The sequence below is a fragment of the Adiantum capillus-veneris genome, chromosome 7 (assembly GCF_014529385.1).
Source record: "Adiantum capillus-veneris isolate H3 chromosome 7, ASM1452938v2, whole genome shotgun sequence".
Taxonomy (NCBI): Eukaryota; Viridiplantae; Streptophyta; class Polypodiopsida; order Polypodiales; family Pteridaceae; genus Adiantum; species Adiantum capillus-veneris.
In genome coordinates this window covers 142,084,362-142,156,450 of record NC_140937.1, presented here as the reverse complement: position 1 = coordinate 142,156,450, position 72,089 = coordinate 142,084,362, and positions in this window count along the sequence as shown.

Here is a 72,089-nt window from a genome sequence, read left to right as displayed (position 1 = left end):
CTGGCATTACCAAATCAGCCCCGCAGTTGAAGAATCTAGTCAAACAGCCTGGAATCCTTTAGCTCTTAGTCCTTAGCCACTGAGATCCAAGCACCGACTGAATGATCCCATCAAGGCTTCTACTGCATCTAACTTTGCAAGTGATATTTGGCAAGGCCCAATAACATATTTCTTCCTTTTCAAGCGTTTCAGATGTTTGGATTCCTTTAAGCTCATTCATTCTTTTCATAGGAAAAACACTGCCAAACTTCCCAAGCACACACTCCAAGTCAACTTTCACTTTTGCATCCCTTGACTAGGATTTTGGGTCTTCGGTTCCCCCATGATAAAATCTATTGTTGTCTAGGGCTATGCAAGTTAAGAGGAAAATTGCGATGTTCCTAGTGTTTCTACTATATTAGAACCTACATACCACCAACTACCAAGGCTGGAAGATGTTCTAACAAGAGATATTAAAGACCCATGACATTATCCTTATGGTTCATGATGAGATTGGGCAACCAAAGACTTCAACAAGAGTCATTTTCCTTCCAAGAGATCACAGGTTCTTGCAAAGATTCAACAGGAACGCAACAAATGTGGGCCATTTGTCCAAGCACTCCACTAGGTAGTTGCATATCCTCTGATTACACACAAGCATCGCGAGTGTCTGCTAGATGTAGGCACTAAGAAGTATTCTCATTATATGTCTTTAGCATTAGAGTAGGCCTAGGTAGCTTACAACCTATAAAACACCTCTTATTAGTAGGCTCTAAACATAATAATAAGCGACATTTATCGTAAAGGAAAGCGTGGGTAATTAATGCAACAATTTCTCGATCTACTCTCTCCTGACCTGTGCAGAAAACCCCTTGGGCCACCCATTAATAATCAAGTCAGCACCCAAGTAGCGTGTAAAATCACCTGCCGTTTTCCATCTCCATTAGCACCCTGGCATTTTTAAACCCTTGGTGTGTTTTTGCACCCTCAACCTGCAATCATTGAGTCCGTCAACATCCTAACAAGTACACTTGCATTAATAGTTTCCTTGCCCATAGACATAAGGCCTCAGATAGAGTTCCCATTTCAGCCTCTGCACACAAATCAGACAACATTTCTAATTTTCAGCCCATCTTCATTGTTGGCAGCATTATCAAATCAACCCCGCAATTGCCGAATCTGGTTAGACTGCCTGGCATCCTTCAGCTCTCAATTCTTAGCCTCCGAGCAGTGTTCGGGAAAAATGTGTCTCAGCTTAATATCGTGCCGTTTTCAATTTCAAAAATGCCGGTTGAGGGCAAGGGAAAAAGGAGAAATGCCGCCTCAGAATAGACAAAAAGAGTGTAAAAATCTTAAAAAATAACCTAATTTTCTAAAAGTTCCTCTTGAAATAAACAAGGAAAGGAATTTTGTATGTTTGGGAAAATGATTTTTCCCGAACACTGCCTCCGAGATTCGAGCATCCACTGCATGATCCCGTCAACACTTCTACTGCATCTAACTTTGTGTGTGATATTTGACAAGGCACAATAACATATCTCTTCCTTTTCAAGCATTTCAGGTGTTTGGATTTCTTTCAAATAATTTATTGTTTTTGCAGGAAAAACACTGCCAAACTTCCCAAGCACACACTCCAAGTCAACGTGCACTTTTTTAGCCCTTGACTAGGATTTTGAGTCTTTGGGTTCCTCATGATAAAATCTATTGTTGTCAAGGGTTATGCAAGATAAGAGGAAAACTACGATGTTCCTAGTGTTTGTACTATATGAGAACCTGCATACCACCAACTACCAAGACTAGAAGATGCTCATAGAGGCGATATTAAAGACCTACGACCTATCCTCATGGTACATGATGAGGCTGGTCACCTGAAAACTTCAACAAGATTCCTCTTTCTTCCAAGGGTCCGTATGATCTTGTAAAGCTTTGATTGAAATGCAACAAACGTTAACCATTTGTCACAGCACTCCACTAGGTAGCCCACCAATGTCTCCTAGATGTAGGCACTAAGTAGCATTAGAATAAGCTTGGGTAGGTTACATCCTACGAAACACCTCTTATCAGTAAGCTATAAACTTATTAATATGCGACATTTCCCATAAAGAAAAGCATGGTGCATTAATGCAGCAATTTCTTGACTTGCTCTCTCCTAGCCTGTGCAAGAGACCCCTTGGGCCACCCATTAACAATCAAATTAGCGCCCAAGTAGCGTGTAAAGCCACCTGCCATTTTCCATATCCATTAGCACCCTGGCATTTTTAAACCCCTAGCGTTTTCCCACATCCTCAACCTACAATCACCAAGTCTCTTCACCATTTCAACCTCAGCGCACAAATCTGTGAGCATTCTCAGTTTTTAGTCCATCGTCATCATCAGCATTACCAAATCAACCCCGCAGTTGCCGAATCTAGCCAGATAGCCTGGCATCCTTCAACTCTCAATCCTTACCCTCTAATATATGAGCATCCACTGCATGATCCCATCAACACTTCTACTACATCTAACTTTGTGTGTGATGTTCGACAAGGCCCAATAACATCTCTCTTCGTTTTCAAGTGTTTTAAGTGTTTAAATTCCTTTAAGCTCATTCCTCGTTTCCGCAAGAAAAACATTGCCAGACTTTCCAAGCACACACTCCAAGTCAACTTGCACTTTTTTAGCCCTTGACCAGCCAACAAAAATGCAAGCTATGGCTACATTACGGTCATGCATACACCTACACTTCAACATTATTTAATCGAGGAAGAGTTGATTAGTGTCTGTTGCGGTTTTCTCTTCCCACAAAGAACCTTGTGTATTTAGACATGTAGGCCAGCAAGACTCGGGACGCATTTTTAGGCCAAGAAAGTAGTTCAAGCGCAACATCCCGTAGTCGGTATCTTTGTGCAACCACTTGGAAGCTTCCATGCAAGTCAAATATGTGTACATTCACATGTGCAGAGTGAGGCATTGCCAGAAACACAAGTCTTAATTTGGAGTCACACCAGAAGAGACCAAATATGCAAATGCAGATTTGGAAGCACTTAATCCCCTTTGACAATTCACTATGCACACGAACATTTATGCAGCCTTTCTTGCCGCAATCATGCTAACGTACCCTATAACTAAAACAAGGAAAATCACGCTGGAGGACCATAACTCCTCCTTAGCCCGCAACTACTCATCACCACAAGAAGATTTAGAAATTTTCTCATGTAGGAAAAGGGAGTCTTTTTCAGTGTTTTTCATACAATGCATAACATCATGAGCTTCTGCGAGGGAGGCACCGTATACCTAGCTAGGTACGATTGGGGGCAGGGGACCGGTGGGTAAGTCACAATGTGGGAATTTGCCCAAAACTTCTTGTGCACCATCTCACCCCCAGGGGAGGGGGGGGAAAAGCAACTGCTGCTGCCTTCTCTATTGCCCAGAACACAAGGCTTCAGAGGAAAATTATGATGCTCCTTGTGTTTCTACTATATTAGAACCTACATACCAACAACTACCGAGGCTGTAAGATGCTCAAAGAGGCAATATCAAAGACCCATGACCTTATCCTGATGGTATGTGATGAGATTGGGCGCCTAAACACTTCAAAATGAAATCCTTTTTCTTCCAAGGGATCGCAGATTCTTCCAAAGCCTTCAACAGCAATGCAAACTTTGGCAGGTATTACTCAATAGAATCACAAGAAGTTTTGGACAGATTCTCACCATAATTCCCACATTATGACTTACCTCAATATCATGAGCTTCTGTGAGGGAGGCACGGCATACCTAGCTAGGTATGATTGGGGGCAGGGGACCGCCAGGCCGGTGGGGGGGCCGGGGGTCCCCTGCCCCCAATCGTACCTACCTAGGTATGCGGTGCCTCCCGAGCAGAAGCTCAATGATGTTATGCATTGTATGAAAAACATTGAGAAAGGCTCTCTTTTCCTACATGAGAAAAGTTCTAAACCTTCTTGTGAGAGTGAGGCTTTGGTTTTTAGACAGGTAGTAGAGTACATTTATCTTGCATCATGTAGACGTCATCGCAATCACCCAGGCGCCATTTTTCTATTGCATTTCAAAAGTATGCATGCATATCACAAATTTGAAGATGGCCAAAAGGCTGAAAACATAATACCTAAGCTTCCACATTCTATTGAGTAATACTTGTAGCTGGGGGAGCCTATGCACCCGTACCCAAATGCAATTCCCTTATCGCCAATTGCGTCTCAAGTAGGTAATCACATCTTGCTTTTCAACAATATGAAGAGATGCAGTAGAAACATTTTCCACATACATGCTTACATGCAAAACTCTCAAATTTTGGCCTGCTTCAGAAAGATCTTTTTATAGGTAAGGCTTTAGTAGAGTTCCACACAAAATTTGAATGTCTCTTCAAAGCACGAGCAGTATGCATGATGTTGTCTTGTGGACAATGCTAATAGAGGCATATGCAAAGGAGGGACAGTGTAATGAGGCACTTATTTTTTCCAAAGAGATGCAGGAAGGTGGTATATCACCGAATGATGAATGATGTTGCGTTTGTTTGCAGCTTGAAAGCTTGTGCCAACCTAGGATTGGTTGCAATTGGAGAAAAACTACATGATCAGATTATTCTCAGGGGATTAGAAAGGAATAGCCTTGTTGGCAATACATTGGTTGATATGTACACTCATGCTGGAGCATTTTTCTGGTGATTGACTTCCGAGTAGTTTCAATTTATTTTTTGTTGTTCGAAGCAGTGAGCATTCTCATCATCGGACTCGTCGAGGTTTGATTGAGAACAAAAAGTGAATACAAAAAGTTGCTTGCTTGGGCAGCTGTGCCATGAACATACATCTTGGAAGCCTATGGACGTCGATGATGTGTTTATCGGCGTTTCATTGTATAATTTAATGACTAAATCTGCTACATTTAGATTGCTATCTTCACTGTGATTCATATTTGCCTAGCCATGATAGTTTCTCCTCCTCAAAGCCCCCCATCCGGATCTCCACCGCCTACATCGTCACAAGCTCCACCGTCTCTAGAGGTGCTTTTGCAGTGCCTTGCAAAGCTTGAGGCTAACCCCAATCAGTAACTTCCAAACTCATGGAATAACAGAAGGCCATTGCTCTTCCTTGAGTGATACAAGGCTCCAGTTCCAGTTCACTCAGAATGGCACTTCCTTTGCAAAAATAACTATGCAAAACTCAGAAGCAGGGGAAGCTATGTTGGACACAGGTCTTCTCCTTGGGTAAGGTCATTAGGAAGTACCGAGTCAGCTCTGATATCACAATTACACCCTGGTTGCCCTTCATGTTGCCTTCAAAACTGCCCAGAATAGCCCCAAGATAGCCTGGCGAGGCGCGCTCCAAAACTCCCGCGGCGACTGAAGACATGTCGGCTGCGGTTTGTGTGGCTCGGCTACTGCTCTGCAATGGCTCAGCTAAAAACAGTTGGGCTGAAAATGGGGCACATGGACCATGAGAGGCCTCTGTGGTGATGCACCTCATGATCAGGGAAGGGGAGTGCTTCATACTTCTCCTTTATATTGGTTAAATTCCATTTGGCAATCGCCATGCGAGTTTGTCACTTCTGTAAGAATTCCCTTCATATCTTGGTACTCATCACGACTATTGATTAGATTATGGTTGGAATGCCACTTCTATAAGGAGGAGTTACGTTACTAGACGAGTAGAGGGAGGGCGACTTTGGAATGTTTGCTCCGACTTGAGTTGGCCCACCAGCGTGAGTTTTGGTTGTAGGGTACGTTAGCATGACTGGGGCAAGAAAGGCCGCATCAATGTTTTTGCGTAAAATGAATTGTTAAAGGGGAATAAGCGCTTCCAAATTAGCATTTTCAGATTTGGTCTCTTATGGTGCAACTGTACAAAAAGGGTTGAATTTATGTCCATGTTGTTGCTCACATGGAAAACACAAATGTTTAGGCTACAAAGTTTTGCAATGCAACAAAATCTCTTACTTGTAGTTTATGATAAGCTTGAAAGTCTAAGAAGAATTTTTTTACAAATACTATGATTATTGTTTAGCGAAACCTAAAAAGTTTTTTTTGAGATTCTTAAATGGTTGTTACATATCATTCAAATCGGCAAAAAGGGACACCACGTCTGGTTTTGGTACAAAAGTAGTGTCAGTTAAAGCTCATGGGTTGTGGAGAGGTGAAAATAGCTAATGAGTAGCTCATGATGAATTGCCAAGTAAAGCGGTGATAACTCTCAACAACACCTGTAAAGAAAGAAGAGCACATCTGATTGTTATACCTATGACTTTTGGTTCAAGGGGAGCTATCTTTAGTTGCACACTCTTTGGATGACCATTGACTTGTGTTTGGTGTAAGCCCACACTTGACCAATAATATCCATTGTGTGGATAAACAAGAAGTGGCCTCAGGATGTTATACTCACATGATTTGGTCTTTGTATGTTTGGATTTGATTGCTTGATGATGAGATAAATTATAGAAGTGTGAGGAGGGATACACTTCCTTATCTTGATTAGATCAAAGATCTAAAAGCACTTTTTGCAGGGGACAATCCCCTCATCCAAATTGGGTGTAAAAGCATGATTTTGTGAACCCCCCCCCCATATGAGACTTAACCATATGTTACCAAGTGGTCCACTATATGCACAATAAAGGAACAAAAAAGGTTAGATTAAGGAAAAGACAACTGCAAAGTCAATGACTATCTTCCTTTTTGTAATTGATGACAAGATTTCTGATACTTTTAAGTGAATGTACATGGGTTGAACAAGATACTCAAGCCATGCTTACTCATAGTTGTGTAATACAAAGACAAGAGGAAGGTGTAAGGACTATATGTAGCACACCTAACACAAGAAAGTGTCAAAGTAGTTGCCATGACTTCAAAGAGAGTGTTGTTGTAGAGTTATTCCACTACTTTTAGGGGTCACACATGATACTCAACTCGCTTAGAATATTTAGTGCATAGTGTCGACCTTGCCCATGAAATCTTGGTTTTACACACAACTTTAGGTCTTGACCTCTACAATAGACACATCCTATTGTGACATCTTGCTATCTTAAATCGATTTTCACACCATACTCTGGGAGATCCTAGTCACTTGAGCCCATACTGCCTTCACCACTCAGCCTTTCCCTTGATCCTTTGTGGTACACGACGTTGACTCCCATGCCATAGTCCATGGCTTTGCATGGTATTCAACTTTACTTACTTGTGTGCATCCTAGGCGGCTCTATTCTTTGACTAGCATAAGTTTCAACCATCATTATGATAGACCCACAAATACATTTTTTGAGCTGTGGAGATCTATCTTTGACCAAGAGCTACATTTCAACGATCGGTCACTCATTCAACCTTTCTTCCCGTGATGTTGTCGAAGTTTCCATATACCAGTCTAGGCATAGGGTGTAAGAGTTAATAGTCAATGATTCTTTACATTAATATATTAGAATACTAGAATATCTACTACTTTGTGTAAACTCTCTCTATGTACATAGCTCCTATTGCTTCCATTAGCAACAGGTAGTTGCTCATGGTCAGATGAGCGTAAACGGCTCTACTGGAGAAAAGGGATTACATTCATGCACTTGTGGATGGGCATATAAGAGTATACTAGAGTCGCCTAGCATGCACACCAGAGTGCACCCATGCACATGTGCACTATGAAGAAATAGTAGAGATTTTTCTCCGTGACGTACTCTTTCAAATTAGTATTGGTAACTTATGCAAGGTGAGATGACAGCCTGATATTTTGACAAAGATGTTGGAGTTCTCGTAGATTATTCCAAGAGTGTAGCAGAGATGGTGGGCTTCACTCATGCACTTGATCCTTGAACACAACATCTAAGTTTAACCCATACTCTCAGGAGGGGACCAAGAGGAGAGATAAGCTTATCTCATTTAAGGGTCCAAATGGAGAGACGATGGAGTTCACATGTAGTTGAGCATTTTGAGGAACGTTGTTGACGATCAATAAGGTGGAAGGATCTGTCTATTGATGTGACCAAGTGTGAACACATGCATGTGTATATGCCTCTGTGTGAGTCGCCTATATGGTATGTGTGTGTATATGTGTTCGCATGTGAAAAGAGTTTGATTGCAAAAGAAATGTATGTATGTACATACACACACACGCGCGCGCGCACACACACACACACACACACGTATCCCAAAGCAAAGGTGCCGAGTTTGAGCAATAGGGGCCAATATAGATTCTTTGTTGTCTTCATTCTCCATTTTGTTACCATATACTTGTGGTAGTGATGTGTGTGAACACACTTAGGACTGCCGGGGCATTTTTTTCCTCACTAGAAGGTTTTTCCCCCGTGCATTGTATATACGCCCATTCATTCTAGGGCTATCTATCTTTCCATTGCACACTAAGAAAAACACTCTCTGTTGTGTGCCTTGAGCTTCTTTCTTCTTCTCTAAGCTGTGTGTGTTTTCTTGCAACTTTGATTCCAACAATTGGTATCGGAGCAGGTTACGTTCTCCTGGGCTTAGTCGCCAGCCGCTCCAACACACACTTGCTCACTTTCTCCGATTTTTGTGAGATTTGGCGAGCGTTCGTAGGTCGACAGAATTTTGGGGATGATTTAAAGAGCTCAGGCTGCTCAGATTCTTGATTCGGGCTCATTTCGGCCTCCATTTTCACTACAAGTAGTACTACACAGGCTATTTTGTAATTTTGTGCATAATTTTTGTCAGTGCTGTTTTTTGCATAACAGGTCCCGTACAGTCTTCTACGGTTTGTGCTATATAGCACGTGTTGTTCCCGCTGCGTTTCTCCCTTTTTGGGCAGTTTTCACATCAAGTGCAACATTTACCATGGCTGACAACAACACAGATGTGTTCAAGATGTTTCCTGTTGAGGATAGATTGGATGGAGACAATTACCCAATGTGGGCTTATATGATGCAATATGTTCTTGTGTCAAAGGGCGTCTAGAATATTGTAGGCGATGTTGAGATGTTGCAGGTCTTGCTACAAGGATTTCTACTGTTAGAGTTGTTTTGCCTACAATAGAACAAGCTCGTTGGGATGTAAAAGATGCGTAGGCTCATGCATTGATTGCATTGCTGTGAAGCGCACTATTACTCCCCACATTCGTTCAGTGAAATCTGCCAAACAGGCTTGGCATATTCTGGCCGGTCTTTATGCAAGTCGCAATGAGGCTAAAATTGCATTACTGCGTAAAGAGCTGGAATCAAAGATTATGCATGAGGAAGATGATATGTACACTTTCCTTAATGGTGTCAAGGATATCAATGAGAAACTTATTTCTGCAAGTGAAGTCATTTCACACAGTTCCCTTGTGCAGACTGTTCTTGATGCCTTGCCAGATTCTTACCAGACTTTTGCTAGTACTTGGAGACTTATGACCCAAGGAAATCCCGAAGTTGTCAGGTTTGATGCATTATGCACATTACTATTGCAAGAGTCACTTTCCACAAAAAAAAAAAAAGGACTAGACATCGTGCAGTTGAACAGGCCTTTATTGCTGCTCAAAGAAAAGGTGGTAACAACAATGCAACCACTTCTTCTGGTTCTTCTGCGAGTGGAAAATCACCTATTCCTAATGCTTCTGCTGGCAACAATTCTTCTAGGAGTTCTGGTGATAAGGGCAAAAAGAAGATGCGTTGCCATTATTGTAAAGCTAATGATCACTTGATCAAGCAGTGTCCTAAGTTGAAGGCCAAAGAGGCTAAGAAGAAAGAGGGTGGTTCCACTGCAAATACTAGTTCCATTACAAATGCAGCTATTGTTGAGTCTTCTGTGAAAGGAGACTGTGATGCTGATGTTGATGCAAAATGGGCTTTTAGTGCAGAGTGTACCTATAATCTTGTTGTCCATGATGCATGCATGTCAGTTGCTGAGGGCTCTCTTGAGTCTGTGCCTCATGAGAATTTAGTTACTTGTGCCAACAATGCCTCTTATCCGATTCAAGCAATTGGAAAGATTGTGCTTACTACTGCAAATGGCAATTCTGTTACACTTGTTGATGCACTTTATGTACCTGGGATCAAGAAGAATCTTTTTTTTGTATGTATCTGCACTTGCTAGACTTGGTCTTGTAGTCAAATTTTTGGATGATAGATGTACAATACATGATCTCAGTTTGGGTGATGAAATTGTTGCATCTGGCATTTTATGATGTTGGCTGTATAAGCTCACTTTGTATGACAAGTGGGGGAATTTTTTTTCAAATGCAGTTGTGGATTCAAAGGCTATTTCAGATGCAAAGCTTTGGCATGCACGTTTTGGTCATCTGAATTTTGCCAGTTTCCTGCGTTTGCAGAAATCTGATATGGTTGCTTCTTTGCCACCTCTTGAAGCACCTCTCATACATGTTTGTGAAGGTTGTATTTTGGGTAAGATGCAGCGTTCGAAGTTTTCAAAGGATGGTTCAATTAGGGCCACATGCAGGTTGCAGCTTGTGCATAGTGATGTTTGTGGACCCATGCAAACTCCTTCCTTGGGCAATTACCTTTACTTTGTGACTTTCATTGATGATTACTCCAGGCATGCATGGATATTTCTGCTTAAAGTGAAGTTCAAAGTATTTATGTGCTTCAAATGTTTTTTGGCTATGGCTGAAAATGTCTCGAAATGTACTATGGGAACCCTCCGTTCCGATCGAGGGGGGGAGTATATGTCTCATGAATTTAATGCAATTCTGGCTAGTCATGGGATAAAACACCAATGTATAGTGCCTTATACACCTCAACAAAATGGTGTTGCTGAGAGGAAAAACAGGTCACTTATTGAAATGGCACGATGTATGGTCAAAAGTCAAGATTTGCTGTATTCATTTTGTCTTGAGGCCATCATGTGTGCCACTTATGTACTAAACAAGTGTCCTATAAGTGCTTTGCAGTCTATTACTCCATATGAAGCATGGCATGATAGAAAGCCTTCTATTGAGCACATGCATGTTTTTGGCTGTTTGGCATATGCTTTGGTGTCACAAACACAACACAAAAAATTGGATGATAAGGTTGTCAAATGTATTTTTATTGGTTATAGTGCTAAAAGCAAAGGCTACAGGTTGTATCATCCACAAAAAAGGGTATTCTGGTTTCACCACATGTTGTGTTTGTGAAAGATTCTGTTCAGCCCTTGCTATCATGTACTAGAGATAGTAATGTAAGCTCACACGACATTTATGACACTTTGTTGCCTCTTTTCAATGGTGGAAGTTCGAATGTAAATTCCAATGAGGCAAATGTACAGCCTATGGGGGTTTTTGAAAATGTTACAGATCAGCCTATTATTGATGTAGATGTACATGATGTACTTGAGGAGGAAAGGGCTGAAAATGAGCTGGCTAGAGGTATGCCAAAATGGATGGTGCATACATTGCGTGTCAGTAAATTGGATGCACCTTCGTCTAGTCCCACTCGTTCAGGCTCTCGCCATGCCTCTTACGCATCAGATTGTTATGCTTTGACTTTGTCTAGCTTACATGATGTTGATGAACCTCTGTCTTTTGATGAAGCACATAATTCAGAAAATTGGATGGCTGCCACTGCCATGCAATCAGAATATGATGCACTTATAGAAAATGACACATGGACTTTATGTGATTTGGCTCCTGCCGAAAAGGCCACTGGTTCGAAGTGAGTTTGCAAGTTGCAACGTAAGCACGGATGGTGAGATTGATCGCTATAAGGCTCGACTTATTGTAAAGGGTTATGCACAACAAAAAGGCATAGAGTATGAAGAGACTTTTTCTCCAACTTGTCGTATGACTACTGTGCATTTTCTATGTGCATTGGCAGCTCATTTTGGTTGGGATGTACATCAGTCAGACATTGTTACTACTTTCTTGAATGGTGACATATTTGAGGAAGTTTATGTAACACAGCGCCTAGTGGTTTTGTCAAGAAAGGACAAGAGAATAAGGTGTACAAATGTAACAAAGCTTTGTATGGGTTGACGCAATCTCCTTGTGCTTGTTGGTATGAGAAGGCTGACACTCATTTGGTCAAACGAGGCTTTCGTAACAGTCCAATAGAAAGGACATTGTATGTAAAGCGTGAGGGTGATGTACTTCTCATTGTGGTTCTTTATGTAGATGATTTGTTGATCACTGGACCAAATGAGAGACATATTGCTGAATTTAAGGCTGGTTTGAATGCTACTTTCAAGATGAAAGATTTGGGAATGTTGCATCATTACTTGGGTATACAGTTTAAGCAGTGTGATGGTGGTATTTCCTTGTGTCAGAAAAGTTACATAGAGACATTGCTATGTAAGTTTGGACTTGAGGATTGCAAACCTATTGCCACTCCTATGGAAACAGGTTTGAAATTGAGTCTTCATGATGCTAGTGATCCTGCAAATGTCACTCTTTACCAAACTACTGTTGGGTTGCCTCATTTATGTATGCAACACGAGGCTGGATATTCAGTTTGTAGTTTCACAATGCATAGCCCAGGGTCTAAGCATTGGCAGGTTGTCAAGAAGATTTTCCGCTACTTAGGTTTTATCCCAAGGGGGGATCATTGCCACCAGACTTACATGCGTTTTCAATCTTAGATTGGGCTGGTTGTTTTGACACGCGAGTGTCCACAAGTGGTTTTTGTTTCATGCTTGGCAGTTCATGTATATCATGGTTGAGCAAGAAGCAACCTACTGTGGCCACTTCTAGTTGTGAGGCTAAGTATAGGGAAGTCTTCACAGCTATAGTTGAGTGTGTATGGCTCATACGCCTTATGGTGGCTGATTTGGGTGTTGGACAAGACACTGCCAACGCTATCTACATTGACATTTAGATAGCATTGGCAATTGCGAGGAACCCAACTTTTCATGCTTGCATAAAGCATATTGAGGTGCATTACCACTATGTCAGGGAGAGGCTCTCAGCACGAGAGGTCAGCTTGGCTTATGTGCCAACACACGACAACCTTGCAGATCTTTTCACAAAGGCATTGTCTCGTGAGAAGTTCGAGACTTTCCACAAAGCTTTGGGTTTACTCCCCTTTGTGGATTGATCATGTCCTCAGGGCATTCCACTTTCCTCTACTCATGTGCCAGCTCTCGTTCAATGCATCACTCCAGGAGGGATTTGTTACCATATACATGTGGTAGTGATGTGCGTGAACACACTTAGGATAGCTGGGGCATTTTTTCCCTCACTAGGAGGTTTTTTTCCCTATGCATTCTATATACGCCCATTCATTCTAGGGCTATCTATCTTTCCATTGCACACTAAGTAAAACACTCTCTGTTGTGTGCCTTGAGCTTCCTTCGTTTCTCCAAGCTACGTGTGTTTTTCTGTAACCCTGATTCCAACACATTTGAGATCAACTATGCGAATCGTTTGATTATCATGGATTGTTGATGACACCTAACTTTGGGAGTGCCGAATAGTCCCGACCAGCCATGTCATGGTAGCAAGCAACAACATGTTGAGTGAGCATTCACAGCCTTGAGAGTGGCTGCTTTGTGGATTAGGGTCACCAATTGAGAACTTAGATGGCATGTGTGTGCGTGTCTGCAGTCCATGAGTGAGAGACTGGAGAGAAACTTGGGATAGCCTCAAGCAAAAAAGATAAAGTATAGAAACCTACCTATTTCAACGAGCAATAAAAACTCTAAGCGATAAAAGCGATTTTCTTCCTTAATGGATGAGGTTATTGTTCCCACAAAGCTTGCCTATGATGAGCCCCATGACTATTCAAAAAAGTATGATGAGGAAAACGAGGATCATATTTCTCCTCCTCAAAATTAGCTAGAAGTGTAAGCTTCTCCATCCCATCGGTAGATTCTACATCATTAGCTTTAGAAATTAGGAACTATGTTTGGATCAAGATAGACAAAACTCCTTTTATGCACTCAAGCCTTAAGCATGAAAGGAAGAAGGATAGATTTGCTGCTCCAGCTCAAGCTTCGATCAATTTGGAAAAATCTTTGAAGAACAATAAAAAATGATAGAGCTCACCAATACCAAACCCTTATCATTGAATTGCCACGGTCATTTTGACCCCATCAAACCCATTTTCATTTAGCAAAGGCTTGCTAATTTGAGGTTATCTTTTTGTGCAAATTTTCTTCAAGACTTGAATCTTGGTAGTCCCTCCGTGCATTTTAACCTTAAAATGAAAGTTTCCAAACTCCACATGGTAGATCATTCAAATGGCAAACTATCACCCATATTTAGAGGGACCCTCATTACCATGGGGTTGTTGTTTCTTTCTGCCTACCCTTTGATTATACAATTCTCTTTATATGCTGCCAATTCAAGTGTTGATTATACTCAAATTTTGGAGTCTCTTGCACATTCAAAGCATCCCCTATTGCTTGTAAATGATTTCAATATGGTTGAAGAATTATCAAATAGATGGAATCACTTGGAAGAAATGTCTTTGGGATAAGAAATCTTGCTTGTAGGTGTCTTCTTGTCTGATGTACATCTTAGAATACACATCTCATACATGGACTGATAAGATATTAGGCTTTGGTTTTAGAGCTTCCAGGATAGACATGATTTCCATCTCCCATTCCTTGCTTCAAAGATTCCAAGGGGAAAAGCGTAGAGTATACTATTCTGTCAAATTCCTTGCTTCAAAGATTGCAAGGGGCAAAGTGGTTGGGTAGCATGGAGGGTCCACTATTAAGAGAACCCCTATATAACATGCATGCGTAGGGTACTTGAAAACCCCCTCTATTAAAATGTTGACATGAACGGATTGACCTCTCTTTTTTGATAAATTAATGGGATTTTTTCAAAAAAAAAACCCTCTTGTTAATATATCTCCACTAAATTGCTTAAAACTTGGAAAAAGATTTTTTCTCATCATGTTATTGCCTTATTTGAGTTATTTGCTGAACGATAAAGTCAAGGATAGCCTCATCTAGAGCAATCTTTGTTCAAGCTAAATACTGTCAAAAGATGTGTCCAAAAATTATTTGACTAATTTAGTCAAAATGCATCTCCTTTCGTGGCTTGGAAAAAGTGTCAAAGAATATTAAAGAATCTTAACAAACTTTAAGAAAGCCACGGTAATAAGGGCCCAAAAGATTGATGATAAGGGATAGAGTTTCATAGCTTGAGGTAGGTTCTAGTTCTCTATTCTCTCTCTAGCTTTAGTAGAAAGAATTCTATTATGGGGTTCCCCAACTTCACTAACTTTATTGCAATCCTAGTGAGAACCTCGGATAAAATTGTCAATCCAAAGGATATAATTGACTCAACCAGTACACTGAGGCTACAAGAGGCCGTTCCAAAAAAACCCTCAAAAAACTTACTCACAATATGCTAAAAGCAGATGCTGATCTCAAGTGAAACCCACAACACTTGAGGGTAGTCTACAAACGCTAGCCTAACTCATGTATTTCACCTAGCAAATGGTGTCCGATTGCAACCAAACTTCCATAGAGATAGACAAGACCATCTAGGACCACACAGGAGGCCAACACATGACAACCTTGCTTTTAGCTATGAGTTCACAAAGCCAAGCTGATCGAGAGAAAATGACTCCAAAAAGAGAGGCCAATGTAAACTCATAGCTAAAAACAATGACATGAGAGGCATGTAGCCAAAAATAGGATACACCATACATGGAGCCAAAAAGCATGCACCAAGAATAACGCACCTCGAAAGCCTATATAAAAGGGTAGAAGGCGAACACAATACACACAAATAGAAAAAGACCTTTGCAACAAAAGTTTTGCATAACGATGAGACCTCCTCCTCCCGCCCGATCGCCCTCCAAGGTGGCAACCAAGGCATATTCCTTGGCATTGTTGGCAACGGGGTTATGAAGGCTTCATTGGCATATTTGGGTACACGCAAGGGACAACTATTTAGCAAAATTAAAAAATTGTTGGAAAGTCACCCATCCCACTATTGTTTCGGCTAGGGAGTGCTTAACCATCGTAAGGTAGCTAACCATTGAGTTAAACCTCTTTGTTGTCTATATGTTCAAAATAATGTAAGTTAAGATTGAATTTTTTTGTCTACCTAAGCTAAATTATGTGTAGAATGAGCATACGAAGGAATACCAACAATTAGTTAAATAGGTATGTACCTGGGTGTATTACGGATACACGTGCTAGTAATCACATAATATAATCCCTTTGTTTTTGTTGATTTTGTGTATCGTAATCACCCTTTATGGTATTATTATTCTTCCCTAATTTCCCTCTTCTTGATTACTTCAAAGCGAAATGTGAGGTATAGTTTCCTTCCTACTTATGGTTGTATGCGGTAGGATGCGTTTCTACTTAAACAAGTGCATATACCTTGCACTTATGTAGTTTCCATTTCTTTTTGGTGTGTAAACCTCCTTTTTGTGACTAGCATCCAAGTGGTTCCCATTGATTCTGGTATTACATCCTTTTTTTTCTATGTGCAGCATGAGAGATAGCCCCACTAAGGAAGAGAACGTAAAGTTCCAATGCTGTGCTTGAAGCTCCAACAAATCCTCAACCCATGGCATCAGTGAATAAATTATTTGATGGCCATCCTCAACCGTAGGTTGTTTTTGCACTTGCTTCTATCTTGTTAAGTGAAATTATCCATTTTTTCATTGTTCATACATAAGTTGACCTTATTATTAAAAGCCTAGGATGTTCCAAAATGACTAAGAATGTGATTATCATCACAAGAGGCAAGCATGTGTTAAGTTGAAAGAGTTCTTTAGAAAAATTATTGTTTAAATTTAAGACAAACCTGTTTGATCACTATTAAAAGTTATCTCTTCAAAACGAAGTTGTTGATAGGGTATTTTCTTGCCAGATGGAGCTTGCGATTAGAGAAAAAATACCACAGTTAGTGGAAAATAAGATGTGGTTAGTAGCACTTACATATCATGGTGAGCGAGTATTCCTAGCGGTTAGCAAAAAGAAACGTTTTGATTATTGGCTTTGTGGCTAGTGAATAAGAAGACCTTTGCAAAAACTCTGTTGGTTAGATAGAGAAGTCCACGAGTAGCAGCAAACTCATGAGTGTTGACCGCTGGGTCAACAACACAACATAACTCAATTTTCGTACCAAAGTCTTATCCTTTGCAAGTTATGAAATTCTGCGGATTATGGCTATAAACATCATTTGTAATGAGTAGTTATTCTAGTTTCAGAAGCCGCGGTGCAATGGCACTTCCAGATTGTAAATACAAAACCATTTGACCCTTTCAACCCCATTTTTGGTTAAACCTAAGGTAGCCTTAGTATATAAGGTACCTAGGTCATTTTGTAAAGAAGACTTTTTATCATAATCAAAACTTAGCGCTGCCGTCTACTGTGTGTGAGAGAGAAAGAGAGTGAGCATGAGCTTTATCCTCTCGCTACGCCCGGCTCGCTCAACACATTGGAGATCCGACTGCACCATTGTTGTAGGCTCGAGGAGAGCTACGCGACAACACCAAGCATTCCATGCGAGATGAAGCGCACACGCCGACGCATCTATGAGCTATTTGTGGCCGTAAGTGTATCAAACGATGTCTGATTTCTGTGTGCTAGTAGTCTATAGAATCGTGACAACATAAGCTACGCATAGGTACTCATAAATTTCAGTTTCGGGCACTTTCAAAATTCTGCTCTGTCATCCTACACATTTTTCGCAGACGGGTTTAGAGTGAGGGTTTTGAGTGTAGAAGCGTAGGGACAGGTGTATCCTAGTGAGGGGATGGTGTTCCTTAAGTTTCCTACGAATCTGGCATGATTAGGTGAGTTACCTTCCGTATGTGTGTATGTGGCTAGGTGGTGTAGTTGAGAGCAGTGAGGTTCTTGATTGTGGTATAGTTGGCCTTCCAGAGTGTTGTATGTGTAGGATGGTCTCAGCCTGACAAGCTAAAGAGATTTCCTCCGTGTGCCTATCGTGTCATCTGTGTCCTTGATTGACATTATGTTGATCTAGGTAGTGTTTGCATGCACTTCATGGGTGTGTGAGTCGCCTCCGTCCAACATTGGCGCCGCTGCCGGGGACACAAGGACCTAAGTAGGTTTCCTACTAACACTCGTGTGATGGTTGCTTGATTTAGTTTCGGCTAAAGAAAGCGTTTTTCTTAAGTGGATCCGGAAGAGGATATTCCGCGATCAAGTGGATAGCCAGGAAGCGTGTGTCTTGCCGAGGGTCTGCGACTAGATAGGTTTAGTTAGGATCTGTGGATTAGAGTAGTTGTTGGTGGTCGAGTGATTTGTGAGGTGATAAAAGCGTTTACTAGCCCAAAATGAAGAAGAGCAGATATAAAAGTAATCAAACGATCTCAAAAGATGAATGGTTATAATAATAGATGTCCACTCTAATGAATCATAGTTCTTGTTGTGGTTCGACAAAGTTACAAGCAGTGCAACAGATGAAGCCAAAACGACAACAAAGACCACATCGCCATCGACAATCAGGTCATGTCGGGGACGACATGAACGCGGAAGGGGGGAGTGTTGACCGTTGGGTCAAAAACACAATACAACTCAAGTTTCGTACCAAAGTCTTATCTTTTGCGAGTTATGAAACGCTGCGGTGTCGTGCTGTGAAACGTGCATAGTGGGAACGCATGCTACAAGAGTTATCTTGTAATTTTTTAGATCCATAATTATCTTTCCTATAATGTACATATGCATATTTGAGTATAATAATAAGCCTTCTATCTCATCCTACTATTTTTCTCAAGGGTAACCTATTCTTACTTTACCATCAGAAAATACTATGGGAAAAGCATCAATAGCTCCGCCTCTTTAACTTGGGGCAAAAAGCATTGATTCTTTATTTCTACTATTTCATTATTATCTCACACCCTAGCTAGATCCTATATCTAGGGTAAACTCCAATATATATATATATTCTATGTAGTTTTTATACTTTTCTTATATTTCTTTTTAAATAGCTACTAGGAGAGAATCAAATCCTAGTGGGACACTAGGTGGCATGATTTCAAAGATACACTTATTTTAATGCATTATTGCAAGCATGATTACAAAACTTTGTCAAGGAGAAATGTCATGCTTTCATATGGCATGAGGTGTCCTTTGGAATTAAATGAAAGTCTAGGCTAAGGAGACCACATGAAGACTTTTGCTGCCATACATGGACCCTATTTTGATGAATTTTTTACACAAGGTTCCAATTCGAATTGGAAAACGATTTTAAAATGAAAATCGTAGCTAATGAGCTGAAGGTTTTGCCCATATTTTTACTTTTTTATTTGAAGCCACGGTTGAGGAGATATGATCAAAATACTGGACCCCAGTCTGCCCACATCATGCAGGGGCAGCTCATTTCCAACTTTTCCGATTCTTGTTCACACTGGCTCCTCTCTTCTTGTGTAAACCCTTGGGGTTCCCTTCACCTATAAAAGGGGACCTCTTCTTCCTTGGAAGGAACTCAAGCATTCAAGCCATTGATGAGAGAAATTCTTGAGGGAGTGAGTAGTAATGCCTAATTGTACTTAGCCCCATTAACATAAGCCCAAGCTTACACTTTCTCCTAGAGGGAGACTAGCCATTCTTGCAACAAGCTAACCTTGGAAGATCAACTCTAATCAAAGAAGGTCTTGCACTTGATGTATCAATCAAAGTGGAATTATCCACTCTTCTTCTCTCTCCATCAATAATGGTGCCAAAGGGGTTGTCAAGTAAGATGTGTTCTACATTGATGTTTTCTTGATTTGTTGTTGTTTTCTTTTTCATCTCTAATCCAACATATATATATGTATCTAATCCCATCTCCTAAAGCAAACCTATCTCTCTCATTCTTAGTAATTCATCCTCTCTGCAAATTCTAGGTTCTCTTTTCTACAGGTACATCTCTCCCCGCAGTATCCTTATTGCCTACGGGCAAGAATAGGGCTTGGGAGGGAAACTTCTCATCTCTTCACTTCTCTCATATCTACATTTCTCATATACTATCCTAGATGAATAACCCACATGATGATCATTTCTATCGCTTTCACTCTGTACAATCTATTAGAATTAACGTATGGATTAGCCATAAAATACACTTTCAACAACGTATAGTGTTTCTCTTTGGCCCTGAAAGGCTCAATGAAATACTTCTATCACCGGATCCCATCATACTACCTCTCATAGACTATAATTTTTCTTTTGATGTAAGCGTAGTTATCTTGCTATGAACCAAGAAGATTTATACACATAAATAATCCCAATCACTAGACAAAATATATATATTATGGTAAGCACAAAACTACAATTCCAAAGAACAATTCGTAGCCTATTTGGTCAGTCAAGATTGAATTCCATTAACTCATCTATTAACCCTTTCATATTACCCATGATATGATATGACCATAGCCTTGATGTTTCATCTTCGTATTGTTTTGACATTCTCTTTTGCGTTCTTTCTTTGTGTGTGTGAGTGCAAGAGAGAAAGAGTGAGTCTTCTTTGATTGCACTTCTTTCCAAACCCTAGTCTTCATGGCATCTATGGTTTACCTCCTTCATATAGTTTTTGTTGAGTTCTCTCACAAACTCTCACAGCCATAATCCCGGTGCTTTCCTGGCAAGACCGCAAATTTCTCGACATATTTTTGGTGAACCCGACGTGAACAAGCCGGGGTGAGAGTACATAAAGATGGTTAGCAAAGTGGAGCAGCTATATGCTGAAATGAAAGAGCTTGAAGACAGATGCAAATGGCTTGAAGAAGAAGACCGGATTCAAAAAGCGATTGAAAGCGCTATGCAATCCGTATATAATGAGCTTAATATATTCGAAGGCTATGATCCAGAGGGATATCTTGAGTGCTATGTGTCAGAGATGAGGCTTCAAGTTATTCCAGAAGCTCGGATGATTGCAGCATTTGTTGAACTTGTGAGTGATGATTTCAAGCACCAAGTTCAAGACTATGCAAGTGTATATGCAAGCAACTGGGGTGAGTTTTCTACAGCTATAACACAGGTATGCTTGGAACATCAAGACCAAGAGATGGAGCAGAGTGGAAGTGGATGTGACCAGCTAGAGTTGGTGTCTCCTGTAAGCCATGAAAGTGTCAACACATCCACACAGGCCAATTTAGAAGCAGTAATAGATGCATATCTTTTGCAAGATGCAAATTTATTGTATGCAGATGAAGCAGACATAGTGCAAGCTATTTATGCACTTTTGGGTCTTGTAACCTTTTTATCTCAAGATAATGACTTTCATGATGCTATCCAAGCGCCTGAAACGGATCAAAGCGACTTAGAGGATGATGCAAACTCGTCGGCTATGATAGATGATTTGGACGCTCCTTTTGATTCGTTTGAAGATGCACATGAGTGTATATACAAGGATGAGGATGCTATGGTTTTGACAGAGGATGTGAAGGGAAAACAGGTGGAAGACATCTATATTAGTGATGTGCTACAATCTACTTTTGAGTTGATCCAGGAACTTTTACCAAGTTTAGAAGAGCCGGATGCCTATACTGAAGATATATACCAGGATGAAGAAGCCATTATCAATGCTTTCCTATGCGAGTTTGATGCATGTGGTACTACCCAAATGGATATGCCTAGCTGCAAAAGTGCTAATTTAGAGGGGGTGACTGAAAATCTCTTCCTTTGTGAGTATAGCTCTGCTAGTAGCATTGCGGATTGTGAAGTACCTCAGTTAGACGAGGTGGAAGAAGAGGAGTGCATTGACAGAGTAATACGTATGTCTTGTATATATGGAGTAGCAGATGTGATGCACATGACTCATGAAATTGTGCCTTATTTAGAGCTAGATGCAGCAAGCTTTCACAATTCCATGGTAGAGGAAGGAATGACAGATGCAGATTCTCTGCATGAGGATTGGGGTTCTGCAGATGAAGCTATGAATCTTCAAGATTCACAAATCAAAGATAGAAAAGTGTTTGGTTATGCTATACAGGTTGAAGTGACATTAGAGGATAGAGTAGAAGAGCAAGAAACCTCTTCGGATATGGTCTGTGATGGGGGTGATATTTCTTGTCTGTGTGAAGATGCAAATAAAGATACTTGCCATAAAGTGCCTACTATACAGGGTTCTAAGAAATTCGGTTGCCTGCAGGTATGCAAACAATATCTGAGGCATAAAAGGGATTTAGTTCTTGTGTCACAGGGTATAAATTGCAAGCAGGTTTGTGAGCATCTATCTGCTATGGATAGGAAGGGTATACATGGTGATTCCTTGAAGCAAGAAGAGGATGCTAGCTCTATGCTGACACCAGAGTCATGTAATGAAGAAGGGTTCTCCCTAGATGAGTGGAGACATGATTCAGTTGAAGATAATTTAGAGATGAGTCAAAAAGGAAGAAGGGGTGAAGATATTTTGTCAGAGACTAACTCCAAGGAGTTTTTTGAGCAGTCGGTTACAAGTGACCGGGAGCATACCTACCAGGATGATTTGGAGAGGGAATTAAACACCATATTTGAGAGGTATGCAAAGTTTTATGATGTAAAGCTGGAGAGGTATTTGGTAAAAGGTGAGAGAATTGATGAGAGGTTTACCATGCATATTTCTAAGGTTTCTCTCAATGTTGAGAAAGGCTATCTAGAGGATTCTTTTGAGAATGAAGATGCAGATTCAGACTTCTATGCGAAAGAGGTATATATGGATTTACAGATTGGTCAGAAGGTTGAAGTGCATTTTCAAAAATCTTTCAAGTATATTACAGGAATCCTGGAAGTGTTTTTTAAAGAGGAGGATGAGGAACTTATGTCTCTACGTCGTGAAGATTTTGCGCATAATGGAGATTTGTTACAGATGTTTTGGAGACAGATGTATATAACAATTCCTTCTGATCCGAGAGCAATTAAAATATGCGGAGAATCTCAATGCTTAGTACAATACAAGTTTTTGAGTTACCCATATGATCCTGGAGGAGGTCATGGGATGACAGGGGATACAGTTGCTTTCACAAGTTACCATGAGGTTGGCACATGCCGGAGGATGTGCAGGTTTCGAGGGGGTGGATGTCGTGCTGTGACACGTACATAGTGGGAACGCATGCTACAAGAGTTATCTTGTAATTTTTTAGATCCATAATTATCTTTCCTATAATGTACATATGCATATTTAAGTATAATAATAAGCCTTCTATCTCATCCTACTATTTTTCTCAAGGGTAACCTATTCTTACTTTACCATCAGAAAATACTATGGGAAAAGCATCAATAGCTCCGCCTCTTTAACTTGGGGCAAAAAGCATTGATTCTTTATTTCTACTATTTCATTATTATCTCACACCCTAGCTAAATCCTATATCTAGGGTAAACTCCAATATATATATATTCTATGTATTTTTTATACTTTTCTTATATTTCTTTTTAAATAGCTACTAGGAGAGAATCAAATCCTAGTGGGACACTAGGTGGCATGATTTCAAAGATACACTTATTTTAATGCATTATTGCAAGCATGATTACAAAACATGCTTTCATATGGCATGAGGTGTCCTTTGGAATTAAATGAAAGTCTAGGCTAAGGAGACCACATGAAGACTTTTGCTGCCATACATGGACCCTATTTTGATGAATTTTTTACACAAGGTTCCAATTCGAATTGGAAAACGATTTTAAAATGAAAATCGTAGCTAATGAGCTGAAGGTTTTGCCCATATTTTTACTTTTTTATTTGAAGCCACGGTTGAGGAGATATGATCAAAATACTGGACCCCAGTCTGCCCACATCATGCAGGGGCAGCTCATTTTCAACTTTTCCAATTCCTGTTCACACTGGCTCCTCTCTTCTTGTGTAAACCCTTGGGGTTCCCTTCACCTATAAAAGGGGACCTCTTCTTCCTTGGAAGGAACTCAAGCATTCAAGCCATTGATGAGAGAAATTCTTGAGGGAGTGAGTAGTAATGCCTAATTGTACTTAGCCCCATTAACATAAGCCCAAGCTTACACTTTCTCCTAGAGGGAGACTAGCCATTCTTGCAACAAGCTAACCTTGGAAGATCAACTCTAATCAAAGAAGGTCTTGCACTTGATGTATCAATCAAAGTGGAATTATCCACTGTTCTTCTCTCTCCATCAATAATGGTGCCAAAGGGGTTGTCAAGTAAGATGTGTTCTACATTGATGTTTTCTTGATTTGTTGTTGTTTTCTTTTTCATCTCTAATCCAACATATATATATGTATCTAATCTCATCTCCTAAAGCAAACCTATCTCTCTCATTCTTAGTAATTCATCCTCTCTGCAAATTCTAGGTTCTCTTTTCTACAGGTACATCTCTCCCCGCAGTATCCTTATTGCCTACGGGCAAGAATAGGGCTTGGGAGGGAAACTTCTCATCTCTTCACTTCTCTCATATCTACATTTCTCATATACTATCCTAGATGAATAACCCACATGATGATCATTTCTATCGCTTTCACTCTGTACAATCTATTAGAATTAACGTATGGATTAGCCATAAAATACACTTTCAACAACGTATAGTGTTTCTCTTTGGCCCTGAAAGGCTCAATGAAATACTTCTATCACCGGATCCCATCATACTACCTCTCATAGACTATAATTTTTCTTTTGATGTAAGCGTAGTTATCTTGCTATGAACCAAGAAGATTTGTACACACAATTAATCCCAATCACTAGACAAAATATATATATTATGGTAAGCACAAAACTACAATTCCAAAGAACAATTCGTAGCCTATTTGGTCAGTCAAGATTGAATTCCATTAACTCATCTATTAACCCTTTCATATTACCCATGATATGATATGACCATAGCCTTGATGTTTCATCTTCGTATTGTTTTGACATTCTCTTTTGCGTTCTTTCTTTGTGTGTGTGAGTGCAAGAGAGAAAGAGTGAGTCTTCTTTGATTGCACTTCTTTCCAAACCCTAGTCTTCATGGCATATATGGTTTAACTCCTTTATATAGTTTTTGTTGAGTTCTCTCACAAACTCTCACAGCCATAAGCCCGGTGCTTTCCTGGCAAGACCGCAAATTTCTCGACATATTTTTGGTGAAAGCATTTATTCTTTATTTCTACTATCTCATTATCATCTCACACCCTAGCTAGATCCTATATCTAGGGTAAACTCCAATATATATATATTCTATGTATTTTTTATACTTTTCTTATATTTCTTTTTAAATAGCTACTAGGAGGGAATCAAATCCTAGTGGGACACTAGGTGGCATGATTTCAAAGATACACTTATTTTAATGCATTATTGCAAGCATGATTACAAAACTTTGTCAAGGAGCAATGTCATGATTTCATATGGCATGAGGTGTCCTTTGGAATTAAATGAAAGTCTAGGCTAAGGAGACCACATGAAGACTTTTGTTGCCATAAATGGACCTTATTTTGATGAATTTTTTACACAAGGTTCCAATCCGAATTGAAAAACAATTTTAAAATGAAAATCGTAGCTAATGAGCTGAAGTTTTTGCCCATATTTTTACTTTTTTATTTGAAGCCACGGTTGAGGAGATATGATCAAAATACTGGACCCCAGTCTGCCCACATCATGCAGGGGCAGCTCATTTCCAACTTTTCCAATTCCTGTTCACACTGGCTCCTCTCTTCTTGTGTAAACCCTTGGGGGTTCCCTTCACCTATAAAAGGGGACCTCTTCTTCCTTGGAAGGAACTTAAGCATTCAAGCCATTGATGAGAGGAATTCTTGAGGGAGTGAGTAGTAAGGCCTAATTGTACTTAGCCCCATTAACATAAGCCCAAGCTTACACTTTCTCCTAGAGGGAGACTAGCCATTCTTGCAACAAGCTAACCTTGGAAGATCAACTCTAATCAAAGAAGGTCTTGCACTTGATGTATCAATCAAAGTGGAATTATCCACTCTTCTTCTCTCTCCATCAATAATGGTGCCAAAGGGGTTGTCAAGTAAGATGTGTTCCACATTGATGTTTTCTTGATTTGTTGTTGTTTTCTTTTTCATCTCTAATCCAACATATATATATTTATCTAATCTCATCTCCTAAAGCAAACCTATCTCTCTCATTCTTAGTAATTCATCCTCTCTACAAATTCTAGGTTCTCTTTTCTACAGGTACATCTCTCCCCGCAGTATCCTTATTGCCTACGGGCAAGAATAGGGCTTGGGAGGGAAACTTCTCATCTCTTCACTTCTCTCATATCTACATTTCTCATATACTATCCTAGATGAATAACCCACATGATGATCATTTCTATCGCTTTCACTCTGTACATCTATTAGAATTAACGTATGGATTAGCCGTAAAATACACTTTCAAAAACGTATAGTGTTTCTCTTTGGCCCTGAAAGGCTCAATGAAATACTTCTATCACCGGATCCCATCATACTACCTCTCATAGAATATAATTTTTCTTTTGATGTAAGCGTAGTTATCTTGCTATGAACCAAGAAGATTTGTACACACAATTAATCCCAATCACTAGACCAAATATATATATTATGGTAAGCACAAAACTAAAATTCCAAAGAACAATTCGTAGCCTATTTGGTCAGTCAAGATTGAATTCCATTAAGTCATCTATTAACCCTTTCATATTACCCATGATATGATATGACCATAGCCTTGATGTTTCATCTTCGTATTGTTTTGACATTCTCTTTTGCGTTCTTTCTTTGTGTGTGTGAGTGCAAGAGAGAAAGAGTGAGTCTTCTTTGATTGCACTTCTTTCCAAACCCTAGTCTTCATGGCATATATGGTTTAACTCCTTCATATTGTTTTTGTTGAGTTCTCTCACAAACTCTCACAGCCATAAGCCCGGTGCTTTCCTGGCAAGACCGCAAATTTCTCGACATATTTTTGGTGAAAGCATTTATTCTTTATTTCTACTATCTCATTATCATCTCACACCCTAGCTAGATCCTATATCTAGGGTAAACTCCAATATATATATATTCTATGTATTTTTTATACTTTTCTTATATTTCTTTTTAAATAGCTAGTAGGAGGGAATCAAATCCTAGTGGGACACTAGGTGGCATGATTTCAAAGATACACTTATTTTAATGCATTATTGCAAGCATGATTACAAAACTTTGTCAAGGAGCAATGTCATGCTTTCATATGGCATGAGGTGTCCTTTGGAATTAAATGAAAGACTAGGCTAAGGAGACCACATGAAGACTTTTGCTGCCATAAATGGACCCTATTTTGATGAAATTTTACACAAGGTTCCAATCCGAATTGAAAAATGATTTTAAAGTGAAAATCGTAGCTAATGAGCTGAAGTTTTTGCCCATATTTTTGCTTTTTTATTTCAAGCAACGGTTGAGGAGATATGATCAAAATACTGGACCCCAGTCTGCCCACATCATGCAGGGGCAGCTCATTTCCAGCTTTTCCAATTCCTGTTCACACTGGCTCCTCTCTTCTTGTGTAAACCCTTGGGGGTTCCCTTCACCTATAAAAGGGGACCTCTTCTTCCTTGGAAGGAACTTAAGCATTCAAGCCATTGATGAGAGAAATTCTTGAGGGAGTGAGTAGTAATGCCTAATTGTACTTAGCCCCATTAACATAAGCCCAAGCTTACACTTTCTCCTAGAGGGAGACTAGCCATTCTTGCAACAAGCTAACCTTGGAAGATCAACTCTAATCAAAGAAGGTCTTGCACTTGATGTATCAATCAAAGTGGAATTATCCACTCTTCTTCTCTCTCCCATCAATAATGGTGCCGAAGGGTTTCAAGTAAGATATGTTTTACATTGATGTTTTCTTGATTTCTTGTTGTTTTCATTTTCATCTCTAATCCAATATATATATATATATATATATATATATCTAATCTCATCTCCTTAACCAAACCTATCTCTCTCATTCTTAGTAATTCATCCTCTCTAGGTTCTCTTGCTACAGGTACATCTCTCCCCGCAGTATCCTTATTGCCTACGGGCAAGAATAGGGCTTGGGAGGGAAACTTCTCATCTCTTCACTTCTCTCATATCTACATTTCTCACATACTATCCTAGATGAATAACCCACATGATGATCATTTATATCGCTTTCACTCTGTACGATCTATTAGAACTAACGTATGGATTAGCCGTAAAATACACTTTCAACAACGTATAGTGTTTCTCTTCGGCCCTGAAAGGGTCAATGAAATACTTCTATCACCGGATCCCATCATACTACCTCTCATAGACTATAATTTTTCTTTTGATGTAAGCATAGTTATCTTGCTATTAACCAAGAGGATTTGTACACACAATTAATCCCAATCACTAGACCAAATATATATATTATGGTAAGCACAAAACTACAATTCCAAAGAACAATTCGTAGCCCATTTGGTCAGCCAAGATTGAATGCCATTAACTCATCCATTAACCCTTTCATATTACCCATGATACGATATGACCATAGCCTTGATGTTTTCATCTTCGTATTGTTTTGACATTCTCTTTTGCGTTCTTTCTTTGTGTGTGTGAATGCAAGAGAGAAAGAGTGAGTCTTCTTTGATTGCACTTCTTTCCAAACCCTAGTTTTCATGGCATCTATGGTTTAACTCCTTCATATAGTTTTTGTTGAGTTCTCTCACAAACTCTCACAGCCATAAGCCCGGTGCTTTCCTGGCAAGACCGCAAATTTCTCGACAGCGGATTACGGCTATAAACGTCATTTGTAATGAGTAGTTATTCTAGTTTCAGAAGCCGCGGTGCAATGGCACTTCCAGATTGTAAATACAAAACGATTTGACCCTTTCAACCCCATTTTCGGTTAAACCTAAGGTAGCCTTAGTATATAAGGTACCTAGGTCATTTTGTAAAGAAGACTTTTTTCATAATCAAAACTTAGCGCTGCCGTCTACTATGTGTGAGAGAGAAAGAGAGTGAGCGTGAGCTTCATCCTCTCGCTACGCCCAGCTCGCTCAACACATTGGAGATCTGACTGCACCATTGCTGTAGGCTCGAGGAGAGCTACGCGACAACGTCAAGCATTCCACGTGAGACGAAGCGCACACGCCGACGCATCTACGAGCTATTTGTGGTCGTAAGTGTATCAAACGATGTCCGTTTTCTGCATGCTAGTAGTCTATAGAATCGTGGCAAAATAAGCTACGCATAGGTACTCATAAATTTCAGTTTCGGACACTTTCAAAATTCTGCTATGTCATCCTACGCGTTTTCCGCAGATGGGTTTAGAGTGAGGGTTTTGAGTGTAGAAGCGTAGGGACAGGTGTATCCTAGTGAGGAGATGGTGTTCCTTAAGTTTCGTATGAATCTGGCATGATTAGGCGAGTTACCTTCCGTATGTGTGTATGTGGCTAGGTGGTGTAGTTGAGAGCAGTGAGGTTCTTGATTGTGGTATAGTTGGCCTTCCAGAGTGTTGTATGTGTAGGATGGTCTCAGTCTGACAAGCTAAAGAGATTTCCTCCGTGTGCCTATCATGTCATTTGTGTCCTCGATTGACATTATGTTGATCTAGGTAGTGTTTGCATGCACTTCATGGGTGTGTGAGTCGCCTCTGTCCAACAATGAGATTAAATATTCTTTTTGTTAAAAGATAGGACACTCTTCACTAGACTTTGTTTGAGAAAGTATTGTTTGGGTGATGTTTGGAGGGTTGCATGAAAAAAATCGTGATCAAAATTAGTAAAGGAAACCTAATTGTATATGTAAATCAATGTGGTAGTAATTAAAAAAGAAGAAGAACGTAAATCAATGTTGTAGTTATCAAAAAACAAGAGGAATGGATGAGTACAATGAGAAAATTGAGAGATTAGTATCCAATTGGAACTATATCTACAGACAGATGGATCAAATTAGTCGCGTACTTTGCATAAATTTAGCTATTAATCAAGGATAAGTATCATACCATATCGAGGATTTTATGAATGACAACCGTGCATACGATATCTAGGATTTTATAGATGGCAATCGTACCTGCTAAACATGGGAAAAAAGGCATGTATAGATCCTAAGTATATTGAGATTTTAGTCTAGTGAAATAGGATTTAACTCCAAATGTAACCTTTGGGTTATCAACTTGGCTTGTGGTGTAGGACCCTTACATCCATGATTCTGTAAGATAGAGACATTCCCCCTTTTTATTGCTTGTATCCTTGCTTCTCTGAACTGGAGTAAGGTGTCCTCAATGGCACTTAAGAATAAAGAAAGGTCACGTGTCAAGTCGTTTCAATCTCTGAGTTAGGGACCTTAGAATTGGTATTAGAGCCCTAGGTTTTAATTTTGGACTCTCAATGTCTTGTCTTCTTCTTGGGGTTGAATGCATGACTTCATAGACTGGCATTGCTATCCCGTGTGTTTTGTAGCACAAATTTATGAACGTCAATTATTTAACCACCTTTCAAGTAACGTATCACACTCCTCGTTGCCAATCACCAGACTTTGACTTTCAACAGAAAGTGTTTCTTATTCTCAAGAAGCTTCTTGCACCTCATGTAAATTAAATTTTGACCCATTTAATGCCTGGTTGTATACAAGTTGTTGAGCTCGTGGGTCGACCTTTGCCATCTGAGCACGCCACATTGAATACGTGAAAATTAACCTTCATTGAATCAAGTGGGTTGAAGACTTAAAGCTCCTCTAACACTTGTCGGTGTGATTGAGGTTCTGAGAGTAGAAGTCATGGAAAATATTTCTTTCACAGACATCATCGCCTAAATTGCCAGTATTATAGCACATGTCCAAAATGGGTAGAGCCATGAAGCTTTAGGTTGATGCAAGGTGTAGGCCCCTCTTCAAATGAGTTCATCTATTCTTGCATCTTGGAGTTACACTATACTATGCAAGAAGTTGGCCTAGGTAAATAAATTTTCGACAAGATTATTAGTGAGAGGCTCTAGGAAAAAAATGTTGTACCTGCCATGGCTTTGGTCAACTGCCCGAAAATAGGAGAAATGGAGCGGGAACAACCTGTGCTATATAGCACAAACCATAGAAGACTATAAGGCACCTGTTATGTAGAAAACAACACTGACAAAAATTCTGCACAAAATGACGAAATAGCCTGTGCAGTATTGCCTGTAGTGGAAACGGAGGCCGAAATGAGCCCAAATCAAAATTATGAGCAGACCAAGCTCTTCGAGCTGTCCCAAAATATTTGTCAACCTGCGAACGCTTGCCAAAGCTCACTGAAATCAAAGAAAGCCCGGGAGGACGTGACCTGCTCGGATACCAATTGTTGGAATCAGGGTTGCAGAGAAACGCACAGCTTAGAGAAGACGAAGGAAGCTCAAGGCACACAATAGAGAGTGTGTTACTTAGTGTGCAAATGGAAAGATAGATAGCCCTAGAGTGATGGGCGTATATACAATGCACGGGGGAAAAAACCTCCTAAAGAGGGTATGGTGCTAACCCGACCAAAGGATATCTAGAAACAAGTGTGTGTGTGTGTGTGTGTGTGTGTGTGTGTGTGTGTGTGTGTGTGTGTGTGTGTGTGTGTGTGTGTGTGTGTGTGTGTGTGTGTGTGTGTGTGTGTGTGTGTGTGTGTGTGTGTGTAAGAATGATTATCTAACAATAGTTTGATTTCACAAACTATTGAACCACACAATGGGACTAGAAACTAGACAAAGTGTATATAATAGTCAAGAACTATGTCTACATTAGATAAGAAGTAGTCTTTAAACTTAACAGAGATAAGACTACATTTGACATATAGACTAGACATTGACATATACAGTGTTACTTGTTAATATATGAAACTACCAAAGAATCCTATACAAGGGCTATCAATCAATTATACAAATAGTTGGACATTGGGTAATCATATGTTATTGTTGTAGTTGTCGTCGTAATCCCAAGGAGGAAACCTCTTACTTGTCACCATCCAAGAAACACACAAGTTCATCAGTACTTGGCATTAATTAGGAAGACAGGTGTCAACGACCTCCTTCCCTTGTTATCGGTGTCAAAAATGACAACAAAAACTAACAACATAGCATAGATTGAGTATCATATGAATCACTAAGTCCATATTTTCTACTATGTTTCCATCATTGTTTTTTTAGAAAAACTTGGACAGCATCTCCTTTGTAATTTGGATCAGTTTTCAAAAAAACCAATCCATTGCCATCTCATCCGAGACCCTCACATGAGGATTAAGGCTCTTAAATTACTAATTAAAAATGATTTCAAAAGCCAAATATTCAAGGTTTTCATTCCCATCCATGTATACTTACCTTTGTAATGAAGTAGTTCTTGCACAATCTCAAATGTTGAGAGTAATTTAATCTTACATTTATTAGATAAGGATGATTTTTCAGTATGATTTCAAAAAAACAAAATATTCAAAGTGATTTCCCATAACTAACTCAGTTACCCTCATAATGAGTGAGTTCTCGTACAAGCTCATGATGTAGAGAATAGTTTAACCTTGTAAATATAAATAACTTCACAAACCACTTTTCAATTTTGAGTCCCACCAGCGTATACTTACCTTTATAAGTTATAATAAGAAGGAGACTAATGCCATCAAAGCAAAGACAATCTAGTATTTTCAAGTTATGATTTTTCTAGACAATATTGAAGATCCTAGATTCAAGTTTCACATTCAGCCAAGATCTTCTAATTAACTCTATGTTATGAAGTGTCCATGTACTCTAAAGTCCCTATAAGGTAGGTTTGATCGAACTGTAAGCAACTATCTCCGAGAGTAAAGGCCAGTATAACATCATTTATCTCAATGTGTAGGCCAAGATAAAGCTACACCACAAATCGTCTATTATCAACTATAGTCAACAAAGAGTCATTCTATATGACCTCCGGGACATCCTGGCAATACGAGCGATACCCAGCTAGTTTAGTTGGGAAGTAGTCTGGAACTCACAATAAAGGACTTCACACTGTGTTTATAAGAAGACAACCAATCAACATGAACCATCTTTCAGGCTTATGTACTACAATACAACCAAAATGATTTCAAGCCAGGACAAGGTCAAATCCATAATATAATTTATCGAGTTTCCATTAACATTCATATGCTTTAATTCAAACAAAAAATTATATTTGCCACCCAAGTTTGAAGTAATAAGTAAGAGCATATCCCCAATCATACAAAAAAACCATCTGCATATTAGTATCTTACCTTAGTGATGTGTGAAAAAGATATGTACTGAGTGGCACTACATCAAAGTGCACCACAAAAACATTTCAAATGTTAAACATATTGAGTAGGTGCCGATGCACCTACCTGGATTATGATTTTTCCTTTTCCATAATCGTTGGCGCATAAAGTGTTGAAGATGTGTGTACGTTCAGGCTCTCAACCAATCCACTTCCACATAACACAAATGTTGTTTTGAGCAGAGCCACTGTTGAATATCTATGGTCAAAACTATAATGTGCCAGTGTGTATACGTGTGCGTCTACACTCATGTTACAAAGTGAAGTGCATGTATGATGGCCAATCCTACACCATCTTGAAAACATCTATGAGCTAGTCATGTTTGAGCAAGGTGAATCAGCATGTGCAAGCATGTCAGAGAGAAACGGGTTTATGTGTAAGCAGAGAAATTGTCCAGCGCATGTGCGTGAGTGTGTACACACAGGGTTCCTCCATGCGAGGCTCGTCCGTGCGCCTGGTGTGTGTTGTGTGTGTGTGGGGATGAGAAGGCTGTGCGCCATGTCGCAGTAGAAAACTTGCTGCGAGTGCTCAAGAGTATTGTATAATTTTATGCGCGATATTCTTAGTATGCCAGCACACGGTGTCATAATACCCATGTATGGTTTGTCACCACATCCCATGTGTATAAATTTAAATGCTGTTTAACTACCCATTATGCCAGCTCTTTATTAGGAAATTATCCCCCCCCTTTTTTATAAAAAATTCGAGACATGCTAAGTTTAGTGTGTAGTATGGTCGGTTATTGAAGTCGATAGTAGCCAGAGCAAACATCCCTTTTATTTTATTCAAGAAAACATAGATCGTCATTGAAGGACGTTTTATAGGTATCTTTACTTAACAGTTATAGTGAAACCACATATGACAGATGACCATGTATACCACATACCTAAAATAAAATATATTTTTCAAAGATGCAAGACATACCCATCATTGAGGTGAAGAAAAGAATGCGTTAAAAATAGGCTAAATCAACACATAGGTATAGTGCGGTAGTTGTAAGATGATACCTAAGTGGTTCATGGTATCTATGGTAGGACATCAATCTGTCACATTTCCCAAAGATGTGAAACTTTTGGCAGATTTGATACTTGCCAAAACTTGGCTCTTTTGCACTATAGATTAGTAGTCAGCAGATTAGCAATGTATCAGTGGATAAGGAGATCAAACGATATCAATACGCTGTGTGGTCGGGATAACCGTGGGATCATATGTATACGAGACATCATGTCCTTGCTTTGGTACTAGAAGAATCACAAATGTACAACAATATCTAGGTGAGATCGGGGTATGAAGTTGCGAAAGAGAGTGAAACAAGTCACTATGTCTGAGATAATGGGCCACTAGTTTATGTCCATGTATATATGCGTCTGTGTGTGTGTGTGTGTGTGTGTGTGTGTGTGTGCGCGCGCGCGCACGCAAAAGAAGAGAAGGATAGGGCACTCACATGTGGCCTATGTTAGCACAAAACACTTGAGAAAATGCCACCAAATCTGCAAAAAAAAAAAAACCACACACACACACACTTTGACACATACACACAAAAATGAAGATATCTACCATAAACCTTGAAAGAATCTTACCTTGTTGATGCAGGGTAGTATGTGAGTGGATATCCCAAGCCCTAAGAGCCCCACAGTAGCAAATTTGAAGCAAGTGAGGAGGAGGAGAGCAAGATGGACTTCAAAAAATGGGGCAAAAACATAGGAAGAACCCACATGTTCTGATTTTGCCAATGAGGTTGGTGCAGGCGTCGGTATACACATCAAAAGGGGAGTCAGAATAAAGTCAAAATATGAGTTAAAAAATATGAGTCAATTGAGGAGGAGGAGGAGAGCAAGATGGACTTTAAAAAATGGGGCAAAAACACATAAAGAACCCACGTGTTCTATTTTTACCGGTGACATTGGTGTAGGCGTCGGTATACATGTTGAAATAGGAGTCAAAAAATGTGTTGGAATAAGCAACAAAAATAAAAAAATTTAATTTTAAAAATTGGGTCTCCCTCCAAATATATCTACGTATATATTGACGCCCACCATTGACGTCGGTAATTTGGCATCGATATTGAATCGATGTCTTGTAGTGAACCTGACGTGGAGATGTATGGGGAGGCCTTTAGTCTCTATGATCTCTCTGTTGATTTGGGCTAAGGCCTGAGTGCCACATGAGATTATTCAAGCCAAGCTAGCTACCCCCCCTCTCATTGTTGAGGCTCTTATTAGATCAGTATCTGTTAGTGGGTGTCATAATAATCAATATCTAATTCTCCTAAACGATTTTCTCATGTTAAACTGATCATTTAATATGGGGAAGTACCAGGAGAGAAAAAGGTAGAATATTGGTTAAGCTAGCAGACCGGCCATAGTAGGGATCCAAAGGAGGGAAAATAGGAATACAAAGGGGGGGCCATCTGCAATAGAGGCATGTGCAACAATGGGCTAAAAAGACCCTAAGGTTCAGCCCATTAAGACTTCCAAAATGCTAAGGTTCCAAAATTCAAATATAAGGTCTCTGACCCCAACCAAAAAGAGCACCCTTGTACAATGAAATGATCATAATGGAAAAAAGTTACTATTTTTAGCAGATTTCTGAATTCTGTCAGTGCCATGATGTTTAAAATGTCATAAAGCTTCGAAATGTGAATTAAAATAATTTTTGTGAAAATTTTCCAAATATAGTAAGTTTTTGGTCACCCGACCCGTCCAGTCTCGACCGTCTCGAAAATCTGCACCCGTACCCCGAATTTGAAAAAAATACATTTTTCGGACCCCGGGGCTGCTAAATATGGCAGGTACTCGGGCCAGTACGTCTTAGTTAGAGCTTCGTATAGCAATTTTCGGCATCAAAATCCGACTCGTATGACCCGTTTTAGCGTAGAACCAATTTTCCTAAAAATTGTCCGGGGAGGTACCGGGGGCCCGGGACTGTGTGGGAACAGGTTCCAGCCCACTCCAAATCTGCTTTAGCAGCTAGGGGGTGCCCTCTTCCTTTGTGAGAGTCTTGGGGAAGCTGCCAAGTCTGCAACTCAGTGTGAGAGTCAGTTTACTGAGCCAACTGGACACTTGGTGGGTAGGCAACTGGACTTGCCATGCAAGGACTGAGTGCTCATCCAGATGCATTTAGCAACCCAGATCGATTTTCAGCCTATAGGAGCCTATATAAAGACCTGCATACACACACACACACACACACACACTTATGATCACACACACACACACACACAGTGCATACACACACACCCACATACATTGGGGAGGTGCTGCCGAATCACACACCTATTGAAGAAGAAGCCAGGAGGGAGGTGCTGCCGAATTTTCATCTCAAGAAGCTCGATTAGATCAGAAAATCGAGAAGATTACCAGCTCTTAATCACGGTAACGACAATTTAATTAATGCCATCTGTAAATCTTTTTCTCTACCATCTAAATTCCTTGTCTATTATGCTTATTCCTAGTCGAAAAATTTCTATGACTACTCTCTAAATTCTCCTTATTCGTACTCTATTATGTAATCATCATTCCATAGCTGAATTATCAGCCATTCTTCACTCTCGATTAATGATTAGAGCATAATTACCAGAATCTTCTCTCTCTAGATAGCATAGTAATTAATCGGCAAGCTAGTATTTGTGCAGATTGAAGAGAATCACTATTGTAATCACTCATTAACATTGTAGCTTAATTGAATTCATTTCTCTTATGCATTAAGACGTAATTAAGGAGAAATTAATCCGTCATTAAGTCTCTAAGAATTGGTTTTTCCTCACACATATGCATAGGGTAAATCTGCATCATCTAATTGCTAGGAAATAGTTTAATCATACTTAATCCAATTCTCTAGTAATTCCAATAGTGAAACCCAAATTATTCTTGATCATGTAAGCCGAATAATTATCTTAGAGCCGGTTCCCATAGGATTATGTGCCATCCTTAATGATTTCTATATGAAAGAAATCTAGACTCTCATATAGGAGGGATTAATTGATGTCACTAATCTACCCATTGGACTGTTATGATGCTTGTGAACCTAAGCTCTTTCTCCAAGCTAATCATTTAAAGTAGTGAGAAATGGCCTCGGTTAAGAGGACTCGCTTCGGTGGTGCCCACGATCGCGAGGCGGGAACAAGCAATGTCAACGGAAAAGGAAAGGCTCCCATGGACAAGCAAATACCGGCCATCTCACGCGCCATCGATGAAGAAGGGGAAGAGGTAGATCATATTTTTATTCAAGTTGTTTAAACTAACATTGCATACGCTAGTTAGGAATGCTCATATCCCCAAACATGTTGGAGAAATCCGACGGAAACCTCGGCATTGAAAGCATTGTACATTAAGTTCTAAAGTAGGAAGGAAATGATTCATGGGAATGCTGTTTGCAATAGGAAAGAATGTCTGCTAGGGAAAATTTAGCTCGGCATGTTCATTCTATTTCCAATGTTGAATTAGTCATGAACCCCCTCCTAATCACAGGGCCAGAGTTCCTGGTTAAGGGCTCTTGAATCCACGACTGCTGGTTAAGCGGTGGATACCCACGTCTGCTGGTTAAGCGGTGGGAATGTCCATGTCGTGCTTTCTATGCGGTGGACATACCTAGTTGTATGGGCAGCTAGGCGACAACAGGAGGAGTAAACTCTCGCTGGAGGGGGGATGTTGTACCTCCAGGACATTGGAATTTTTATGAATAAGTTTGAGTAGAATTTTTACTAGAATATTGTCTTGGTGTTGTTTGCAATACTGGTTGAAGGGCTGTATCAGTGAACAATGTGATTCGGAATTAAACAAGGAATCTTTATGTTGAACAACCTTTGTGGTAGTAATTAGGTCACACAAGGAAGTGTGAGTGTGGGGGTGGAAAGTGGGGGCTTGGCTCAGGTTGCCAATGCCTACGAGATGGGTGGTCCCGATTGGTCGGGAACTCTCTGTCCCCATTGTGCTTACTTCGATATTAGTAATACTCATTGCCCCTAGAGCGGTGAAATCTCGATTGTACGTGCCTCTGAAACATGGGAAAAAAGGCGCTCGGGGTTTCTCTCCTCTTGGAAGGTGGGTCTTAGGATCGCTAGATAGTTCGAGTACGCTTCCCCTGCGAGGTGGAGCTAGATCTCCCTGCTAGTAGGCTCGAACTCGACTCACTTGTGATGAGAGATCGTCCGCTAGTCGAATCCTCAACCATTTTGTTTGCTTCCACAATAGATCTAGTAGCCACCGGGTTCACCATCAGATCCGCCATTGGAAACGGCGGGGTGGGGACCTCACACCTGGTATTAGAGCTATAGGTTTACGAACTGGATAATGATGTTGTTTGAAATTTTAAAAACTAAGGGATTGTAGGATAGCTCGTACTCAAAGCTTGAGCATGATGTTTCCCAAAATAATGACATTGGATTTGTCTAGTGGATTGTCTCCTGAGTGATGTTAAAGAGTTTTACTCGTTGAGCTTGTCAGGATTCAGTGGGTTCCACATGATGTTTTTTTTTGAGAAGTCGTTGGTGCGACTAGTGCTGCGGGCAGGTAACCTGTTGATGCACATAAAGTTATAAGTATGGATCAAAGCTCTCGAGTAAAGTTTTTACCATTATTTATCGGACAATTTTGGATGTATTCAATGGAATTTAAATGGTGGAATGGTTAAAATCCTTTGTGATAGATGTACAGATTAAGTAGGCTGGTTAAGCCCAAAAGTTAAATTTCTTCTTGAGTATGGAAAAGCTTAGGTTCATTTGAGAAGAGTGCTATAGTAATGAGTTTTATACCATTGGATAGGCACCGCCTGCTGCTCTCTACTCGGCAGCGCAAGAGAAGAAGCTCCTCCTTAAACAAGCTCAACCTCCAACCTTTAAAGGCAAAGGGACAAATGTGGAAAGAGATGCAGAAGTATGGATGGAGGCTATGGACGACTATTTCGAAGCTGCAAGAACTCAACCCAAGAACCAAACCATGCTTGCAATGTTCCGCTTGTCTGGTGATGCCAAGATCTGGTGGAAACAACATTGCAGGGACTTGGATATCAAGGGATCTTCCCAGTCATGGGAAGACATCAAGGCTGCTGTGATGGGGCATTACTTACCACCCGCCTATAAAACCTTGAAGATGAACGAGTTCTTTTCCCTTCGGCAGCTGACTTCATCTGTCGAAGAATATTATTCAAAGTTTTTCACTCTTCGGAGATATGCTCCTAAGATGACATTGGAACAACAGGTAGCATGGTTCTGCCAAGGACTCATCGACCCCCTGAACAACCGACTAGAAGCTCTCAGGCCAGTAACTTTGCAAGATGCCTTGCTAAGGGCCAAACCGTTAGCTAAAGAGATTCAGAGAACTACCCAAGATAGTGAATACTATTTGTCAAAGAGGGCCAGGACAGACAACTGGAGTAACAGACCAATCAACCCTGCATACAACCATCGTCCGGTAGTAGCTACCACGACAGCTACCGAGTTTCCCAATATAAGATGCTTTGAGTGCCAGGAGTATGGACATTACAAAAGTCGATGTCCAAAAAGGATTTCCCAAACATCCGGTGCTAATAATGTACCTCTGAACGCCAACGGGCGAGGTCAACCAAACGGAAGAGGAGGCCGAGGAAGAGGAAACATAGGACAAGGAAGTAGAGCTTTCGCTAATGCCGCAGTGAGACAACCAACTGTGGGTGATGAAGCTGATGAGAGAGCAGCAATGTATGATGCAACTGCTAATCCTAGTGAGCAATAAATCAAGCACCAGAATCTCATCAAAGTTCAGCAGAATGAGACGCATAAAGCTAAAGACTACTCTATTATCAAAGGATATCTTTACTTTAGACAAAGGATATATGTACCTAAGTAGTTAGCATAGAGTTTATCCAGATGTATTCTTGAGATGAGGACATCTCAAATTTTTCACGTTGGGGAGGTTGTAAGGTCTCTGACCCCAACCAAAAAGAGCACCCTTGTACCATGAAATGATCATAATGGAAAAAAATTACTATTTTTAGCAGTTTTCCGAATTCTGTCAGTGCCATGATGTTTAAAATGTCATAAAGCTTCGAAATGTGAATTAAAATAATTTTTGTAAAAATTTTCCAAATATAGTAAGTTTTTGGTCACCCGACCCGTCTAGTCTCGACCGTCTCGAAAATCTGCACCCGTACCCCGAATTTGGAAAAAATGCATTTTTCGGATCCCAGGGGCTGCTAAATATGGCAAGTACTCGGGCCAGTACTTCTTAGTTAGAGCTTCGTATAGCAATTTTCGGCATCAAAATCCAACTCGTATGACCCGTTTTAGCGTAGAACCAATTTTCCTAAAAATTGTCCGGGGAGGTACCGGGGGCCCGGGACTGTGTGGGAACAGGTTCCAGCCCACTCGAGATCAGCTTTAGCAGCTAGGGGGTGCCCTCTTCCTTTGTGGGAGTCTTGGGGAAGCTGCCAAGCCTGCAACTCAGTGTGAGAGTCAGTTTACTGAGCCAACTGGACACTTGATAGGTAGGCAACTGGACTTGCCATGCAAGGACTGAGTGCTCATCCAGATGCATTTAGCAACCCAGATTGATTTTCAGCCTGTAGGAGCCTATTTAAAGACCTGCATACACACACACACACACACACACACTTATGATCACACACACACACACACACAGTGCATACACACACACCCACATACATTGGGGAGGTGCTGCCGAATCACACACCTATTGAAGAAGAAGCCAGGAGGGAGGTGCTGCCGAATTTTCATCTCAAGAAGCTCGATTAGATCAGAAAATCGAGAAGATTACCAGCTCTTAATCACGGTAACGACAATTTAATTAATGCCATCTGTAAATCTTTTTCTCTACCATCTAAATTCCTTGTCTATTATGCTTATTCCTAGTCGAAAAATTTCTATGACTACTCTCTAAATTCTCCTTATTCGTACTCTATTATGTAATCATCATTCCATAGCTGAATTATCAGCCATTCTTCACTCTCGATTAATGATTAGAGCATAATTACCAGAATCTTCTCTCTCTAGATAGCATAGTAATTAATCGGCAAGCTAGTATTTGTGCAGATTGAAGAGAATCACTATTGTGATCACTCATTAACATTGTAGCTTAATTGAATTCATTTCTCTTATGCATTAAAACGTAATTAAGGAGAAATTAATCCGTCATTAAGTCTCTAAGAATTGGTTTTTCCTCACACATATGCATAGGGTAAATCTGCATCATCTAATTGCTAGGAAATAGTTTAATCATACTTAATCCAATTCTCTAGTAATTCCAATAGTGAAACCCAAATTATTCTTGATCATGTAAGCCAAATAATTATCTTAGATCCGGTTCCCATAGGATTATGTGCCATCCTTAATGATTTCTATATGAAAGAAATCTAGACTCTCATATAGGAGGGATTAATTGATGTCACTAATCTACCCATTGGACTGTTATGATGCTTGTGAACCTAAGCTCTTTCTCCAAGCTAATCATTTAAAGTAGTGAGAAATGGACTCGGTTAAGAGGACTCGCTTCGGTGGTGCCCACGATCGCGAGGCGAGAACAAGCAATGTCAACGGAAAAGGAAAGGCTCCCATGGACGAGCAAATACCGGCCATCTCACGCGCCATCGATGAAGAAGGGGAAGAGGTAGATCATATTTTTATTCAAGTTGTTTAAACTAACATTGCATACGCTAGTTAGGAATGCTCATATCCCCAAACATGTTGGAGAAATCCGACGGAAACCTCGGCATTGAAAGCATTGTACATTAAGTTCTAAAGTAGGAAGGAAATGATTCATGGGAATGCTGTTTGCAATAGGAAAGAATGTCTGCTAGGGAAAATTTAGCTTGGCATGTTCATTCTATTTCCAATGTTGAATTAGTCATGAACCCCCTCCTGATCACAGGGGCAGCGTTCCTGGTTAAGGGCTCTTGAATCCACGACTGCTGGTTAAGCGGTGGATACCCACGTCTGCTGGTTAAGCGGTGGGAATGTCCATGTCGTGCTTTCTATGCGGTGGACATACCTAGTTGTATGGGCAGCTAGGCGACAACGGGAGGAGTAAACTCTCGCTGGAGGGGGGATGTTGTACCTCCAGGACATTGGAATTTTTATGAATAAGTTTGAGTAGAATTTTTACTAGAATATTGTCTTGGTGTTGTTTGCAATACTGGTTGAAGGGCTGTATCAGCGAACAATGTGATTCGGAATTAAACAAGGAATCTTTATGTTGAACAACCTTTGTAGTAGTAATTAGGTCACACAAGGAAGTGTGAGTGTGGGGGTGGAAAGTGGGGGCTTGGCTCAGGTTGCCAATGCCTACGAGATGGGTGGTCCCGATTGGTCGGGAACTCTCTGTCCCCATTGTGCTTACTTCGATATTAGTAATACTCATTGCCCCTAGAGCGGTGAAATCTCGAGTGTACGTGCCTCTGAAACATGGGGAAAAAGGCGCTCGGGGTTTCTCTCCTCTTGGAAGGTGGGTCTTAGGATCGCTAGATAGTTCGAGTACGCTTCCCCTCCGAGAGAGGTGTGTAGAAGGACATAGGCAGATTGCTTGGCTTTAGTGCGATTGATTTGCTTGTAGAGTTAGTAGTTGCGTCTCTTTGAGTTCACTGCATTAGGATTGACAACCTAACGAGTTTCCATGCCTCATACGAGTCGCTTCCCCTGTATCGATAATTTTATGTTGATGCTTGAGAGCTATGCTATGGACGTCCGTCGCGGCGACCCGCAAACATTGGCGCCGCTGCCGGGGAATGAATTTTAGGTGATGAGTGACCGAGGGCGTATTCCGGGTTTTCTTATTGTTCCAAAAGATAATTTCCATTCCATTTACATTTCAGTGAAGCATCTAGACAGGGGTTTAGAGCTTAGTGGAGTCTAGGGTCGGTGGACTGGCTAGATCTACTCTTGAGAGATATAGGGAGTTGTGAGTGAGGTTGCTTTAAGCATTTTTTCTCTTCAAATTTCTTTGTATCGATTGAGTACTGATCCATCATCCATTTTTTATCCTGTTTGTTTTGTTTGATTCATTTTCTTATGTTCTTTCATTTCTGTACTTAGGACTAGGATAAGTAAATCACATTCCAGTCAGATTTGGGGTAAAAGTTAGAGTCGAGAAACCAGAAAACCATAACTTTGGCAAAAAGGCCATAAGACTCTGAAATTTTGAAAATCTGACCAAACAGAGCTGAAATTGATTCAAATCACAAAGTGGTAGCACCAAACACTGGAAACACTTGTCAGAGGGAGTAGACAAAATTTCATTAGATTTGGCCTCTGTACTACGATCGCGATCGGTGTACCTCAGTGCCAGAATTGGACAAGAGTTTACATGTGCCTTCCTGATAAGATTCAAAACAAGTTTGTCTAAAGCAACCACACCCAAAAACATCAAAAATCAAGGAAATCAGGCCACTTGGGTAAAACTAGCCTGACAGACCCAGAAACTGTAAAATCTTGACTTTTGGTGATCCAAATGCAAAAAGACTTGGGGAATAGCCTTAAAACATCAGTGTCTACAAGCATGCCAAATTTGGTCTAATTGGGCTCCAAATTACGATCGCGATCGGTGTACCTAAGTGCCAGATTTCATTTGTGGGATCTTCAAGTGTATACAAACATAAAAGTCTAAAGGACCTAGGGTCAAAAACCACAAAAAAATGGTCAAAACCATTGAATACAGATCCAAGTCAAAAACTGCTAAATTGACATAGAAATTGACTTTCAGTAGACCAAAACACATCAAAACTGAGAAGAAAGCATACAGAGGGATAGCATGTACACAAGACAATCCCGAATAGCTTTCATTTCCCAAAACAAACACCAAAATCAAGTCAAACTGATAAAATTGGGAAAACAGGCACTTCCAACCAAGAAATGATAAAAACTTGACTTTTTTGAGTCCAAATACAAAAGTGTCTGGCAGGTAGTCTTAAAATAGCCTAGTGAACAAGCTGGTAAAGTTTCATCTGATTTGGACCCAGAAGTACGATCGCGATCGATGTACCTCTGGCCCAGATCTAGCTCATTTTTTACATGATCATAAACCTAGGTTACACAAGATACCAGGAGTTTTCAAAACTCAAATTGGACATATTGTCAATAATCTGCAAGCAAAATTGTGTTAAGATCATTTTGAAGTGTTGAATCTGCTAACAGTTGGAATGATACAGTGATCTCATAGCTATCCATTGTATTCATTTGCACAGACCGGTCAAGTAACAGCCCATGCAGTCGCCGGAATTGAAAGATTTTTCCATCTCCAGGTAAGAGGTTTGGATTCGGTCAGTAAATCCCACTTTCTTCATGTTTTTGAGATCGGGAAAACAAATCAACACCAGACACCTAAATTTAGCGGATCAAACGAGTGTCGCGTCAACGGAGGAGAGTATAAACCAAGGGATAGTACGCCCATTGGAACCGATCCTTGAAGAAGTCATTTCCGATACTTCTTCAGAGAGATCTTTCGAATGCTTCATAGAACACTTGGGGCAAATAAAACTAAATGAGAGAGAAAACATGGCAGCAGGACCATCAGACCCCTCGGCCACGCTAAAGCTGTTGTTCATCAAGTATCAATATGACAACAAGCAAGGTGCCAAGATATACAAAGACGGTATGGACCGCTACTGTGTGAAAATAGAAGATAGACCAAGTGAGTTCAGGGACTTAGTGCTTATAAGCTATAGCGGAGACAGGTACCTAGATGACGAGGGTATCATGTATTTGGTAGTCCTAAATCCTAACATTGTAGACAAGTGGGGATTGATGGGCACAAAAGCCAAAATAGACGAGGAACATGAGTAAAGGACTCCAACAATGAGCTTACCGAATGTGAAATTAAGGCGAGAAAACGAAACGATGCGAATCAACACGGATAATTTCTACCTGGGGTTATACAAGTATAATAATGGAGAGCAAGATCTCTATTATAGATGCGAGGATCCTTACGTTGGGGAGATGACTGAGTGAAAAATACTTTATGTCTTCACCTACACCGAGGGAGCGGAAATGAAAATTGCCGCATATGACAAGTATGGAAGACGATATGCAGCAATCGACAAAAAATAATTGGAGGGTTATACATACTTTGGGGGACCACTTCACCATTACTATGTCACTCCAAGTCCTCTTAGAACAGCACCTACAACTGTTGTGCCAGAACTGTTAAAATAACCACAGGCGGAGGGAGGACTCATGTAGCTGATTCTTTCAGTCGACCTCATTATTCGATGCCAAGCCCCATGGGAACATTACACTCCAGAGAATCGATGGCTACGAATCGAGGTAGTACGGTTCCTATCTCTACACATATGGATGTAGGTCCGACATTTGCAGCCATCCCATCACATTTGCCTCCTAGTAGTAGATTTGGGGCGGGTGAGCCAACGAGAGCAACCTACAACCTCCCTTATGTACGAGAACGATTAAGTCGGGACATGGGAGCAATGAGAGTGACCGCAGACCATAGACGGATCAGACCATCCCAAGTAGAGAAATGTATGCCAAAGAAGTATAGCGGCTCGGGGGATCCATATGCCCATGTATCGCTTTTCAAACAAGTATTAAGAGCGGAACAGATCACTGATTTCCATACTCAATACGAGGGATTCGGGATGACCTTGGAAGGGATGGCCTTAACATGGTTTCAACCTTTAAAACCTGAAATTTTTCCGAATATTGAACATGTATTGCGCGAGTTCGCAGAAGAATTCTCAAAACAAGGTATAAAGCATAATACTGTATCGCAGATATATGCTTTTAAACAAAGAGAGAATGAAAAAGTGAAGGAAGCGACCTTGAGATTCAAGCAATACATTGAGAGATGCCCGAGAAGAGAATTACCGCAGGACTAGAGATTGTCTGTGCTCTTCGTGGAAGGACTTAAGAATGAAACCTTGAAAAAGGACCTTCACTTGAAGGCCTGTAACACATTTTAGCAGGTTACGAGGGAAGCATTATATCTTGTCGACAACTGCAAAGCATATGGGGAAGTGTCCGAGGATACTGATTCAATAGCCAGTGGCTCTTCATCGATTAAGAGCGAACCCTCTACCAAGAAAGATGCTCAGGATTCCTTGACGCCAACAGCTGATCAATTGATAGAGGAAGTAACAAAGAGAATGCAACAACATGTGAGATCAAATCTGGTGATGAGACAGTCTCAGACGAGGAAGTGTGACACATGCGGGGGGGATCATCCGACGCCATGGTGCACACAACAGCCTAAAGCTCTAGTTGCGAGTGGACAAGTACTGAAATGGTGTGCCATAGAGCAGAAATGGACGAATCATAGCACTGAAGAGTGTTTTTATAACAAAAAATTTGTGAGGGAAAGACCGTATGGACCTCCAGCAGGACCATCTCAACCACCTCCTCCAAGGTATCAAGTTGGACCAAATATGAATTTGGTAGCTGGAGCAGACAGACCTCAACCTGTGTTGGGTCAACAACCTCCATTACCACAAGAAAATAGGGCCATGATTAGATACGCTCAACCTTGTGAAGCATCACCAGGAACGAATAGTACACTTAAAGTGTCTTATTACGAGGAACCAAATGAGCCTTACGCAACTGAACCCGAATCACAAATATACGCAGACGAAGCATATCAACCGTGGGAAAATAGTGAGGGTATGGCACCACCAACGTATATAGCACAACCCTCGAGAGATCAATATTTGGTAGACGAGAGAACGTTAATGTTCATTGCGAACCAAAATTACAAACCAAGAGGATATCCCAATAGAACAGGACAACCTATGGGACCACCTCCTCAAAATCAATCAACAATTGGACAGTGCTATAGCTGTGAAAGTACGGATCATTGGGAGTGTAACTGTCCTTTCAAGGGCGAAAGAGTGAAAATTTTTGGGTTTTGCGACGGATGTGACGTGAATCACATATTACCAGATTGCCCGAAGAATCCGAACAACAAGGAAAAAACGACTATGAATATTGTGGAGGTGATACCAAGTGCTAGCAGCGGATTAGAAACTGATCCCATGATCCGAATCAACGCGATAACCAAAGCCCAAACCAAGGACTTAGGAAAAAACAAAAATTTGGAGGAAAAGGTCGAGTTGCCCATACCAACAGAAAATGAGAATTTATCCGTTAGAACTCAGCGAAAATCCTGGAAGGCAAAACGAGACAGGATGAAAACGAGAAGGTTGAAAACGCAAATTGCCATGCAAAACGAGTTACATGAAACAAGGGAACAACTCCTACAAGAGAGAGAGAGAGTAAGACAACTGAGGCCATCAACAAACCGAGGAAAGTGTCCTCAGGAGGATCAGTCTTGGTTGACAAAGTGCTAGAGCCGTTAGATGCTCTATCACAAGCATACGAAGCAAGACTAAAAACAAACCAAACCTTAGAGCAGAGATGGTTGACTTACCCTCAACCAGAAGTGGAAACGAAGCTTGGAAATGTGTAAACACCTCATTGAGACAGCCCAGGCGATGCTGGAACCTGAGATAGCTAGAACCCCAGAACAAGAAGTATTGATTCACAAAGAGCGAGAAAAACTAAAAATCGATGAACCAAAACGATTAAACGAACCCAAGCCTGAAACAGTATTGCCACTGGATCATCGAGTTGTGCCAAACACGAGTGATGACGCTAAATCAATGACGATGATGCAAATTTCAGAGGTTGAAGAACAATGGCCACAACACTTATGGAAAACCATTAGAAACAGAAAGAATGGAAGCGCGATGTTACAATCTGCTCCAATTCCTAAAATTAACATGGATAACGGATTTTTTCCAACCGATATACAATCGTTGTATGGGGATGCGGGAACGAAAATTTCGGTGCAAAGCAAAGCCCAATCCTTGAAAACCCTGCCTTCATTTATAGGTGAACATGAGGCACAATCGGAGATAAGGTTAGTTCCATCCCAGATGAGAACTATCCGAAATATGGTTGACTCAAAGAGTCTTCAAGAGATGCTGTCGACACCTATAACATGCACCATCACGCTGTCTGAACTCTTGAGAGTCAAACCACATTTGTGGGAAGACATGGCAAAACATATGGAGCACAAGGGAGTAAAGATTCCTCTTCCGACAAACCCTCCAGGAGAAGAAAAAAAACGGGGAAGTCAACCAACCAGTGTCCATAAACAATGTCGGAGATTATTGCGAAGGAGAGGAGGGTAACACAACATTACCTGTTGAGTATCAGGATATAACAACAATAGCTATCCTAAACAGTGGAGCTGGAGTGGCGATTGCTATAAAGCAAATCTGGGAGAAGTGGGGCCGTCCAGCTCTCAGGAAAACTAGAATGAAACTACAACTCGCAGATGGGTATGTAGAGAGGTCGTTGGGGATCCTGGACCAAATAATTGTAACTTCGTGTGGAATTAACTATGAGCACACCTTTTCCGTGGTGAATTTCGGGACGACCATTCATGCGTCAACTCAAAATGATACAGGATTGGGGTGACTATCAAATCTACCTAAGGCACGAAGAAATAATAACGAAAATCGACATGAATGATCACACATATAGAGACGTTGCGAAAACACTAGCGCAAGAATTTAATTCTACCACAGTAAATGAAAAAGAAATACCTGCGTGGATGCAAACAAAAGCGCATGTCTGGATGTGTGGAGCATCCGATTGTGGTGAGATAATCCGAGAGGAATGCGTTCTGGAAAGATCCGTCGAAGACAAGGCATATTTCCCAGAACCTTTCCTGGAACATTTATTTGAGCCATTCGGGTGGACTCAAATAGTATCAACCTTAGACGTATGTGTTAACGAATGCACACCTACGAAATTTTGTGACGAAGAAGGATACGACCTAGTGACGTTGCAAATGGCTAGCGTTGTCCTTGAGTTGGGATCAGAGAACGAGGAATAGAAGGAACCTCCACATGAGACTGGGTGTAAACGAATAACTAATGAGGTATCTGTAGTGAACGATAGGATTCAAATAGAAGAGGAATTCACAGATTCACTATGATGTGACCTTCCATCAATGGACGACGAAAACCAACTGATAGAGGCTGATGATGAAAGATCAAGCACATCAGAGATGAACGGAAAATACAGGATGAGAGAGGACAGGTTTTACGAGTTTCATAACCAAAAACCTAGTCGACAGGAGCGGTTTAAATCCAAGAGAGCCAGAAAATCAAGGGCGAATAAGCATAATTCGATGCCTCTTGTCAATGACAGAACGGGATATCTAAAGCTTGTCAAAGCTGAGGATTGTGTCAAAGACGAGGTCACTGGCCGGTTTACCAAAACTAAACCATGGGAAAACAACAAGAAGAACAGATACGAAAAGCGAATGACCAAGTCGCAAAAGGAACGAAAAACAGGGTCCGGAATGACCAAAACAGAGAGGAAAACAGAGTACAACCAGCTCAAGCGAACCCTTAGAGACATATGGACGACCGACTTTGAAACAAATGAGGACATGAGCTCTGACAAGATAGATGCACCATCCCATTATAAGAAATATATCATACAAGATAGGAAAATCATAGTGCAAAACCTATGAGGGAATTGAAAGAACCGGGTACATCGTACGACGGTCCGGAAAAAGCCAAACAAATAGATCTAGCGGAGCCAGGAGAAGGTCCAAAACCTGCATATATTGCCACGGATCTTACTGATGAAGAGGAAAAGCTTTTGGTAGCTACTCTTAAACAATATAGAGATGTGTTTGCGTGGTCGTACAAAGATCTTAAGGGGGTGGATCCTAGTATCTGTCAACACACGATACCCCTTAAGAATGACGCGAAACCCAGCAGACAACATCCCTATACTTACAATGAAACATTTGCTAAAAAGATCAAGGAGGAGATATATAAACTTAAGGAGGCAGAGTTTATTTACGAAATTGAGCACACCGATTGGGTTTCACCAATTGTGGTGGTCCCGAAGAAAAACGAAAAGTTGAGAGTGTGTGTCAATCTCAAGAAAGTAAACGCTGCTACAATTTGAGACAACTATCCCCTACCCATTATTGATCATGTAATAGAAAGCGTAGCAGGCAAAGAGGCTTACAGCTTCTTAGATGGCTTTTCGGGTTACAACCAACTTGTAATAAAGCCAGAGAATCGGCACAAAACGGCTTTCGCAACTTAATGGGGTATTTTTGCATTCCGAGTAATGGCTTTTGGCCTAACCAATGCACCAGCTATATTTCTGAGGCTAATGGGTCATGCTTTTAAAGAATATCTAAGACAATTCTTAGAAATTTACATGGATGACTTGTGCGTTCACTCCCTTGTAAGACTGGAGCACATAGAACACTTGACCAAGGTGCTCGAAAAATGCAGGCTGTATTGGATTTGCCTGAATCCAGAAAAATGAGTCTTCATGGTAAGACAGGGCAAAATACTGGGACATATAGTGTCCAAAAATGGGATTTCGACAGACATGGAGAAGATCAGCGTCATTGTTGATCTACCACGACCAGTAAGGGTGAAAGAGGTACAGGTATTTATGGGTCATTGTGGGTATTATCGCAGATTTATCTACTCATACGCTATAATTGCAAAACCTCTTTACACGCTGATAACTAAATTTGAGTGGACAAAAGAGTGCGAGGAAGCTTTTCAAACGTTAAAGCAGAGATTAATTTCCGCTCCAATATTGAAAGCTCCGGATTGGGAAAATATCTTTCACATTCACGTGGATGCATCAGCGTATGCAATAGGATGCATACTTACACAACCTGGAGAGAACAACATGGATTTTCCAATAAGTTACTCCAGTAGACAATTGAACAATGCAGAGAAGAATTACACGATAACCGAGAGGGAGGGATTAGGTATGGTCTATGCGGTGAAAAGGTCTAGACACTACTTACTTTCCAATAAATTTGTATTCTTCGTTGATCACCAAGCACTGTTGTACTTAGTAAACAAACCTTGTAGTACGGGAAGGATTGTTCGATGGTTCATCATACTGCTTGAGTTTGATTTTACAGTAGTGGTCAAAAAAGGTACAACACACCAAAGAGCGGACCATTTATCTAGGATGATGCATGGAGAAAACCTTGTAGGAGTTGACGATGATTTTCCATATGCATATCTTTTCAACATAGAAATGATTCCAAGATGGAGCGAGGACTTAATTCCTTTGCTGACTATCGGGTCTTTGAATATGACAAGACAACCATCTACCATTGCATCATCCAGATCATTGGTAATGTTGACGGACAGGCTATATAAACAGGGAACGGATCGAATCCTTAGGCTTTGTGTTGAATCTGACGAGCGAGAATTGTACCTAAACCAGGCTCATATACAAACAACGGGAATTCACAATGGACATGCACAGATGTACCAGAGATTGATGAGAGCGGGTGTGTATTGTCCAAAAATGCAACATAGTGTTCATATGCATGTCAAATCTTGTGTCAAATGCACGCTTCAAAAGCCAACAGAACACGCGACTCTATTCAGATTGTCTGTAGCACTCCGATGGAGTAACTACATCGTTGAATACCTCACCACCAGGATCCTGCCTGAGGGGATGAGTAGATCACGAATCAAAACAATCATGAAAGTGGCAAAAAACTATGTATTGATTGAGGACGCTCTTTACAAGAGGGGAAAGGACCATCAATTGAGAATGTGCGCGATTGAAGAGGAATACATTCCTATCTTAGAGCAAGCACACAGCGGACAAGCTGGTGGACATTTCTCAGCTGACAAAACGGCCAAAGCAATTCTTATTGCGGGCATATGGTGGCCTACACTATTCATGGATGCTGAAGAGTTTGCGAAACGATGTGATGAGTGCCAGAAAATGAAAATTCCGAGAGCGCGAGACGATATACCTTAAGGCCAATGATGGGGGCAAGAGCATTTGCGAAATGGGGAATAGATTTTGTAGGACCGATAACGCCTCCGGGGTATAAAACGTACGCACAATACATTATAGTGGCAACTGATTATCTAACAAAATGGGTGGAAGCTAAAGCAACAGCCAGAAATTATACAAAAACGACAGCACAGTTTTTGTACGAGAACATTTTCACCAGATATGGCTTACCAATTGAGCTCATGAGAGATAGAGGCACTCACTTCATCAATGAAGTGATCTAATTCCTATTGGACAAATTCATGGTAGTTCACAAGAAGTCCGCCCCCTATCACCCACAAGCGAACGACCAAGTAGAAAGTACGAATAAAATTTTGGTGACAATTCTTACCAAAATTGTCGACGAATTGAGAGCTGACTGGGATCAAAAGCTGCATTCAGCTTTATGGGCGTATCGAGTAGCTTACAAAACATCCATCGGAACGACTCCATTCAACATGGTTTATGGAATGCAAGCGATTTTGCCACTTGAATTCCTTATTCCCACACTTCGAGTCGCTAAACAATTAGAATGGACGGGCCATGAATTATCCAATCAGGTAGATGTCCTAAAAAAACTGGATGAAACTAGATTGAGAGCAGTTGCGTCAATCTACGAGCAAAAACGAAACATGAAATCATTCTTTGATCAACACGTAATCAGCAAGGAATTTGCTAATGGGGATTATGTTTTAATGTATACCCTAAAACAACATTCCCGAAAACTCAAAAAGCGAGGGGATGGACCCTACGTGATTCATGACATATCATCTAGCGGTGCCATCAAACTTGCGACATTAGAGGAAGAGGAAATGCCTAACTGGATTAGTGGTTGCAGACTAAAGAAATACAACTTGCCACTAACCACAGAAATGCTTGCCAAAATACACGCTGCGAAGGAGCGCAAGAACAAAGCAAAAGAAACAAAAGCTCAAGTGCAGGAGGAGGCCAAAGTCAGGATTTTAAAAAGAAAACAAGCATTACAACAACAACTAATTCCTACACCACCGGACACGACTCAAATTCCTTTATCTATCATTCAAATGATGAGCAATGGGAAACAGAAATTGATGTTCGAATCAATGTCAAACTCCTGCATGGCAGGTATCAGCGAGCATTAATTGACACAGGTGCAAGAGTGAATGTGGTCAACTTCTCCACTTACAGGATGCTTACAGATGAACCACTCGTGCAATCCACACGTGATCTACGAGCGGCAAACGATGCAACAATGCCAACGCTGGGAATAGTAAACTTACCAATCAATCTTGATGGAAATAGTTGCCCTCATCAATTTTTCGTAATGGAAGACGGAGAAATCAGAGAATCAATATGTTTAGGAGTTCGTACAATGCAGTCACTGAATGGTAAGAACATGTGTTAAGGTACACACACGACTCTAACGTGTACATAACTCCATTCGTAAAAACAGATCACTCGTGGCCAAGTATCCCCATCAACAATAAGCAACCAGCTATTCAGCCAAAAACAACCCCAAAGGTTATTCAGAAGGTCTGGATCAGGAAATCATTGCTAACCAACAAACCGAGCAAGATATGGCTACCTAAGGACAAACTCCTGACGGAAGCAGTATCATCTCCAAAACCTTCCGAAGCTACTTCCAAGTGGAAATGGCAACCAAAAATGGATAACGCTAAAATGCAAAGGGTCGAAAGGAACACCAAAACTCAAAACACGGAGCCTGAATCTTCCAAATGGCACTGGAAACCGGTGAAAACTAGAGCAGAATCGATAACGATGCAGCAAACCACATATAAATGGGTTCCAAAAATAGTTGCCGGCAAAACACCAACAATCAAGGAAAGAGCAATTCAACTGCAAGCTCTCATGTTCCATAAACAGCTACCCTCGCCATCAAAAGCCACTAAACACTACATTCAGTTCCCACATCATGCAGAGCATATTGTTACCCAACGCATTGTCTCAAACATCAGAATAGGGCCACATGACACGGCCATGCATCGACACAGAGTTCAAAACCCATGCACATGCACCACCCTTCGTCCGGGACGACTCGGACAAGGAAGGGACGAGTAACAGTCAGGGCCATTAAGAGGTCCAATGTGTATATATTTACATAATGTGTGTGTGTTTTTTTTCATTATTTAAAGTTCAATTTTGAACAAATTCGATCAAAACCTGGCATTTTTAGCAGTTTCCTTTTTGTATCATCCGACTAGCATAATAATGAGTTGTAATGACAAATCCGGAGCATTGGGATGCTTCTAGAGAAAATATATGCTTAGGGGTGAGTATAATAATTTTGGCTAAATTTTCGCCAGTTAATAAGTATTTTCATTTTATTGTGTCTGATTTTCGTTAATAAAACATCTAAAATTCAAAAAAAATCTCGATCACAAGTGTCGGAATCAAGTTCTGGAAGCAAACGCCGAAGTATCATGATAAAATTATCAAGCATGGAAGATATGAAGCTAATCTGAAGATGTCAAATTTCGGCCTCAATGATCATGACTACATTTCGTCAAAATCGCATCAAATGGTCATACGACGCCGGAATGATGAATGGTTCGACCGACAAGTGGTATGCAGATTAAATCAAGATCAATGGTGAGAAAAATCAACCCTGTGTTATGAAAATCTCGGGAAGATATAGATCAGGTAGGCCAAATTCTAGCACATTGTTCATTGTCACCTTTTGAGAGAGAAGGAGAGAGCTTTTTTGACCTAAAGAGAGCTGCCACATTTCTGCCTCGTACGGACGGTTGGAGCCAGCATTTCACACCAGATTTCACAGGTATGTTCCCTATTAAGTAAAGATCAAGTCTATTATGCATGCAAGCGCGAATCTTTGCACAAACGGGCGAAACGATCGAATCAAAGTCGGATGGGGTCAAAGAGGTCGAGGGCCCTTAGAGGCTTCCATACATAACTTTTTTCAGCCACAGAACACATCAATGTGCTCCCCACAAGGTCAGGAACAAAGCCATGTGGTCAAAAACAAATTTGGTGATGGTACACCGATCGCGATCGGTGCACCTCACTGACAAAAACTGGGACAGATTTTGCAAAACACCTCCCCTCAACCTCGCCTACAACCTGTTGGTGTCAAAACCAAATTTGGCCTCCATGGTATGATCGCGATCGATGCCCCCACTTGCAGGTTTTGCAAGTGGGGGCACTTGCAGGTTTTGCAACTTTGAGTTGGCCCATGCTTGGAACTCAGTTAAAAGTACACCCTCTTGAATTTTCAAGGAAAATGCACAAATTTTGCTCATAGAATGGGCCCAATTTGTCAAACACAACCCAAAAGGGAAAATTTGACCTACAACTACCCAAATCTGGTTAAAAATGATTATGGATGGTTTGGAAGGAACACTTGTCCGACTAAGGGTCAGGACAGTAGCAGAAAACCTCTGATGGATCTCAATATCTCCTACAAGTACAGATATGGTAATTTCAGTCTTGTCTAATCACACAAAGCTAGAATTGGAGCCGAGGATCACTTAAGGATGCTGAAACATCACATGGATATCCAAGAAATGCCTGAAAAATGCACAAATCTGGAAAACCTCCTAAGACAGGGTATAAAGTGCCTGATAAGGTCAAAATCAGACAATGGAGTAGGCTGATAGTAGCAAAACATCATGGGAGCAGTGGGAGCTCCAGAACTAACTTCAACTAACTCCAGGATCCAACCAAAATTCATCAGGAAAACCAAATGTGGTTAGACTTAGTAAAATATGGTCAAATAGTGAAAAATTGCTCTAAATTGTTCATTTTAAGTCCAAACTTGAAAATAAATCATTAGTGGGCTAGGCAAGCATAGGAGATCATGACCATCTATTTTTCCCCAAATTTGGCCTCTGTACTACGATCGCGATCGGTGTACCTCAAATCCAAAATTTGACCAAAACCTATCAGATCCCTTGTACACATCTTGTTCAAGTCACCATCCAAGTTTCAAGCCAATTGGACATCAATAACTCATAAAAAATCAGACTAGTCCAAAACTCCCTTGTAACCCAGAAATGGGACCTGTAAACTCAAAAGTGGACACAGAGTGGACCAAAATGACCCTCCAACTATCAGCAACCCACTCATATGATCAAATCCAAATTTGGCCTCGGTACTATGATCGCGATCGGTGTACCTCAGATCCAGAACTGGCTCAAATTTTTATCAGTCATAGCTCTAGCCTTCCTAGTCCCACTGGTGAAATATGGACAAGAATGGATGAAACTTATTCAAGTTATGATCAGTTTTAACTTTTGAACTGTTTTTACTAAAAAGTATAAATGCGATTGATTGCGAAAAGCAAATCCTGACAGCTTATGATTCTCCTGACACAGAATGCCTTGCCCAAAGAAAGACAGGCAGTGGACAGCAACACCATATGAAGTGGAGGAGCTTTCCACAAATCAGAAGGCTCACATCTCGGATGAAATACTGGCTCAAATCCCTGCCCACATCTTCATCTCGAAGTTTAAGGATGCTGATGGCGACTTGGTAAAGACAACTATCATGCCACGGGAGATATGGACTCTCCACCAAAAGCCGGAAGTAATAGAGGTTGTGCGGGCGATACACTTGGAACAATTTTTCAGATTACAGCCATGGGGAACAGATTACATGAGGGCCCACGAACTCATGAGCTCAATACAATATGATGGGTAGGCAATGCTCACAGACAAAGATGGGTCAAAGGTTAAAGTAAAGATCACGAAGGAGATCATCAATGAAGCCTTGCATTTCCTCCCAGGACAACACGATTTGTTAGCAAATACAAAATCACTAGACAATGAGAAGGCATTCGTCAAAGCGAAGGGGAACAAATACAAATACACTGACATGATTTACGGAGAGCTGGAATTGCCATGAGATTGATATCTCAACATTTCAGAGTTCAAAATCCTCCTGGCTACACCGAGCCGATCTTGCACATTGCAGTGGTCATGGCTCTAGCAACAGCCGAAAACAGAACCATCCGATGCGATTATGGTTCTTACATCTTGGAAAGCTTGGTCGAAGCAAATTTGAAAAGCTCGGCAAAAAACAAAACCTACATGAGTTCAGGGCCGATGCTAACCAGAATAGCATACCAAGCTTTGCGAATGATCGAGGATTTGCCAGCAGCAAGCTCACAAACGGCCTTGATCCAGAAAGCTAAGCTAGTTGCACACTTTGTAAGGACAACACCTGGCGCTACATCATCGCGCTCAGCAAAGGCCACCAATAAAAGTTCTAGTGATGAAGAGAAAACGGAGACAGATGATGAAGGGAAGTCGCAAGAGTCTAAAGGTAAAGTGCCTTCAAAGTTTGAGGAAAGTGAGGAGGAAGATTCAACAAAGCCGCTTGAGACAAAACGAGGAGACAGAAGTTCAATACCGCAGTCGGACATGCAAAAAGCATATGCGGAAGCCCAGAAAAGAGTCGAAGAAAGACGCACCAAATTGCGGGCTGACAGACAGGCTCGAGCAGTGGAAACGCAACAGGTACAAAAATGAAGATTAGAAAGGGAAAGGCAAGAAAGGATAGAAAATGAAATTCGCCTACGGGCTGAGAAGCAAAGACTGGAAGCAGAACAAAAGGCTGTTGAAGTGGACATATCCTCACAGTCCACATAACAAACGAAGGAAAAAGACGCGGCTGAAGAGCAGAATCAGGCTGAACAGCTTAAGCAGATCCAGAGAGATAGGAATCTGGAAGCGCGACGCGCGGCGGATCTCACCCGCCAAAGAATAATCAGGATTCTAAAGAAAAGGAAAGCGGAAGCATCTGCTTTGCAACAAGGCGAGGAAACTTCCAAAAGGAGACATGTGCGAGAAAAATCGAGTCCACCTCCTCCCTCGCCTAGAAAATCACCTCCGCCATCACCCAAATCTCCACCTCCTCCCCCTTCTCCATCGAACAAAAAACAGCCACCTCCTCCCCCTTCAACCTCTCAAAAGGAAGCTTTACTACCTACAGAATCCATTGGATACCAAGAAGCATGCCAAGCAGTGACTAGATTTGATTACAAGCAAACACTGCGAGAGTTAGAACGGCAATTCCAGTGTCAATATGTGGTGCTGACTGAAAAAGAAAGGCAGGTAAAGGAAGCCCGACAAAAGCAAGAATCAGAACAAGAAGAGTTAGACAGCCTAAGAACACAACTAGAACGCACAATGGAGGAAAGAGACCTTGAGCGGCAGCAGGCTCAGTCTCTGATCAAAGATTTGGTGGACGTCAGAACAGACCTGACTGCCAAAGAGAAAGAGTGCCAAGAGCTGACGGCCAAAGTCCAGAAAGCGACAGAGCAGCTTGCCTACAAAAGTGCAAGATTTCAAAGGCTTAGAAACTCCTACAGCACTGTCAAGGGCACTATGATGGCTTTGATGGCTAATCAGGAACCTGCTGGAGCATTAGTCTCGACATCTGACAATGCCACAGCAGCGAACACTATAGTAGCGCTAAAAGCAGAGCTAGAGCAAGAAAGGCTTCAAAGACAGCTGCTCATATCAGGAATGGTGGCCCAGACAGTGGCAAACGAGTTAAAATTAAAAGAAATGGAGCAGCAACTCGCTCAAGCAAGCGTTGAACTCTAGATTCAGAGACAGATCGGTAAAACATTGCTAAAGGAAAAAGAAGATCTGCTTGTCCAACAACACATCAAAGCGGACAAGGCATAGACTCAACCGCAATTGCTGCCTGGACACCATGCGACAGACTTGCCTGGAACCTCACACCAAGGGAAACAGGAGCAGGAATTTGAAGCACCCGATCTGGACATACGAGATGAACTCAGTGAAAGCATTCAGGACATGCCAGAGGGGCCAGCCAAGGAATATATGCTCTATGAAAAGAAGATACTGGAGTCAGCAGCCCTGGCATATTTACAACCAGAAGAGCAGGTGGAAGGGTTTGGCCACGAATACCTCCCGTTTCCTCTGCTGTGCCATGAAGCGAATTTGTGGAAAGAAAAGATGCGGCCAGCCTTGCCACAAAACAAAGAAGGGGGTTACGAGGGCATTGCACTCACAGTGGAAGAAGCTCAGGTGCTTGTCGATGACCACCCCAAGTGGAGGCAGAAGTGGTTGGACAAAAGACCACAGGATCTAACAAATTACCACAACGCGCCTCAACATATACAAATAGATCCTACATTCTTCCCTGTCCCTCGACGACGCACTTGGAAAGATTTCACAACATGGAAGGGGTCAAGGCAGCACAAGCTAAATTACCCGGTTCTGACAATGCAGCAACCCCCTACAGTGGCGTACATGGTCAGCACACTAAACTCAATAGTGACTTTGCTATGGGATGTCCCCGATTTGGCCTGCCAGATGTTAGTAAAGATAGCCCGGATGATCGTCACCTGCATCCAGGTGTTTAAAGACATTGAAGGCGACGATCATCCGTGGAATCTATTCTTGGAAGGACATAGAGGCATCTGTTGGAATCTATAGGATTCACCGCCACGGCATATCTTGATGGCCATGTACTCTAGGCTAATGTACCTGCCATCACACTACTTGCAAACGTTTGAAGAGGCCTTTGTCACAAGATATGGATTCAAGGATTTTTCAAGAATATTTTCAGTGACACTCGCTTCATTAGAGCCACATCAACGGCCAAAGCACTGAACATGCACGAGGGCGTGCAAGGATAAGGAAGGGGGGAATGTTTGGCGGAAGAGGCAACAGGCGGCCATGGCCAGAACGACCATAATTTCCTTAGAAACCATTGTAAAATTCTTTTGTAAAGAAGCATCTCTAAGCCGGGAAATTGTCAAGGATGTATGATTATCCTTTTGGGAACAATTATATATTAGAGAGCCAGTTTTAAGATTAGGGGCTTATGGCCGGACAAGCCATTTTTGCAAAGACCTAATCTATAAAGGCCATTTTCTGTAAGTTTTGGATAATCTTTTTGGAGGAAAAACTGAGAACACAGCGTACGAATGAGAGCTCCTTCTTGTTCAAACTTGTAATCTTCGCCATTGCGGCTACGGTAATACAAATTCAGTTTTGTTTCTTGCATTGTGTTCCTCTTACTCTGCTCTTCCATTCAAGTGTAAGCACTCAAGATTCGGTGAAGGTTTCAAACGCGTCCGTTTAGGCCTTAAATCGATGTTTTGAGTGTTTATATGCATATTTTATGTTGTTTTGACCCTGGGAGAGGCTTTAGGGACCTAAAAACGACCCTTTAGGATCATTCGGTTACTGTTTTTGCATACTGTGGGACGAAAGATCGCGATCGTTGTACCTCTCCAGAATGCTGTGACAGTGATAGGATATATTCTTGATAGTCCCCTGTAGCTTCCCTTCAAGTTTCGTGCGATTCCGATATGATTTGCATGGTGAACGGGCATGATGACTGTAGAGCTGTGTAGAAGGACATAGGCAGATTGCGTGGCTTTAGTGCGATTGATTTGCTTGTAGAGTTAGTAGTTGCATCTCTTCGAGTTCACTGCATTAGGATTGACAACCTAATGAGTTTCCATGCCTCATCCGAGTCGCTTCCCTTGTATTGATAATTTTATGTTGATGCTTGAGAGCTATGCTATGGACGTCCGTCGCGGCGACCCGCAAACATAGGGGATGAGAGAGAAATCCACACACACACATACGTGTTCCCTTTACACAAAGGGAATGAGGGACACATGTTAGCTCCCTAGACCAGATGCCCACAAGGTGTACCCAATTCCTATTGGATGGCCTTGGAGGTGGACCAATGAGAATTAGGCTAGAGTAAATCTAGTTTAATTAATTTAAAAACACTTAATAAAAGAACCAATGAGAATTAAGTCTCCTAATGACTATTGGACAGTCTCCCAAGGGGTCCAATGAGCATTCAGCAGCCCAATGGCTTACCTGATTCCTATTGGCCAGGAGGCAAAGGGGTCCAATGAGAGTTTAGTTAAATTATTAAATTACCTAAAGCTCTCACAAAAGGGGAAAGGGGGACACATGTCAGAAGGCTATCACTTATGCTGCTTAATTGTCATTGGCTTGACTTGGGGAGGTCCAATGAGGGTAGAGCAAGAGAAAATAGCAAGAGGGCTCGCCCAAGAGAGAGAGGGGGCTGATTTTTGCAAGGCATTATCACACACACACTCACACACAGTCTATGTGTGAAGAAAAGAAGACTATCTCTTCCCAAGCTTTAATGGAGAGCTCATCACCTACTCCAAGCTTGTGAGATAGAAGCCTACATCGACACACTCTTGGCATGTGGATGCAAATCCAACCAAGAGCCAAGCTTCAATGCATGCTCATCTCCTCTACCAAGCTAATTACTAAGCTAAGCTATGCTAATATGAGTGATTATGTGAGGAGATGTACATCTTTCTCGTAAGATACTCCTTCTTCCTCTCAATCTACTCTCATACCCTGCTAGCTCTCACCATCTTCGAAGGTGTGTGAGGTCTTGGGTCCGAGACCGGGGACAATTTATGTTGTGTTTGCTAAGTGTTTTGCTTAGTGCATGAAGCTTTCATCTTCATTGCACTAGCTAGTCTTGAAGGAACACAAAGAATTGTATTGTACAATGTCTCTCTTGATGGGAGAAACCATAATACAAAGCCTTTTGGAGGGGGGACCGGCTCCATGAAAATCCGGTCCTCAACTGTTGGCAATAGCTTAATTTCTCTCTCTTTTGAAAGTATTGTTCGTGCTATCTAACTAGGTGTTATGCTTTTTGTTGCTCTCTCCACCCAAGCACTCTTGTAATTCTCATTAGGAATCTATTCTAATGAAATGCCCACTATGATCATGCTAATTTCTGCTATACACAAGTTATTAGGCCATTAAATGTTACACTGGTATAAGAGCACAAGGTTTCTCTTTTCTTGCTCAAGAAGGGAGGTCCTCAAGCTAGATATAAATGGTTAGTATTATTAATTGCCTGTGAGTAAGTAGAATAAGGATTTTTCAGCCTTGCAGTGCACCTGCCTTCGTGCAGATAACGGGGCATCACCGTCGAGAGCTATGGTCTTAATAGTGGAGTCCTATGGGGCTTGTTTGCCTACGGCTTAACCACTATTGAGCTATTGAGCCGGTGCTGTTTTGGTGTTGAAAGACCCTCTCTTCTATTCCTTGCAATTAATGGTATTCGAGCCACGGGTACAGTTGCTTGAGTGCTTTTTCTAAAGGGATAAGAGGAGTAGAAACTAGGGATTGAAGTGCCAAAGTACACCTAAAAAGTTTACACCTAAAAGTTGTTAGAATGGCTGACAATAGTAAAGAGAGTGAAATTAATGTTGATAACTTTGATTTTGCTCATGAGCAAGCTACTAATGATGCTCCAATTCTTGTTAACTATCTTGTTTCTAGGCTTCAACAAGCCATGGGCAATCCATCTCTCCAAAGTGAAGTGCAATGGCAGCTCCGTGCTCACGGGATTCTCCAAGCTCATCACCATGACGAGAGAACACCTAGGAAGCCTCCTTGTGAGACTATCAAAAGAGGTCTCTCTCCGATTCGGGAAGAAGAAGAGAATCCATATGAAGGGCTCAAGAATTTACTTCTTGATGATGCATCTCCTTCCCAAAGGAGAACTCAAGAGCCTCCATCGAAGGAACGAGAAAGAAGTGAGTCTCCCGCCACCTCGGCGGAGATGGCTCCACGAAGACAGCGGGCTAAACGCTCTCCATCACCACCAAAGCGGAGAAGACCATCACACTCTTCTCCACGCCATAATTCAAAGAGGGATGATAAAAAGCAAGAGAAGAAAAAGGCGAGAAAGAGGACACCCTCTTCTCCATCTTCTTCATCCTCTTCCTCTTATGAAAGTGATGGTGAAGACAACGAAGATCAAGACAGGAAAAAGGTGAGAAAGAGGTCACCCTCTTCTCCACCTTCTTCAAATTCTTCACCTTCTGAAGAAAGTGATGATGCAACCTTTGAACCATAAAAAAGAAGAGGCCATAGGAAATCCTATGCCGCATTGAAGAGGTCGTCCAAGTTGAAGAAATTCAAAGAGGGAGAGAAGAGCATCTCTTTGCTTACCTATGATGGTACCTTTGGTGCTACGGACAAAATCTTGGCCTTTATCCAACAGTTCGATGTGGCGTTTGGAGATGAGGGCTTCACAGAGTCCTCTTAGTTACGCCATGTAGCTATGCACTTTCAAAAGTCCGCCAGGCAATGGTGGCCTAGCCTACGAGCCAACGGTGAAGCTCCACGAATATGGAAAGCTTTAAGATCTTCCATTATGAAGAAGTTTTTGGCCACCGATGCCAAAGACAAAGTACTCACCGAATGGCGAATCTTAAAGCTCTCTCCCTATGAATCCATCCACAAATATGTAGACAAGTTTTGGGACCTACAACTCAAAGCCACTGTCTTCAAAAAGTTGGATTTTGGAGAGCAAAAGCAACAATTTTGTGCGGGCTTAACCGAAGAAATGGCGGAGTATGTTAACTCCCAAAGGCCACGTACCATATCCGCGGTAATACACCATACTATGGTGGCCTCTCGAATCAATTTCCAAACGGGGTCTAAAAGAAATAATAAGCCCACGGAAAATAAGGGTTCCAACGAGCCTAAGGGGAAGGACAATGTCCAAAAGTCTCCTAAGGGCAATTCCAACAAAGCTAAAGAGAAGGGAGTTTACAAAGGTAAGAACAAACTCTCTCCTGAAGAGCTTGAGCGTTATCGCAAGGATAACCGGTGTTTCAAGTGCGGCGAACAAGGGCATGCGTATCGTGCTTGTCCCCAAAAGAACAACCGCCAAGATCCTCCTAGAGCTTCCTTGGTTGAAATCCAAGAGGAGGAGACTCACCAAAGTCACCATAAAGGATCTCCTCTATGCCATGCTTCGGGAAAGGTAAGAGAACATGATGCTTTTATTCTCTTTGACCTTGGTTTGGCTGCCAATGTTAAATTTCCTGAAAGGAGAATCTCCTTTCAGTTCAGGGAAAAAGACATGTATATAGATGCTAAGGAAATGGGTAACACTATCCCCATTGTACATACACCAGCTTTCAACAAGTCAATAAAGAGCTCTATTTCCGTGTACATGATTTTTGTTAAAGATTCTCAAAATGAACCTAATGCTTTAGCAAAAGAAAATAAAAGCAACCAAAAGGAATTAGAGTTATCCAATTTTCTCAAGGGGTTTCAAGATGTTTTTATTGACGACATCCCTTGTGAGCTACCTCCTAAATGAGGTAATGATGGCCATGCAATTGAACTTCTTCCAGGAAGTTCACCGCCTAACAAACCTCCTTATAAAGTTTCTCAAGCTCAACAAGAGGGATTATGCGGCAAGTGCATGAGTTAGTTGAGAATGGCATGGTTAGGCCTAGCTCATCTCCATTTTGCTCACCTGTGCTATTAGTGCAAAAGAAAGACGGCACATATCGTATGTGTGTCGACTATAGAGCACTAAATAGGATCACTATCAAGAATAGGTTTCCCGTTCCACGGGTAGAAGACCTATTTGATGAGCTACAAGGATCGACCTACTTCAGTAGGATTGACCTAAAAAGTGGCTATCATCAAATAAGGATAGTTGATCAAGACATTGTAAAGACCGCATTTCGCACCACATTTGGTCTTTATGAATACATTGTCATGCCTTTTGGCTTGACCAATGCACCAGCCACATTCAACCACTTGATGGAGAAGCTGTTTAGGCCTCATCGAACCTTCACTGGAGTGTTCTTTGATGATATTATCATCGCCTCATCGAACCTTCACTGGAGTGTTCTTTGATGATATTATCATCTACTCTAATTCATTAGACGAACACAAGCAACACCTGCAGGTAATATTTCAAGTTTTAAGAGAAAATAAACTTTATGTTAATCGAAAGAAAAGTGAATTTTTCTAGCAAGAGATTCAGTATTTAGGTCACATTATCTCTCAAGATGGAATCCAAATGGATCCATCAAAGTTAGAGGTAATAAAACGATGGCCTAAACCAAGGAATCTTCATGAACTAAGAAGCTTTATAGGTATGTGTGCATACTATAGACGCTTCATAGAAAAGTTCTCACAAATTTCGGGACCATTACATGACCTAACAAAGAAAAGCGTTAGATACATGGTCTGCTAAGGAGAACAATGCTTTCGAAAAGCTTAAAGAAAATCTTATCTCTCAACCTGTGCATACACTACCGGATCTCTCAAAACCATTTGAGGTCCAATGTGATGCTTGTGGTGATTGCCTTGGATCTGTTTTGCTCCAAGAAGGGCACGCCATAGGCTATGAGAGTCGAAGGCTCGACCCTGTTGAGCAAGCTCTAGGCATATATGAAAAGGAACTCCTTGCAGTTCTACATGCCTTAGACTCATAGAAGCACTATTTATTGGGGACTCCTTTCATTCTACGAACGGGTCACCAAAGTCTTAAGTACTTCATGACGCAGACCAAGCTCTCCGACAAACAAATGAGGTGGGCAAATTTCCTTTCGCAATTTCATTTTCATATTGCTCCCATTGCTGGCAAGCATAATCAAGTAGCTGATGCACTCTCAAGACGGCCGAGAGTGAATGCGGTTTCCATACCAACTCACAATGATCTATCTTCAATGATAGATGAGTATGCTATTGATCCCTATTTGATGTGATTTCAGCCCTTTCATTAGGGAAGAAAGAAGAACCATTTACTTTACGAGATGGTTATCTTCTCTATGGCAATAGACTATGCGTTACTAACTCACTACGTGAAAAAGTAATGTATGAATCTCATGCTCCACCGTATGTGGGGCATAGAGGGATTCAATCTACCTTGAAGGGAATTGAAACATATTTCTATTGGCCTACCATGTGAAGGAGTACGAGCGGAAGTGCGACGCGAGAGAGAGTGCGAGAAGAAGAGCCCGACGATATGGTGAACTCGCTCTACTATAATGTGTAGAGCATAGTGAGTTCTTATTAGGTTTTAACAAAAGAATATGTGTACATACCTGGCGGCCCGCCCACTTACCTGGGCGACCACATTGGGCTTTATACACCAACAACCTCCCACTTAAAGTCTAATGTGGTACTTTAAGTGTGAGAGAAGCTACTATACAAGCTAATATACAAGAGATGTAGAGAAGTGATGTACTACCCTACACCTAACTGCTTGCAAAAATGCACAAAGCTCTTTGAGGGAAGTCCTTTTGTAAGTAGATCAGCAGGATTTTCTGTGGTGTGAACTTTGACAAGCTGAAGTTGCTTATCCTCGAGCATTTCCCTGATGAAATTATACTTCACATCCACATGCTTTGTCTTTGAGTGATAAACTGGATTGCGAGCCAATTGTATAGCACTTTGACTATCACAATATAACACAGGCATCTCTTCTTTGATTCCCAAATCTGTTACTAGTCAATTAAGCCAAATTGATTCTTTGCATGCCTCTGATGCTGCAACATATTCAGCCTCTGTAGTAGACTGAGTAACACAATCTTGTAATCTAGAATGCCATGATACTGCTCCACCAGCCAATGTAAAGACATACTCTGACGTAGACCTTCGGTTGTCTAAGTCACCTGCATAATCTGAGTCTGTAAAACCCTTTACACTTAGCTCCTGACTCCCATAGCATATACGCATACTCTTTGTAGCTTTCAGGTATCTCAATATTCCTTTCACTGCCTCCCAATGTTTCTTGCCTGGGTTTGACATGTATCGACTTACTACTCCCACTGCAAATGTAATGTCTGGGCGAGTAGCAATCATTGCATACATCAAACTACCCACTGCAGACACATATGGAATCTTATCCATTTCAGCATGTTCTTCCTCAGACACAGGACAATCATGTTTGCTAAGTTTCACATATGGTGGCAATGGAACACTCAGTGCCTTTCCCTTCTCCATATTGAAACGTTGCAAAACCTTGTCAATATACTCTGTTTGAGATAACCAAATCAACTTCTTTGATCTGTCTCTCTCAATGCGCATACCAAGTATATGACTTGCCTCACCCATGTCTTTCATGTCAAACGATTTTGCCATCTTTGACTTCAAAGCTGAAATTTCTTCCAAGTGCTTGCCAGCAATCAACATGTCATCCACATACAAAATAAGGATCAACCAACTACCATCCTTAGCCTTCTTTGTATATAGACAGTGATCGAACTCACTACGTTTGTAGCCTTGAGAAAGCATAAACTGGTGGAACTTATGGTACCATGCCCTCGGTGATTGTTTTAAGCCATAAAGACTCTTTAACAACTGGCATACCCAATCTTCCTTGCCTTTCTCAACAAACCCTTCTGGCTGCTGCATGTAAATTTCCACATCTAAATCACCATGTAAGAACGCTGTCTTGACATCCATTTGGTGCAACACCAAATCTAATATGGCAACCAATGCAAGAAAGCATCTCAATGTAGTCATTTTGACCACCGGAGAGAAGACTTCATCAAAGTCAATGCCTTGTTCTTGCTTAAAGCCCTTGGCAACAAGCCTTGCTTTGTACTTTGGCTGACTATCATGAGCGGTGATCTTATACCTGTAAACCCATTTACAAGGTAGAGCCTTTTTGCCCTGTGGTAATTTAACCAACTTCCATGTCTGGTTTTTATGCAGAGCTGTCATCTCTGACTGCATGGCCAACTGCCATTTCCCGGAGTCCTTCATTTTCACTGCTTCCTTGTAACATGAAGGCTCATTGCAATCAGTCAACATGACATAATTCATAGATGGAACAAACCTATCAGGAGGTCGCGTGACACGTCCAGATCTACGCACAATAGGTGGCTCAGGCTCAGCCACAACCTGTGGTTCCACTCTATCCTGTCCTTGCTCCTCTTGAGCCCTGACATTTTGTCTTGCACGTGCACGTCCATCTTCTTGGAAGACAACTCTTCTAATCTCCTCAACCTTCTCTGGTTTAGAATGATATTTGGATTCATTAAAGTGAACATCATTGCTGTGGACAACCTTTCTGGATTCGGGATCCCAAAGTCTGTACCCCATCTCACCAGAATTACCATAGCCTAGAAAGATGCACTTTCTACTCTTTGGCTCAAGTTTGTTCCTAAATTCCTTTGGAACGTGAGTATATGCCTCACAGCCAAAGACTCTCAGATGCTTGTATGAGGGCATTTTGCCTGACCATACCATCTCTGGCACTGAATCCTTCTGCAAAACCTTGCTAGGAGATCTATTTACAAGATGAATAGCTGTTGATACAGCTTCAGCCCAAAACCCATTTGGCAGTTGTGCATTAGACAACATACTTCTGACCTTCTCTTGTATGGTCCTATTCATCCTCTCAGCAACACCATTTTGAGGAGGATTGTAAGGAGTAGTAAGTTCACGTTTTATACCTTTTGACTCACAAAAGTCTTGAAAGGCCTTTGAAACATACTCTCCACCATTGTCAGTGCGTAAGCATTTAAGCTTCTTGCCACTCTGATTCTCCACAAGTGTCACAAACGTTTTGAAACACTAAACGCTTCATCCTTGTGCTTGAGAAAGTAAACCCATACTTTCCTCGAGTAATCATCTATAAATGTCATAAAGTAAGAAGCTCCCCCTAGAGATAGGTTAGGCATAGGTACACACAAATCACTATGAACAAGTGCCAACTGTGTATCTCTTCTACTGCTTCTATGCTTATGTGGATGCTGTGTTTGCTTACCATACAGACAATGTTCACAGAATTCAAAATCATTCAATGAAAAGCCAGGCAAATAACCAGAACGAGACAAGATTTCCATTCCCTTCATGAACATATGTCCTAACCGGCTATGACACAAAGAAACGTTCGGCTTCTCGGTTACATTGATTACATTTTTAGAGACATTTGATACATAAATCATGTAAAGTCCTCCAGACTTTACTCCATGTGCTACTGTCATAGAACCCTTGGATATCTTCCACATGTTCTGTCCAAAAGTGGTGACGTAGCCAGCATCATCAAGTAAACTTGTGCTGATCAAGCTCTTTGTAATTGCGGGAACATGTCTCACATTCTTCAGCGTGAAAGAAGAGCCATTCTGAAACTTCAATTGAACATCTCCAACACCTAAGATCTCACATGTCTACCCATTGCCTAGCCGAACATGATCTTTAGTGGTCACATAAGAGGTAAACCACTCCTTGTTTGGAGACACATGAAGTGATGCTCCTTAGTCTATAATCCAGTCACTCAGTGCATTTCCATCAGATGCTGTAAGAAGAGCTGAGTCCATTGTATTCTTCAAGAAATAGATGTCTCCTGACACTAGACTATCATCCTCTGCAACAGTGTTTGTCACATTTATTCTTCACTGAGGACTTGTTCTTCTCACCATGGTCTTCAGCTTTCTCTTTGCCTTTTTCTGTTTTCCATTCTCTGCAGTCTCTTTTCATGTGACCCTTCTTGCCACAATGGTAGCATTCTATGTCACTCTTGCCTTTAGCACTGCGGGACTTGCTACGAGACTAATTCCTCTTTCCACCTTTGTACTTGTCTTTGGTCCTTCCCCTGACAACTAGGGCTGTTCCTTTGCCTTTGTCCATTGTCTTTCTATTGGTTTCTTCAGTAAGCAGACTTCCTTCTACACCTGCTATGTTCAAACCATCTGGAGGTGCAGAATTACTCAAAGCTGTGCGAAAAGTGTCCCAACTTTCCGGCAATGTGATCAACAGGAACATAGCTCTAACAGGTTCCTCAAACTTGACACCTTGAGCTGACAACTGACTATAGATTGTGTTGAATTCATTCAGATGATTGGACATAGGTGTCCCTTCTTTCATCTTCAAGTCAACAAGCTTCTTAAGCCAGTATACCTGTGAAGCTGCACTCTACTTCTCATAAAGATCACTCAGCTTTAACCATGCTTGATAAGCCGACATCTCGTCTGCTACATTGAAGTAAACGCTTTCTGCCAAAGTCAGCATAATGGTAGAAAGTGCCAATTCATCCATTTCGCTCCATTCATCTTCGTCCATATCTTCTGGTTTTATCCCCTTGAGCTTTATAGGTTTTATCTGCTTCTTTTGTACCAACACGTGCCAAATCTGCTTCTTCCACGATGGGAAATTGGTTCCATCCAGCTTCTTGATATTGTAAAGAGCAGTGTCCTGTGATCCAGCCATAGCTACGCTTCACAGTAGTTTACTTTCCGGGGAAAAATTCGACAGAGTTTCCCCTGTAAACTGACCTCTGAACCAATATCAACCTGTCAAATGAACTAGAAAGCTTCATATTCTGCAGAAATTTTGGCAGAGTCTCCTTTGTAAAATGGCTCTGGTGTACTAAAAACAGACCAAAAAACAGCTCAAAAAACACTGTCTCTCTAACACTGTAAGCCGGGTAAACCTGTCCTGCACCTGTACTGTCTCTGACTGTCCTGTCACTGTCCTGTAAGCATAGACTGCGACAATGCCTCAGCGGCAGTAAAGCAAAGATGCAATCCCAACTGTCTAACTCATAGTCAATACATCCTAGCTGCCTATCTAAGGGTGCTCGAGGGATCGCTCCAAGACCTGTATCACCGAAAGGATCTCAACATTCGAGAATCCCCCAGCTCAATAAAACCTCACTCGACCCTCAACAAAGGCTGCAGTAATTCTGACAGTACACAGACTTCCCACAAAGTCATACATCCACAAATTTCCCACTGTATGCTGTAACCGTTGCAGCGGTTGTTTGCTGCGTGACTCACAGCCAGCAAACCCTCAACAGACATACATCATCTCTGACAATACATCCCATGTGGAAGTACCTGCAATGTCAAGATGAAATCTGGAATATCAAGCAGCAAACACAAGCTACCTGATGAACTAGTGGATGTCGCCTACAGTCTGTGTGTAGATACGCCTGTGTCGTATTTGACACGCCTCCAAGAACTGTGAGCCGTCCTTCGATGTGTAGACAGCCACAAATCAACACTCTGGGAGTGTCGATATCCTCAGCACCTGCAGTCGTAGGCCGAAAACCCCAAATTTGCAGAGTCGGATCTGCACCCGTCGAGACCACGTAGTCGAAAATGGCCTGCGCAGACCTTTGTCGAAGCCGAACGGTGGCCAAGATGACCTCAGAATGAAATTCTGACAACACCAAGGCCTTCGGGCTTTCCCACAAGATTTGGGGCGTGTCTTCGCCTGTCGAATTTCACTCCAATCTGAGTTGGTGACTCTAGCCTCCTACAGTGCTACTCCGAGCCTCGATCTGAGCTCTGATACCAGTTGAAGGAGTACGAGCGGAAGTGTGACGCGAGAGAGAGTGCGAGAAGAAGAGCCCGACGATATGGTGAACTCGCTCTACTGTAATGTGTAGAGCATAGTGATTTCTTATTAGGTTTTAACAAAAGAATATGTGTACATACCTGGCAGCCCGCCCACTTACCTGGGCAACCACATTGGGCTTTATACCCCAACACCATGAAAGTGAACATACAAGAGTATGTTTCTAAATGTGTGGTATGCCAAAAGACAAAATTTGATAGAGGGAAGCAACTTGGATTGCTTCAACCCTTGCCAATCCCTAATTCACCATGGGAGAGCATATCCATGGATTTTATCTTTGGATTGCCTAAGTCTATCCATGGGAATACGGGAATATGGACGATAGTAGACAGGTTCAGTAAATAAGCTCATTTTATACCTGTCAAAAAGACTATCAAAGCCCATCAAACGGCAACCCTCTTCATTTCCCAAATTTTCAAGTACCATGGCTTGCCAATGTCCATAGTGTCATATAGAGATCCTAGAATGACCAGTAATTTCTGGAAGGGTCTCTTTGAGAATTTAGGGACAAGGCTAAACTTCTCTTCGGCCTATCATCCACAAACAGATGGCCAAAGTGAAATATCTAACCTAACCATTCTCGATCTACTAAAAGCCTATGTAACGAAAGTAGATCAAAGATCCCAATGGGAGAAGTACTTACCCTTAGTGGAGTATGCTTACAATAACACTGTACATACTTCCATGGGAAAAGCACCTTTCGAGGTAACTGAGGGGAGATCAAAAAGTCCCTTGCTACTTAAGGTACATGGAAAGATCTTCGCTGCAGATGAGTATAGCCGAGACCTACAAGAATCTTTTCAAAAGATTAAGGATGCTATCTCTATCTCATAGCAAAGGCAAAAGGCTGCTGCTGACAAGCACAGAAGAGCCCAAGCCTTTAAAGAAAATGATTGGGTCTTATTAAAGTTTCCCAAGGCTCGATTAAGGCACACGACGGGCAAGAATCCTACGGGCCACCAAAAGTACTATGCTAAGCTAGCAAAAGGTACTATGGTCCCTTCCAGATTCTTAGGCCAATCAATGAGATGGCCTATCAACTCAAGTTGCCCAATCATTGGCTCATACACAATGCTTTCCATGTGAGCCTATTAGAGCCTTACAAAGGAGAGCCACCTCAAGAACCAACTATTGAAGACCCACCGGAGATCGAGGACCAAGAGGAGGTGCTGCAGCCCGAGTCCATTCTTCGACATGAAGACAAAGTATTAAGAGGCGGTAAGACTATCCGACAATATCTTATTAAGTTTAAGAATTATC